Genomic DNA, 58,382 nt, shown 5'->3' with positions numbered 1-58,382 from the left:
TTTTAACCCTTGTGCTTGGAATGATAGAGGTGCCACAAACTATGCAAACATTGTCGTCCAGTTATTATACTGAAAGTCACAACAAAGTATTTCGAGGGAAGTTTTGATGTGTTGTATTAGAAATAATTGGGAGCATAACTTAAGCATGTGAAGTAAAATAAGTTACTATCCTGAAACTCATAAGACAAGTATGTATAGTTTTATTATCCAATCACAACCTTTACGTAACCAATAAGGTCTAGAATGCGCTTTTGGTCACATATCCAATGGTACCATTAAGTCTAACGAGGAAGACACGTTTGTTGTCATTATCCAATACACTACAATACCATCGACTGAATGTTGAGTAAAGTTGTATAAATGTTGAGTTAAAGACAACAACAAGCTTGCTTTCAAACTAATCGACTGGTGCATTAATGGGTGCATTATTCTTCACTATAACGATCTTTTGTATCTTCATCAGATTGGTAAATAGACTAATGAACTATTTAACTTTTTGAAGAACATGACCAAATATTGACTTTTTTAGAGTTATAAGAGCCTTTTTGGGATATTTCTAGAAGACATCCACTTGGTGTGGCATATCTTCATGATTGGGCAAAACCTTTTGTTGGGGTAAAACTTCTTCCTAAGGCATATACTCCTATTAGGGTACATTCACCGGTTGGGGCACATCTACCTGAACATTTTGCATACATGTCATTTCATGATAAAACGTTTAAATGCATGTAAACATTAAAAAAAATATATACCTATCATGAACTTGGACTGATCCTAATCTCTGAAAATTTGAATCCTCAAGTACTTTCATCTGATATATTAATGAGGATTTGAGTTGTTGCATCTCTCCTCGCATCATCATTACTTGCTAGTTGAAGAGTTGTTGCATTTAACAATTAATCATAGATACGTGATGCAAAAATAGCTATTGCAGAGGTCTTCGGAGATATCGTTATAAACATTGTTGTGAAATGAGTGTCTTGCAGGGGAGGCCTTATAAGAATCTTGGGGGTGGAAGACACAAAAGATGGACGTTCATAGGGGAACGCTTGTACATGAGGAAGATGTAGGGTTTTAAGGGGCAGATAACTGACAACACAATGAAATTAAAAATTTTAAAAATAAAAAATCCCAAAAACCCCTAATAAGGATACTTGTTTTAGAACATATAATCATGAATATACAAAACACTTATAAAGTGTTTTATGTTTATACCTACATTGGTGGCTCTTCCAAATCTATATATGGCTTAAAATTGAAAACTATCCATCCCTCAATAAGTAGCGCTTGGGTATCCACACGACACATGAACACGTAAGAGGCAATCCAAGGAGAAGTGTGTTAGAGCTTCTTTATTGGATTATTGTGTTCATGAGAAAAAGAAGAGAAAATAGAAACCTATGACTAGTTTTTTTTTTTTTTAAATGTTGTATATCAGTTATAATTTTGACACACACTTTTATATGTATAGGTGTTCGAGTGCAATAAGAATGTCATCCAAACCTATCACCTTCAACACACATGCACAGTTGGCATGTAAACATGCACAACTAACATGTTTCAAACCATGCATGGGCGACACATAAATTATGGCACCCGACATGATTTTATGCCTTACACAACTAGACAATATTTTGTCAGTTGTGCCATGTATTATTTATATTACATGGTGCCAAGTGGCACCAAGCATACCAAATTTGACTTGGTCAAAACATAGTCAACTGATTCTTTCGTTCCCTAAACACTGAAATTATCACCAAATAATCCTCATATCTAGGTATGAATAAAATCCTATATATATGTAAGCTATAAGTTTTCTATTGAATTGATAATATCTAAATTCAAATTGAATTTATATATAGACCAAGATTGACCTCTAGCAAGACATCATAACCTCTTGAACGATAGTGTCAGCAGATATCTCTTAAGCTTTTACAACATTAAGTTATATGCAATGCAATCATTTCATCAACCAATATCTCTTAAGCGTGAGACATAGAAATGTGTCTATCTCAGTAAGTCCTCAGTTTGAATTGATACATATCAATGAATGACATAGATTAGACTATAATCTCATCCCATTATGATCACAAATTTAGGTAGTCATAGATGTTATTCAGTATTCTCAAGTAAGATATCTTCTCTTGTGCGTAAGAGTTGAATCTTTTATTAATAAACTATAATCTCCATGTATCTCATGATACGGTCTATTACTACCTTTATAGTTACCTTTATTGTGACAACACATTGGATAATGTCAAACTATATCTATCTTTTCACGAGATGGTTTGGGTCCCTCTAATCGAATGATCACATACACCAGTGGTATTTAGAGAATTTATTTTATAAACACTAAAGCAACCATTCATATGAATATCCTCTAGTCAGATCAGTCTGATGAATATAACTATATGTGCATCTATGTGTTACATCAAGTTGTCTATAACAACTTTAACAGTGAGAACTGTCGCCACTTTTGATGAGGTCACTTAATAGTATGATAATCTTATTATCATTACATATGTCCTTTTTCATTGTAATGTTGAGATTACAGACGTTTCTAGAATGGCCACTAAAAGTGTACATAAAGTTTCCACGATCAATCATCTTATCCCGTTATCACAGTTCTATTATTCTAAAGACATGTTATTTATACGATCAGATAAATAAACAACATATGAATTGAATAACAATAAATATTGTATTTATTATTAATACAATTACATTCGCAAAGGCCAAATTCAATTGGTTATAGGGCATTTACCCTAACAATCCCCTACTAACACTATAACCAATTGGTTGTAAATCTAAAACCAAGCTCAACTATATGTGTATCATGCTTCTACTGCTACATATACTTTTTTCAGTGAGTCAGCCAAATTGTTATATATATCAATCCTTGCTATTTGTATGTCACTTTGTTGTACAATTTCTCATATCAAGTGATATCATCTTACTATCTACTTGGACCTCTAATGAGACTATGACTCTTTTGTTTGAGCAATAGCTCCATTATTGTTACAATAGATCTCAATTAGCTTAGCTATACTTAGAACCACTCTAAGTTTAGTTATAAATTTCTTGATCCATACGATCTCTTTTGAAAGGATAATGTACTCAGACTCTATTGTAGAATCAACTACTATATTTTGCTTAGAGCTTTTTCAGCTAATTGTACTATCATTCAAACAAAACACAAACTTTGATTGAAATTTGTAATCATCTTGATTAGTTTGAAAACTGACATCATTGTAGGTTCTTATAGTAATTTCATATTCCCTTTCATAAACTAAGAATGTATTGTTAGTCCTTCTCATGTACTTAAGGATTTCTTAATAGTCATCCAATGTTTTTCACCTGGATCAGAATGATATTTACTACAAATGTTCAAGATGTATGAGACATCAATCTTTGTACATAGCATGATGTACATGATTGATCATATAGCTGAAGTATATAGGATCCTTACTCATTTTATCTCTCTTAGATTGTGTATATGGACACATCTCTTTCAAAAAATATACATTATGGGATATGGCAAAAATCTTTTCTTGAATTCTTCCATGTTGAATCTAGTTAATACATTGTCTATATATGTGTTTTGACTTAAATCTAATAGTGTACACTTTTTATCTCGATAAATTTTAATACCAACAATGTAGACTGCTTTTCCTAAGTCTTTCATGGAGAAACACTTAGATACTCAAGCTTTTACTGATTGCAAATTCGATAAGTCATTTCCAATAACTAAGATGTCATTGATATACAATGCCAAAAATGTAATCACACTTTTATTGATCTTCTTATATACACATGATTTATCTTCATTTTTTATAAATCTAAACTTACAAACAATTTCATCAAAATGAATATTTCAACTTTTCAAAGCCTGTTTAAGTCCGTCAATGGACATTTCTAGCTTAAATATTTTATCTGTTTGTCTAGTAAGAACAAAATCATCGAATTATGCCATATAGACATCCTCTACAAGGTTATCATTTAGGAAAGCAATCTTGACATCCATTTAAAAAATTTTATAGTCGTAGTATGTAGCTATAGCAAGCATAATCGTAATAGATTTAAGCATAACGACTGACAAAAATATTTCATCATAGTCAATGTCATATCTATAAGTGAAATCTTTGACAACCATTCGTGTTTTATAGGTATGGACGTTATCTTCCATATCAGCTTTTTAAAAAAAAAAACCTATTTACATCATATGAGTTTTATCCCTTTAGGTGTATCCACCAGAGTATATACTTGGTTTTAGTATATAAAGTCTATTTTAGATTTCATGACATCTAACCATTTATCAGAATTTGGACTTGAAACAACATTGTCGTAGGTACATCATTGTGTTAAGTCAAAAGAAAACCAAATCTCTTGGCTCATGATGTACTCATGTAAACATTTATAGCTTTTGTACAATCAAGGTTGTTCTGCTTGAAATGAAGGAACTTTCTCATTATGATCAACCATCAGTGATGATATATCGTCATGTCTAATATCTATAGTATCTTATAGTACAAGAACTTTATTGAACTCCACCCTCTTCCCACTAGTCTCTCGCTTAATTTATGTTCGACACAATACAAGTGTAACAACCTCTTAGAACATAATGAAAATTCGTTAGAAGTAAATAAATGTAATATCAAACAATCAACCAAAAAGGTATGAATGATCCACTTATTGGAGAATTGTCCAAAATTGCTACCATATCATCCTACGATGATAAGACAACGATCTTCCACTTAATCATAGAAGGGACTCGATCATCTACTTGGAGATAGATAAATGGTGATATGTTTTCCATTGTCTCATAAATTTAATACTGTCTAATTGACAACAATTATGGTTAGTATTTATGATCGTATATACTAATCTAACTTGATAGATTACATGATGCTTATTTGGAATGTAATTGGGAATCCCAAAATCGGGTAGTTATCATAAAGGATCAACCTCTTGTAAGGTGGGTATTTTCATAGACATTCATTATATCTTAAATGTATACCTTATCGCATAGATGTTACTATCTTAGTCAATGACACCAAACACTAAGGGTAGCAACTGAATGCATTTATCTCATCGCCTAAATACAAGAAGCGATCTTTGATGACGTTCCTATTGTCTGCCCCTAACAATCCAACATGTGATCAATACAATATAACAAACTTCACAACATCCTCATCATTGTCTCCCCATATTTGTGCTTTAACTGCTTTCTAAATAAGCTAATGACCTTTTAACATCTAAAAAGTATTCCTCCTTCAATTAAAGTGTTTCTAAAAAATCAACATAGTTTGACACTTCTGTATTATGCTTAAATATGAGACTAACCACCAAAACAAACTCTACAAGGCTAAAACAAACATCAACGCCATTTAATCTGAACAAAAGTTTTCTCATTGGGTCCTTGCAGCTAATTAAGCGAAATAATACAGTTTGCATAAGAACGACATTACTTGGGTCTGCTCTAATCCCAAGTAATGCCCAAAACAGATAGTCTAAAACATCTCTTATTGGCTCATCGTTAGTTTATCATTTGTGATGCTTACTATGTCCATCTTCATGCGAAATGTCATTTACATCCATAATTCAAAGGCCTCAAGAACTTGTAGGCCTCTTGGCTATTGATTCCAAATTCTTGAAAAAAAAAACAAAAAACAACTATTACTCTAAATCCCACCAAAATATAAGCAAGGTAAACAGTACATAATAACGACCTCACCTAGTGTGGGTAAGGTCACCTCGACCTTGCCTACCTGCTTTTCACATCATTCCCTCTTCAAATCATCCAAAATCAACCACATCACAACAATATCAACCATAAACCTATAAATTTGTTTTAAACTAATATTTATAACAAAAATGTTTCAAACTTTTCATATATCCAAACCCTAATTCTAACACAAAAATGCATGAATCATCAATCCATAATCCAAAATGGAAAGAAATACTCACTCGACCTATCATTGCAATCCAAGTGCATTTATTTCTAGACGGAGATGACTGGATCAATGTCAACTTTTTTGGTCGTAGTTGAGTGCGTTGGGTAGAGACAAGTGCATTGGCATCGGTGCAATAGTGCAAGTCATCTTCGTTGCTACAACAATTTTTGTTGGTGTCAGCTATCTCCTCACGAGTCACCAAATATGTGTAGCCTTTTGTGATTGAAATTCATTAAAAGGTTGCTTACACGTGAAGGAAAAAGAAAGTCTCGTCTGCTTTGTTTTTTCATGTGTGAACAGTTCTTATTGTACGAATTCAAATCTATGGTTGAATATAAAGGTAATTTAGGGAGTTTACAATTTTAAGGTATAAATGTTTCAAGAACAAAAATGTTGATATGGTTGTACAATCAGGCCCACTTGTGGTAAAAAAATTCAATTTCACTATTATAAGATAATATTTCGTCACATAAAAATTAATCTTTCCGCAACTCAACCTAACTCAAAAGACTCCAGTCAAAAACATCCCCCTTAATCAACATTAATCAACGTTGACCAGAATCCATCTAATCTCAGCTGTTAAATTTCTGTACACCCCATCTATCTCCTTCATCTGCACGCGTTACATTGAATGTGCAGCGCGAATCAGCATGCTGCATATTACACAAAAGAATTCCTTTATGCTAACCCTGGTTAACTTATCATTGCCCTTTCTCTACTCTAACCCTAGTCGAAGCTATATATATCTCTCTCTATTCTGCTACATGCATTAGACATTATTCACTTTACCACAAAATTTTTCTGTTTGTTCTTCGAAAATAAGAAGAGAATTGCATTAATATCGGTCTCTCTCTGAAATTAATTACTTCTGGTTTCTGCTCTTGCATTTTTTAAAGAGAATTCAATTGAATTCTGAATGTTTGTGAATAACTTAAAGAAATTGAAATGGAGGAGCGGAGATTCAGAATAGGCTATGCTTTGGCACCGAAGAAGCGGAAGAGTTTCATTCAAGATTCGTTAGTTAGCCTTGCGAAATCACGCGGCATCGATTTAATCAAGATCGACACCGAACGTCCGCTAGTGGATCAGGGACCGTTCGATTGTGTGCTACACAAATTGTACGGTGAAGATTGGAAGAAGCAGCTTCAACAATTCCACGTTCAGAACCCTAATGCGGTTATCATTGATTCTCCTGGGGCAATTGAACGGTTACATAACCGAATTTCGATGTTGCAGGTTGTTTCGGAACTCAAGACTGAGAATCAGTCTGAAACCTTCGGGATTCCGAAGCAGATTGTAATTTACGACAAGGAAACGCTCTTTGATCGACAGACCTGGGAGATGTTGAAGTTTCCGGTTATAGCGAAGCCTTTAGTAGCGGACGGGAGTGCAAAATCGCATAAAATGGCTTTGATTTTTAACCAGGATGGCTTTAATAGGTTAAAGCCACCAAGTGTTCTTCAAGAATTCGTTAATCATGGAGGAGTTATTTTCAAGATTTATGTTGTAGGTGATTACGTGAAATGTGTGAAAAGGAAGTCGTTACCTGACTACTCCGAAGAGAAACTGAAGGGTCTCGAAGGTTCTTTGTCGTTTTCCCAGGTTTCAAACTTGGCTACCAATGAGAAAATTGATGAGAACTACTACGAGATGATGCATCTTGAAGACACTCAGTTGCCTCCTCAGAGTTTTATAACTGATATAGCTAGGGGTTTGAGAAAGGCCATGAAATTGAATCTCTTTAATTTTGATGTTATTAGAGATACAAGAATTGGGAATCGTTATCTTATCATAGATATTAATTACTTTCCTGGTTATGCCAAAATGCCTTGTTATGAGAAGGTATTGACTGATTTCTTTTGGAATGTAGTCAGTAGGACTGACAGAGTGGTTTTTGAAGGAACAAGTGAGCAGAAAGTAAGGAACGTTCTTAGCAAAGAAGAGGCCAAGATGGGAAGGGATACCTGCTGCAATGAAGGGGAGGAAGTAAAAGAACAGTGAGAATTCCACTTGACAAATATTTAGCAAATACCTGAGAACAGTGTCTGGCTCGCCGGTTCATAGGTTTGGTGATTTGGGTTAATTGAAATTGTGTTAAAAATTTGGACCCTTTTTGCTGAATTTCGAACTCGGGCACCTTGCATATTTCTCTTTTAGGTAGCAGTTAGTTGGTTGGTACAGTGGTGAATAAGTAGCTTGGTTGGTTCTTGGCGGTAGTTTTAGCCTCCTGACAACAATACATGGTGTTTTGGTGTTTGATCATGTATATTCGATCCTCCATTACTCTGGACATAGGTACTTCTCAAGATACTTTGAAAAGTTTTAGGAAAACCAAGTTGTATTCTGAGGCTTAAGTGCTTTTAGACTTTTTCTAGTTTTGTTCTTTAATTTGTTCAAGTTTTTATTCCTTTGCCATCTTTAGTCAATGGATTTTGTCATTCTGTTGATGATAATTTCATTTCCTTTTTCTTGCTTTCTTGCCTCATTTGATCATTGTTGAGAATTTATTCATGTAGATCTGCTGTGGTAGCTAGCAACTTAACATGTTAATGATAATCACAAATGAATTATGAAAACAAAAATACAATAAGCTTATTATTAGTTGAGTTGTTAAGCAAAAATATTTAATAGAAATTCTAATTTTAGATTAGTTGATTCACTTGAGGGGTTATATTGTCTTGATTTTAATTGACACTTTTTTCCTTTCAATGATGATTGATGTATTAGTTATATTGTTAGATTTTGTTCAAGGGTGATAATTTAACCTGGCTGACCATTGTTGCAAATAATATGAGATTTCTATATCCTTATAGGGGAAGTTTTAGTAAAGTAATTACATTCCAGAAAGAATGCTTTAGCGAATCTTCTTTTTTAGAGTTAATGGTTAGTAATGTGCAATACAAATGGATGTACTGGCCAATGTCACAGAACATATCAATGTACTAGCATGCACTGATCTTGGACAAAAGCTGCAGTTGGATTGATCTCATTTATTCTATTGCATAAATGCTTGATAACACAAGGTTTCTATGGTTCATTGCGTGATTTGCATGGTTTTCAAGAATACTTTTAGAAGAATACCGATAACTTTTTGGATCTTATGATAGAAAAATATGTGTTATTTTTCCTTAGTGATGAATCTCTAAGTTGACATTTGAATGCATTATTAATTGATAATGCCAAAATCAGAAAAACGGTTACTAAAGTTAGACTATTGGTTGATCCCAATGTACAGTAGGGATTGTGCAATCAAATTTGTTGCAGACCAATGCTATGTCAAAACAGATGGGAACAGCTGACATCTATTCTTTTATAGGGGGTATTGCACGAATTTCATGTCCTTGAGTCCCATGTTTGAGGGTTTCTGAAGTTTAACTGTCAGATTTGAAATCTATCTTCTCTTTTAGATCACAATAAAGAAGGTATTGGTGGTGAATTTTACACTTGCCATAATGGCATTGAATAGTAAAACCATTTTACTGTGTCTAATTCATGATTTGAGCTGTTTTGTTTAGTAACCGCACTTCTGCTAGTTCTGTTTTCTAATTGAGGAGTTTAACTGCATTAACTGTGGTATTTTAAACACATTTTGCTATCTTTTGGTTTGAAAAAGTATGCATTGTTCTCGCATTTTTTAATATGTCTGTCACTGATTCGAACAACCAGTGCTGCTTTACATGTGTGCTTCTGTGTTTATCCATTAGTATGCTTATTTGTTTTCTATCTATAGATAGTGTAATACTTTGAGCATGTGTGCTTTCCACGTTATGTTGACATCCGAGTGGTGTACTCCAATACATGCTACCTGAGTGTTGGTGAATTGTTGGAAAGTTGCACTAGAGTTGTGTTTTCAAGTTGATTCTGTGCAACTGAAGTAATGTCAACTTGTTCTAGTAGTGTTGTTGCTTTGTCTGAGGAAAGGTGAATTTAGTCATTGTGTAGTCTGTGACACAATGCCTACCTTTAATTTTAGTTTATTTTTTCCCCCTCATTTATAAAGTTAAGGCTACATTATACTCTCAAGATATCACAGGTTTTTAAATGGATCACCATTTTTTATATCACAGTTGATAACAATACCTAATAGAGATATATGGAATGCCATCTATGAAGATTTTCATCAGCTTGGATCTTGAATTACTATTTAACCCTCATGCTCCTCGTTTCTACTCATGTTTCCTTTCTGGATAAATGGCCAATGCCAATTTCTTTCATTTCTTACTAACTAATTTAAATTTCAAATTACTTTGGATAATTTATTCTTATCTTCTTTGATCGTAAGCATGTTCAAATTACTTTTGTTCCCTCATATATTCTCATCCTCTTGGATCATTTTGATGCCATTTTATTCTCACGATTATAATTCCTTCTGCATATGGTTGGGTGCAGAAATGGCTTGGGTTGCGAGTTATTTTAACAATAAATATTGGACTTGTTTTATTCCTCTTGAGGAAGTCTTGTGTGATGAAAATTGAATTCTAGATGGTAACTCAAAATTTTTTATGAATTTGCATTGGTTTTTTATGTATATAGGAGATCTTGATTGTATGAAATATTTAACTGATACGTGTGATGTGTAGGTATGAAAGATTATTACTGATGAGATGGTCTATCACTACTGTGTATTAGGAGTTATATGGTCATTGTTGCATGGATGTTGTGTTAGCATGGGTGGGGATGGGGCTTAGTCCTCATTTTTCGGTGTCTTGAGAAATTGTCTTATAAACTTAATGTTGATAATAGGATTGTGATACTTGGACAAACTTTAGACTGAAATCTGCCTTTCAAACACAAATGTTTAGTAAGAAAACTTTTGTGAGGATATTCCTTGTTAATCTGGTCTCGTCTTCAGAAGGGCTGCTCAGTCCTTAACCTGCATAGCTGGCGTGTTGGCCAGCCCAAATTAATTGATGGGTCAAGTTAGTTAGGTAGTTTTTCATTAACAAATTTGTTGATTCTCTCCTAATTTTATGACCTGCTTTTTAGATTAAATCTGGGTTGCTATCTGGACTTCTTTCTTTGCTTGTCATAGAATTTGAATGTACAGGATCTTAATGTTTATGGTCTTGTTAAAAACAGATGTCATTAAGAATGCATGAATGTGCATATCAGTTGGTTTAATGTTATCTTACAGTCAAATAGTTGCTTTGTGGTTGATTTGATTATGTAGCATGCGTCAAGTGAACTGAAATGAATAGAAAATTTTTTGCCTATACAACAGTTCTGGTTTTGGTGTAATTCTTTACCTTGATACAACAGTTATTGCTTTAAGATGGAGGAGACTTGATTGATAATGGGGTTGACTACGCTTAATTTGAGTAATTTTTAATCCGAAGTATTTATGAGGAGATCCAGGATTCATATTAGTTCATTAATCAAGTGTATGGCACGGTAAATTATGAGTTTGTATTATAAAACTGGTGAACTGGTATTGTAGACGATCCAATCTCTGCTTTTGGTTTGATATTTAATTGGAGGTAACTTCCTGGCAAATTGATTTTGAAGTTATGGTATCTTTCTCTATGGGTAGTTGTGCCATACGTGGCCTTTTGAGCAGAAATGAATTTGTACATATGGCTGGCGCTGTAAGGCTAGTTCTCTGGGAGACGTCATTCCCCCTGCCGATGTTAGTCCAGAGTTCTGTCAGAAATGGGCCTGTGCATTCAAGCATGGCCCATTAAACAAGAATATGTGATTGTGATTGGTTGGCTTAGTTAAAAAAGGAATAATGGCATACACTTTTTTTTTTTTTGGTAAAACTTGTATTCTATCAAGGCTGATTCATCTGGACAATAAAAGTTCAAAATTCTGTCAGAATTTCATTGAATATAAGCGTTATTGGTTATAAAAAAAAGCGTTGGAGACCGAGAGATCAACCATCGTTTGTTAGAATTTTACTGACAAAATTTAAAATCTTAAATTAAAAAAAACTATTTGACATATAACCTTTAGTTAATTAATTCAATCTATTTGTATTGAAATTAAAATTATTTACCAATCAACTATGTATTCTTCAAAAACTAAAAGAATTAGTCTGCTTATACAAATAACATGATTTATTAATATTTGAAAAATAAAAAAGTCAAGACATTCATGCAAGCACATCCCTATAATGTAATCATAACAATCTGTCCTACATTCACCACTCCATAACAGTATAACAAAACAAAGTAAATCAAAGAGTTCCAAATGTTGCAGCCTATTTACAAATTAGAGGACCAAACCTTGTGCTGGTGGAGGTCCTGGCTTGGAAGGCGGCTGCTGCTGCTCACTCGGTTGCACCCATGCTTTTGGAGGCTCCGAATGGTGAATCTGGACATAATCATCCATCATTTTTTGTTTTTGTTCTTCTTCAGCTACTTCAGCCTTTCCCACTTTCTCTTTTGCCTTCTGGCCAACATCCCCAGCAGCCTTTGCAACCTTATTGAAAGCCCCTGTCACCCACGATGCCCCCGCAAATACATAGCGGTTTTTCATCATGGCAGACCCAGCACTACTGACTTTTTGCTCAGCAGCTGCAAGTGCTGATTTGGTTTTTCCTGAAACCTGGAACTTCTGATCAACCTCCCGGACTTTATCACCCACAATAGTAGTGCTAACACTGATCTTCTCACTGAGCCCAATTTTTTTGTCAAAAGAAGAAACTTTAGCTGAGGCTGTTGAGGTCAATTGGTGCTTCTCATCAAAAGTCCTTGCTTTATTGACAGCATCTTTGCCTAATATAAATCCCTTAGCAAGCATGGTACTGACCACATCCTCTGTCTTCCGCAAAGCAGATTCAGCACCACCATTTTTATTTTCTGTTCCCTGCAGAAAAAATGAATAGTAATAAATTTAGTGATGTTATAACAAACCAATTATTTTAGAATTTCTGATCAAGAATCTTACAAGAGCTGCTGAAGCAGCGGGGGGAAGCACGTAACTTGGATCCGGAGTTATGGTGACAGACAGATCAACAATTGTTGCTCCCTGAAATAAACATGCACTTTTTACATAACTTGCTCGTAAGTTGCATAAAAAATAAGGCAATTTTTATTGACCAATATCTCATAGAATAGCATTTCAGATTCTCCAAAATTGCATGTAACGGAATATGGCGTGACAGGCCTTTCAGGAGTCAGAATGAACAAATGTAGGTCGACGGGCTAATACAAATCTTCCACCCAAAAACTTCCGTAAACCTGGTGAACAAGTATGATGGTAACACTTGCTCCAGAAGTTCCATTTGATCAAATTCTACCACCTAGTAGCACCACTCAAACACATTCATTCAACATTATCTCCTTCCACATGCTTAAGTCATCCACTTCACATAGTTGAGACACAACTGGAATTCCAAGGGAAATTTTCTCTAATAAAGAATTAATTTAGGATCATTTTTTTTCATGCTTGTTACCATAAATTTCTCCTCACAATTTTCATACCAATCAAAATACATATTCTAATGAAACCTAAATATCAGAATAACAATTTACACCGACCTGCACCAAATATATACTTTCTTGGATAAGCCAAATCATTTTTCCAGTCACAGATGAACATTTTTGAAAGATTCCAATGCTTTGCTATTATTCTGTTAGGAACCCAGCTCTTATTCTACTCAAACACAAAAAACATAATAAACTAAACTATTTCATTAACCCAAACATTACAATGATAAACCGAACAATTCGAGGAGTTCGAAGCCTCCCATTTTCTGGCCGTTCGAGGCGCCGAAGACCTCCCTAAATCAATCAAAGATGGCTGCCCTCAAACCAAAACCCTAATATTTTTTTTCTTTTGAAACCTAACACATATATTTATAATAGAAATTAACCGTTTGATTGAGGACAAGTGTCCCAATCCTAACATTCCCCTCCCCTTCAAAACCATCTTGTCCTCAAAATGGTAATTTATAAAATGAATTTTTTTTTAATTTTCCTTTTCTGATTTTTTTTTAATTTTTATTTTTTCCAAACGACGCCAGATCTTTCTTTTTCTCTTCCCAAGAAAGCTTTTGCCTTCTCTTTTGCTGCGTTTTCTCTTCCCAATAAAGCTTATGCCTTCTAGTTTTGCTTTCCCAGCAAGTCACAGCCACATCTCTCTTTCTCCTTTTCCAATAAACCAAACGCCCTGCCCTCCACATTTTTTTTTCTCTCCTTTCTCTTTCCTTGTCTTTTTCTCTTCTTCTTCCTTCTCTACGTTTTCTTTCTCCAATCTTTTTCAGACTTTTGCCGGCATTCCGTTTTCATCTCCTTCTTCCACTTTTTCAGCATGTAGCCACCGACTCATTTCTCCATGTGATGATTCTTCTTCAAGTCAGCCTCCTTTATGAACATTTTCCGGCGACTCTTCACTTTTCTGACCATCATCTATCTTCCCCGTTCGATCGAATGTTCTGATACCATTTGTTAGGAACCCAGCTCTTTTCAACCAAAACACAAAAAAACATAATAAACTAAACTATTTCATTAACCAAAACATTACAATGATAAACCGAACATTTCGAAGAGTTTGGGACCTCCCATTTTCTAGCCGTTCGAGGTGCTAGAGACCTCCCTAAATCAACCAATAATGGTTCCCCTCAAACCAAAACCCTAATATTTTTCTTCTTTTTTTCTTTTGAAACCTAACACATATATTTATAATAGAAATTAACCGTTGGATTGAGGACAATATGTTAGGATTGGGACACTTGTCCTCAATCCAATGATTAATTTCTATTATAAATATATGTGTTAGGCTTCAAAAGAAAAAAATTAGGGTTTTGGTTTGAGGGCAGCCATTCTTGACTGATTTAGGGACGTCTTCGACGCCTCGAATGTTCGAAAAATGGGAAGTCCCAAACTCTTTGAAATGTTCGGCTTATCATTGCAATGTTTTGGTTAATAAAATAGTTTAATTTATTATGTTTTTTTGTGTTTTGGTTGAAAAGAACTGGGTTCCTAACAAATGGTATCAGAGCATTCGATCCAGCGGGAAAGATAGATGATGGTCAGAAAAGTAAAAAGTCGTCGAAAAATGTTTACGAAGGAGGCTGACTTGAAGAAGAATGGGAGAAATGAGTCGGTGGCTACATGCTGAAAAAGTGCCCAAAAAAAAGAGAGAAGAAGAAGAAAACAAAAACAGAGGGAGAAGGAGGATGAAAATTGAATGTTGGCAAGAGTCTAAAAAAATTAAAAAAAAAAATTTACATAGGCAGAAAGGAGGACGCAGAGAAAGCAAAAGGAAGAAGAAAGAAGGATGAAGGAGAAGAAGGAAGAAAAGAAAAAGACAAGGAGAGTGAGAAAAAAATATAAAAAATGTGGAGGGTAGGGCGTTTGGTTTGTTGAAAAAGGAGAATGAGAGATGTGGTTGTGACTTGTTGGGAAAGCAAAAAGAAAACGTAGAACTTTATTGGGAAGAGTAAACGCAACAAAAGAGAAGACAAAAACCTTTTTGAGAAGAGAAAAAGAAAGATCTGGCACCGTTTAGAAAAAAATTTAAAAAAAAATCATTTTATAAATTACCATCTTGAGGACAAGATGGTTTTGAAGGGGAGGGAAATGTTAGGATCGCAACATTTATCCTCAATCCAATGGTTAATTTCTATTATAAATATATGTGTTAGGTTTCAAAAGAAAAAAAAAATATATATTAGGGTTTTGTTTGAGGGCAGCCATTCTTGGCTGATTTAGGGAGGTCTCCGGCGCCTCGAACGTTCGAAAAATGGGAGGCTCCGAACTTCTCGAATTGTTCGGTTTATCATTGTAATGTTTTGGTTAATGAAATAATTTAGTTTATTATGTTTTCTATGTTTTAATTTTGTGTTTAAGTAGAATAAGAGCTGGGTTCCTAACATATTCATTCATAAAATCCAGTAAGTTTTTTGCCTTAGAACACTTAGGCACTTAGCTCCAGCTATAAGAAAGCTTCTTATAATTAAGAGGTTACACATCAAATCAGTCCAAGTGAAATTAATCTCCTTTCACAAGGAGTGGAGGAAGTCATATTCCAATCACTGCAAAATTTCAACTTTGATCGAAAATTGCCAACATGAATAATTTATGAAGCAGGAATTATAGGTATAAACATACTAATAATTATTGGTTGAAACAATTAGTATTTTAGCAAGCTCTAGAGTTGTTCAAGTTTGCATATCTTATCAAGAAGACAAGAAAAAAAGACTGCTACAGGTTGCTTAATATTGCAGACTGTCTTATCATACTTTGAGGGACACTGTGATATATATACAATATCCATTTAAATTCCAAAACAAAATGTGTTGAAGCACTAATATATCCAATCAGATAACGACATGTGTGCCATAGATGAACATGAGGAAATCAATGTAATAAATACTGAGAGCTGATATTACCGAAAGGAGAGCTGCTGTTTCAGCTCCTTGTGAATCTTTGAAGGTTACATATGCGATTTGAGATCGTTCAGTGTCACTGCAGGAGTGTATAATAACCTTTATATTCATAAAGCAAAGAATGGTAAAAGAGGAATAATGAAATTAAACAAGGAAATAACCTCCGCATTTCAACATATTCAATGTCACCAGAAAATGAAAAAAATTCCTTGATGTCTCTCTCAGTTGCTCCCAGAGAAACATTGCTGACTTTGACAGTTTTAACCTGCTAGAGAACAAACATCAGTTCTAAAAAATTTACAGGAAACATAATGATTGCAAGTACTATCAAAGATGTCCAGAGGTCATAAGTTTGGAATGATAACAGATTTCTATTAAGAAATATTAAAGATTTACTAAAATCAGTAAGTTGCAAGCAAAGATGGAGAGAATAATGCGTATATATATCACGTCAAAGTAGATAATAGAAAAGTGTAATCATAAGCATCAATAACATAGCATGAGATGATCTAACAAAACCTGGATCATCCTTCACTTATCCAAAACCAAGAGCAAACCAGGCCATTTAATCAGAATATATGACCCTAAAAATTATAACTATTGACAAAAAAGTGATAAATAGAGTGAAGATGAGAATGATGCAAATGTATATAGACAAATCACTAGATGTAGATGAAAGGGATTGAGCGTCAAAAAATATTAGCAATTACAACTAATAGAAAGCTACAAAACAGTAATATAATAATGTTTTTCTTTTTTCCATAAATGTTGTCATTTGTCGTTTAGGATATTAAAGCAAGTGAAGATGAGTATTGCAAATGAGCCACATGCCTTCAATGTGAAATCGAGCATAGAACTTTTACAAACATTTGGAACTAATTTTGAAAAAAATGTTAGAATCAATCTTTTTCATCAGAAAGATAGGAATTTCAGAAATTCTTTTTCTTTTGCTTTTGTATCCTGAACAAAACACCACACCAAACACTTAGGGATCACAACGGAACAATAGTTTAGTTTTTCAACTTTCCAAAATCATGAAAGGACTGCATTTGGAAATTTTAATTAATTTAGTCTTGAAGAGTGAGGCAGCACTGCAAGGTTCAAGAAAATATAAAGACTAAACTATTAAAAGACCACAGAGGATACATAAATTAACTAATTTTGTCATTTACAAGTATCAATTAGCTAGTCACCAAATATTGGTTTTGCCAGCTCGTTTCCATGAGCGAGCTTTCAGATACCAGTGTGTTGATATAAAAGTGTGCCTGCTTCTATGTTCATTGATTTTATCATTTTCGAACCCTTCCCTTGCCAATCAGCTCAAGCTTTCAAGTCATTAGGTCACTTAATAGGATGTCAAAGTCACGTTGACCAATTGGTCTTTTGTTAGGTCCAAACAACTGCAAATGAGGGGCGCAGCGCTAGCACTTAAAATCTACAATTGGCCCTCGCCGATAAGATTAACTATAAGATTAAGCTGATAGGTCAGAACAAGAGCAATAGCCATTTTGAGAGGTATTCCGCAATTAATTACACTAATGTGAACTACACAGGGGAGGAATCGTCCACAGAAATCTCAGAGAATCGATAGCATTAGCTCAATGTATTACTTTACAACATCATGAATGCAGTAAAATTGTTAGCAAGAAAACATAAATACAGAGAAATAGCATGCCACAGCAAACAAATTCGATAAACACCTCAACCTAAACCTGATTATCAAAATATATAGATCTCCGAATCAAATAAAACTGAGAAGGTAAATAAAAACTGACCGACATGGTGCGAAAGCTTAGCTTGGAAGAATATAAGAGTTAAACACGTATCCAAATAGAAGTTTCGTTTTTCTACTTCAAATAAGAAATAGAGAGTGAAGAGAAGATATTTATATAAAGGGGCAGGCGGCTTGGGGTTGGGGTTTTGAAGAGCACGTGCGAGGCGTTATATCTCGCCGGCGGAGCAGTCGTTGCACGTGCAGATTTTGGAATAGTATTGACTGTTATGTTGTTGACAAGGGAAACCGAGTTTAAAAGAAAAACCACGTGTCAAAGAGTTAATTGAATTGAATCATCAGTGCGCACATGGCCCTGTGGTCAAATTCAATGCCAGAAGTTGGGCGTTGGGACTTTCCAAGCGTGGCCCCATCCTTGACTCCAACGCAAACGGTAAATTTTTTGCCAGTCCTGTTAGAATGATACAACTTCATGTTTACCCTTGTTTTATTTATAGTTTTAGTAAAGGCCAAAAGATTCATTCCCACCTAAGGTGTAGTATAAATCCAAACTTATATTTATTAACTTTTAAAAATTTATATATTTATCTGTGTATTAATTTTTTTTATTATTATTAAGGAAAAAATTATTATTTAATACAAATATTTAGAAAAACTATTAATTCATCATATTTTTCCCTCTTAGGTTTAAAAACTAATATTTTTTTCATTCAAAATTTGAAAAAATAACTATTTCACCTTTAGGGTTTGTATTTTCTCTCTTGCCACTCCTTCGGTGATTGGAGCCAACTGTCACACCCCTAGAGTCAGACATGCGGCAATGGGCTGAATGTGTGCGCACCAGGTTGCATAAGGGCTCATGCATGAGGCCATGATGGGCGCGCGCGGTTGCACTCAGTAATGCGCACACACGCGAAATGCAGAATGGGTGTTGGGTGGCGCCAAAGATGATGTGAGAGCGCGCAGCTTCAGTTACAGGCGTGCGTGCGCGTTGGAAGCAAGGCACGGAGCGCCAAGCAACGGATTACGCGCGCGGGACCTTGGCAAGGCGCGCGCAAAGCAGGCACTCGTTTGGGCAGTTGGAGTTGCGTGGGTGCTTATGGGCTTCCTTGTAGGCCTCCAGACTTGCGAGCTTGATTAATAAGCGGAGTACACTAGTAGATTGGGCTGCGTCCCATCTACCCAATGAAGGCAGACAGATCATAAAAGTGGGCTAGTGATGTTGAAGGCCAAACGAATGCATTGGTCCAGAGGCAAGGAGCTTGGGTGGGCTTGCTTGTCTACAAACGTAATGTGGGCTAATGAGGGTGACCAAGCAAGGGCTAGCATTGCTGGGAGCCAGCCTGACAAAAGAGCAGTTAGAGATGTCCAAGATTCCACAATTACTTAGACAAGAATATGCTGGGGTGGTTTTATAACTGCCTAGTTTGAATTTGAACACACAACTGCTTGTAACTGCCTTATCTCCTAAGTAACTGCTATATTTGAATGTGTCTATAAATAGGACTAGGTGTCCTATGCACAGGGGAGAGAGTGGAAACGTGAGAAAGCCAGTGCTATTGTAATACATGTATATTGTCCTTTTGTAATCTGTCATTGAGATTAATAAAGGTTGGGATTGGATTGCCCGTACCTTGACTTGTTCTCCTTATTGCGTTGCATTGTGGCTTATTGTGTTTTGCTAACGAATCATTGTTGTGCGGATTGTGTTGCTTGCCCACTAACCTTGCTCTTCTTAACCCGAATTGCGTGTGAGTAAAGTGTTGAACCAAGTCGCGGGAACTTGGATGCATCACAAGGCGCTAATTACAGATTTGCGTTGCTGGAAAGATTGGCCCTGTGACACCAACCAACCTCAATTGTCAGCACTCCTCACTCTCTTAGACAATGACGAATCATCGATCAATTGGAGGTGGGTCGATGATTCATGAGCTCACCAAATGAATTAGTGAGAAGCACAGATCTGTTCGACCAATTTGTGAGTCGGTCAATGCACAGATTGATCGAACGAAGACTTTATTTCTCTTATTAAATCGATGTATACGTCAATCAACTTACAAATTGATCTAATAGATTTGTGCACCACACAGACAAGTCAATGCATTGATTAGTTATGATTCGTCCTTGTTCAAGAAATGGGAGGGAGGAGGTTGGTTGGCTTTGGTTATCGAAAAAACAACAAGAGAGACAATACAAATCTTAAGGGAAAATAGTCAATTTTCAAACTTTAAATGAGAAAAATTATTAGTTTTTAAACCTAAGAGGGGGAATGTGACGAATTTATAGTTTTTTAGAATAGTTTTATTACATGATAATTTTACTCTTTATAATAATAATAAAATTTAATAAATAGGTAGATATTTAAATTTTTTAAAGTTAACCCATATAAATTGGACTTGCATTAAACCTTGGACGGGTATAAGTGTTTTGGCCTTTAATAAATTATATTTATAATAAATTTATACTCTTAAAAATATTTGACAAAATTTGTAGCAGCGGTCATATACAACTTTAGAATTTCGTCCTCAAGATTTTAAAATTTGTATATGATTAGATAAGAGTCACCTGCAAATATGAAGGAAATTATTAAACAATTATTCAAGTATCATGTATAATGCAAAACTCCTTTTAATAGGATGATAAACTCATCAGACATTCAATCATTTGTTAATATAGAATTTATCTTAAAATTTCCTCAAATAATTATTATGTCATTTTTACAATTTATCATTTAAATTTATATAATATTATACAATGTTATGTGTCATATATATATAGTAATCAAATTACGTATCATATCGTGTATCAAAAACTAAAATTTTTATATTATATATTGAATATCGTATCACATTGTATAATACAATTAAAAAAAACAAAGTAATAAAATATTGATAAAAAAGTTAAAAAAATCTAAATGACACGTTACTATTTTAGAAAATATCATACACATCATAAAAATATAAAATTTATCATATACACCTCTACTATTTTATTTTTTTCTAAAAAGTATATCGATTTGTATCAGTAATATGTATCATATCACTATATCATAGTAATTCGATATATTTCATAATATGTATTGTTTTTCATTTGTATTATATCATATTGTAACATATATATTATATATCGTAAGATTTTGATAACTATAGGCATATATAGTTAAAACATAAATTTTGTAACATTTGTCGATAGAAAAACTTATGGACTAAGTGAATGAGAATGCGAACAAGGATATTACTTTTCTAGGAAATATTATAAGAATCCAATAAAAAGTGGAAGTTCTCTATATACCTGTATTTGGGATTAGAGATAAAAATTTCGATTTAAATTTAAGGTCTCTGACTCTCTCCGATCTTAACAAGAAGAAAATTCATCGATAGAAATTAAAAAAGGGATGGAGATGAAAAACATCCTCTCAATCAAACGAGCAAGAGATAAGGATTCATGTGTCCCCGCCCTGCCCTTGTCTCCATCCCCATCTCTATCCTCGTCTTTTTATATTAATATATTTATTTAAAAATACTAACATATTTTTATAGTTTTAGATTATTTATATTTTTCAAATTTATTTATATTTTTATTGTGCATATTAAGGTAAATAATATATATAATAGTTGGAATAATGAGTTAGTTTTAATTTTAATTAATTTTATTATTTAATATATTTATGTTGTGTTTAGAGAGTACGAAAAAGAGATTTGTTTCCACAAGAACATGGAATCCATGTCATTCAGGAGGAGAGGACGAGGATTCTTTGTCATCCCCGTAACGGGGACGGGCCATGGATGGGGATGGGGATTGTGATCCCCTCCCTACCCTTCCCCATCGCCATCCCTATTTGGAATGATTATAGGAGAGAATTTGTGGGTGTCACAAAATTTCGGTGTCACAAAATTTCTTGAATTGTAAGCAATTAACTATATTATTTGACTTATAATATAGAGAATTCTGGTTCTCAAATTTGAGATAATTTGGCTAATAGTTTAGCAAATAATTTAATGTTATATCTCTTAGTAATATATATTTTTGGTAAAATTTTCCGACCTAAGTTTTATATCACTACACCAAATCGATATTATATTTTTGTATATTTTTTACATATTATAAATCTTATTAATTGATATTTTGTAATCAATCACGGATATTCTATTTTATTTTTTCTCCTAAAGCCGTGAGAGGAGGGGAGTATGGGGTTGCATTCTATTTAGAATGTTGGTTTGGAACCCTAAAAAGTTATTCGGTTGTGACTTAAGAGGAAAGAGTCTTTGAATTAAAAGAATATTCTAAAGCTAGCTCAATTTGATGATTATTTTAGAATAATTTAATATTTTAGAGTCTATATATTTGGTTTGGTAAATCTTAATAAGAAGTTTGAATGAGATGCAGAAGCTAAATTCAATCGTTTACTAGTTGACTATTAATCTTGTATGTTTTATGCAAACTCCATGTCTGTCAACCATTGCAAATTTTAACTTTTTTTTTTCTTATTAAATCATTAGTCATTGAATTGGAACCAATCTATGTTGATGAGCCAACTCAAACTCAGTGTTTGTCTTGATTTGTCTAAAATGAAGTTAGTTTTTCAATTTGGTAGCTCGACTCTAACTTACTTCGAATCTTTCTTTGATAAAAACTATTCATTCTATTGGTAATATTATTAATAATGTTTGTGATCATCAACAACATTTCTAACAAAGTCAAACAAGTTTGAATTAGTAATTTAGGATTTAAGTCAAACTTGATATAAACGATTCAAGCGCAAAAGAGGCAAGCGTTCTGCGAAAAGAGATAAAACAAAACTGACATGTTATAACTGTGGGAACAAGGGTCACTTCACTCGTGAATGCACAAAACTAAAGAAGGTATTACCTTATCTTGTCTCAAATTATGAGATTTATTTTTCCAATACTATTTTCTTAATTAAATCTCGTCCTATGTGGATTGTAGACTCAGGAGTCACAGACCATGTAGCTCGTGATAGAGACGTTTTCCTGGAATTTCGTCGAATATCAAAAGAAATACGGTGGATATCTGTAAGTAATAATACCAAAGTTGAAATAAAAGGAATAGGTATATGCAAATTAGTTTTGCGCGGTGGTCAAATCTTGTACCTACATGATATCTTATATACTCTGGAAATTCGACGAAATTTAGTCTCTGTAATAGTTTTGTTAAAACTAGAATATTGTTTTACTTTCTCTAAGAACTTAGTTAAACTTTATTATGATAATGTGGATTTGGATTTTTATCAGAAGGTTTTATGGTGTTGGACACCTTATCTTGTAATAATGATAATTCTATTAGTTTTTCGTTATTTGCAACTCTTAGTAGTCTATATGTGGATACAAATAAATAACATGCTAGACTAGGACATATTGGCCAAGAAAGAATAAACAAACTAGCCTGTGAAGGTTTATTAAGACTTGTCACAAAATTAGATCTACCTATTTGTAAGCATTGCTTAGTAGAAAAAACTACTATAAAACCTTTTGGCAAAACTATTAAAGCTGAAATTCCTCTACAACTTGTATACTCAAATATTTGTGGTCCTATGAATGTCAAAGGTAGAAAAGAAGCATTCTATTTTATCACTTTCATAGATGATTATTCATATTTTGGGTATGTATATTTGATCTCTCATAAGTCAGAAGCAATAGATTGCTTTAGACATTATATAAATGAGATTGAGAATCAGTTAGACAAAAGAATAAAAGTCTTGAGAATTGATCAAGGCCATAAATATTTATCTACTGAATTTAAAGAATTATGTAGTGGAAAAAGAATTATAAGGCAATTAACAATTCCCAGAACTCTGCAATAAAGTGGTGTAGCGGAGAGAAGGAACTGAATTTTATTAGAAATGGTTAGGTCTATGATAGCGCAACTGAATCTTCCAATTTCGTATTGGGGAGATGTCTTATTGACTGCGACTTATATACTTAACCGAGTGCCCACTAAGTTAGTAACTTTCACTCCTTATGAGTTATGGATAGGTAGGAAACCTGAATTGAATATGATGTGACCTTGAGGGTCTGCTGCATACATCCATGACACATTCCATAAATTCAGAAAATTAGGACTAAGAAGCAAGGAATATATCTTTATAAGATACTCTAAACACTCCAAAGGGTATGTGTTCACAGGAGAGGACTCTAATAGAAGAATGAATGAAATAAAATCTAAAGATGCAACATTCATAGAAGATGAATTTCCTAAGAAGGATGATATTGATAAAAGTCTTTATCTGTATGAAACAGAAGAGGAATATGGAGAAGGTTCATCTCAACAACCATCAATTGTGTCACAAAGGATGATATTTTTACCTGTTCCAAATAGTGGGAGCAATGAGGTTGAGTTCTAACCTATTTTAGATATTGAAAGCGAAAATCCTTAATTACAGAGGAGCGAACATCTTTGAATCCCAAAAAAACATTTTGAAATTAAAAATGAAGTTCTCATAATTGCTTATTTTGAAGATGATAAGCTTAAAAATATCAAAGAAGCTTTATCATCTCTCAATAAAGAAAAATGACAAGAAGCATTAGAGGAAAACATGAACTATATGAAAATAAACTGAGTTTGGAGTCTGGTGGACTTATCGTCAGGTGAAAAACCCATTGGGAATAAATAAATTCTCAAAATTAAATGAAAGGCAGATGACTCAATAAATAAATACAAAACTCACTTAGTAGTGAAGAGTTATACCTACCAAGAATGTATAAATTATGAAGAAACTTTTTCGCCTGTTGTGAGATTTACCTCAATCTGTGTTATTCTAGCTATAGTAGCACACTTAGATCTAGAATTACATCAGATGAATGTCAAGACAGTTTTTCTCAATGAAGAGTTTGATAAAGAAATCTACATCGATCAGCTTGCAGGTTTTGTGGTAAAAGGCCAAAAGCGTAAAATATGCAAGCTCCAAAGATTAATATATGGCTTGAAACAGTCATCAAGACAATGATACCTAAAATTCCATAAGACAATATTGTCTTATAATTTTAAGATGTTAAAACAAGTCCACTATGTCTATGTAAAAAAGCTTGATGACAAAGTTACAATTTATCTCTTTATATGGATGATGTGCTGATAGTTGGGAGTGATTTGAAGTATGTGATAATTATTAAAAATTGGTTATTCGTAAATTTTGACATGAAGGTTATGAGTGAAGTATATTATATTTTAGGTATTAAAATCAATAAGATGATAATGTCACGCAAGTTAAATTTTGACATGAAGGATATGACTGAAGTGTATTAAAAATTGGTTATTCATATACACATTATTTTTTAAAACTCAATAAGATGATAATGTCACACAAGTTTGATTCACTTTTTCACACAAGCAATTGCCTTTAACATTGAGAAGAGCGTGCAAAGATGAGACATGTTTCTTGAGATTGATACCACTGAGAGAGAGCACACTTAGAAGATAAGAGTTGCTCAAGAAATGAATTATTGGATATATCGCCTTAATAATAAATTAAGATGAGGTCATGACTTGATAAATTTGAAAATGATCTATTTGGATTCCCTACGTCTAAATAATTTGTGAATATCATATGTGAGTTCTTAATATATAGTGATAACTATAAGATTGGAGAGATGAGTAAGAACTCAGGTTAGGTACTGAGTACAATGATTGAACTAAGATCTGTACAATGTTAGTAATAACATTTTTGAAAAAATACACATTGTAGCATATGATTCATACCATATGTGCATAAATAAGATGACCATTTAAAGTAGTGGAAGGTTAAATCTCTGCTCTTTCACTTTGTGAGACTTCATGAGGATTATCTCAAGTTGGTACCCTTTGACTTTTTACTGTTATTTGATGTTTACTCTTGATGTTGCTATCTTAGGTTGAAATCTATGCCCATGTATGATTCAATCTATGGGATATGACTAGAAAAACAACTAAGTTTAAATTGAGAATTTCGAATAGAAGAGGAAGACTTATATATTACGTGTGTTTATTGGCCAGCCGATTATATCACTTATATGAGAGATTTGACTTGATTATGGATACATAAGAATATAACACAATAATAAATGAGATTATAGAGCGCTAGTGTTACCGAGTAAGTCTAGGATACTGCGAGATTAATGCTTTGTTATTTTTCGGGTTGAAATGACTATGTTATTCCTAACAAATGTATAGTAAAATAGCTCCTAAATGCAGGTTGCTTGCAAGGTCGCACAATACATTTGCTAGTATGAATTGCTTTGTTCTGTAAGATTTCTATGGAAGAGTTTCGTGATTCGAATCACCCCATCATGTGTGAGTGAAAGATATTGGATTCGGTCTACTCATAATGGGTTGACCCGATCCATCAGGGTTAAAAAAATACAAAATTAGCCCTTATAAGTGATAATGACCTTTTTTGCCTTCGATAGTTATTAAAGTTAACTGCCACTTTCCATCTTAATAAAAAGTAGCGTAAATTCTATTGGGACCATCTCTCTCTTACGTTAAACTCACAGGACACTCTCTCCTCCAATATTCTCTTCATCTATAAGAAATTTTTACAAAAAATAAGAAAGCAAATTAAGTAAAGTGTGTTGTGGATTCTGACAGAAGTGCATTGGATTACCAATCTTTATCAAAATTTTAGATTTCTAAATCGGGAATGTTTTTTTATGATCTTGGACCCTTTGAATTTTTGTTTACAATAACGATTTTATTCCTGATATTAATTCTAAAAATTACCAAATAGGTGAGTGTATAGATTTTTTAAAGTTAATAGATGAAATTTAAGAAAACACTAATTTTTTGAGTAAGAATAAGTCCTCTGGCCTAATTTTAATAATTAAACTTATTAATTTTTTATAAAAATAATTTCAAAAAAGCCAAAAGACTTATTCCCACCCAAAGTTTCATGTAATCCTAAAGTTTCACTCTCACGCTTTCAAAAACTCAAACACTTATATATAAGCTAATTTTTGTAAAAAATATCAGGTATAATTAGGGATAAATTTGTTATTTAATAAAAAAATTTATAAAATTAAAGTTTTATCACATTTTTTCCTATAGGTTTAAAAATATATCATTTTCCCCTCATATAAGTTTGAAAAATAAACATTTCCCCCTAGGGTTTGTAGTTTTGCCTTCTTGCTACTTCTCTAGTGATCGGAGCTGGCCCACCTCCATACCAACGCTCCTCTTTCTCGCAAACGATGATGAATTGTTGACCTAGAAGAAACAAATTTCATCTTTGTGTTGACGAATCGTCGACCCACCTCTCTCTTTCAGACAATTCATCATTGTCTGAAAGAGAGAGGAGCATCGGTATGGAGGTTTGACGGCTTCGATAATCAGAGGAGAAGCAATAGGACAAAACTACAAACCTTAAGGGGGAAAATGTGGTAAAAATTTAATTTTATAAAATTTTTTATCTAATAATGATTTTATCTCTAACCCTAACTGAAATTTTTAATTGAAATTGACTCATAGATGGGTGTTTAAAATTACATGAAACCTTGGGTGGGAACAGGTAGAGATGTCAATGGGTCGAGCTGGCTCTAGCTAGGCCCAAGGCTCAAACAGTAATGGGCCTTCGGGCCAGGCCGACCTATTGAAATATAAAGGCCCGAGGCCTAAACCATTTAATAATGGGTTTTGATCGGGTTGGGCTAGCCCAATTAATCAATATTTTAAAATTTTTTTTAATTGAAATTTTTAATCGGACACTAAACATGGAATATGCATATTTTATTAAAATAATTTTCACCATGCGAATGTGGGCCTGTAATAGGCCATATAAACTTGAAAAGATGGCTCATGTAACACTTTATAAAATATTAGAATCAGATTTTAGGGTTTTCTCCTCTCGCTTGAAGGATCCTTAGGAAGGGAAGCAGTTGTCGTCATTGAATTTATTTGTCATTGGATCAATTTGTAATATTTTGTAATGATAAAATTAAAATAAAATGAGATTAAAAATATAATAAAATAATTGAGATTGAAAATTTGAGAGATTGAGAGTTTGAGAAATTTATAATTGTAATTGAAAGTGAAAATAAAAAATTTAATAGGTTTTTATAAAAAAAAGATAAATTAATTAAAAAAATTTTTAAAAAAATTAAGCAGATGCTGGGAGAAGCAGAATCTGCTTCTCTTCTGCCTTTTGCCAGGCACTGCAAAGCAACAGAAGCAAGGAAAAAAAAATAAAAATTTTTATTTTTTTATAAACAGTATTGGACGGGGCCGAACCACCCCATAGGTATAATATAAAGGCCCGACCCCCATAGACCCATGAGCCTGGCCTGACACTTTACAGTATCAAATCGGGTTTATCGTGTCTAGATTTTTTTTGTGCTTTAAACCGACTCTTCATTTGATCCAATCCAATTGACATGTTTAGGAACAAGTCTGTTGGCCAAAAAAATATTATAAGCTAAATATCGGTCATTTTGTTGGCCGTGTCCAAATTGAACCTAACCGGATGTCTATAAGAGTAATGTTACCTTTATTTAGGGCCAATCCCCAGTACCCACGTGTACTGCACGGGATCTGAATCACCGTAACGGCTACACGATGTCCCCATGAGCCCAACAAAAATAAAAAGAATAAGAAGTAAATCCCGATATACATTGCGTTCTCTTCCATTTTCTCTCTCCATAATTCTTGCCTAGGTCTTGCTGTATTCCCATCGCGTTTCGGTATTACCTGTTTCCAAGCATTGAGTTTCCAGGTACAAGAAGAATGAGCTTTCAGGATCTCGAGGCGGGCCGGTCCGCAGGCTCATTGAGGAAAGATCTGGCGAATGGAATTGCAAAGAAAGACTCCACGCAGGCCGTCGCCTCTGGAATTTTCCAGATCAACACCGCCGTCTCGACTTTTCAACGGCTTGTTAATACGCTTGGGACCCCCAAGGACACGCCGGAGCTCCGTGAGAAGCTGTGAGTCTGTCCGTCTGATGTGAATATTTTTTGGTTTAATTATGAGGAATTAGGGCTTAAATGGTTTAGTTTCTGGAGTTGTTATTGATTGTTTAGGGATATAATCGGGATTAGAATTGGAATTGATTATTTGGGAGCCATTGCTTGTATAATTATGTCTGCAAAAAATCAACGAACATTTAATGGGTATCCTTCAAGGTTTGCTTAAAATATGGTTTCAAAATTTACTAGGACGTTCCCTGAAATTGTCAAAATTGTTATAAATCTCTGTTGAATTGTCGGAGACTTGGCTGAAGCCACTGCAATTAAACCCAAAAAAAAAAAAAACGGTGCTAAATAAAAAAATTATCATACAATGCGGTAATACAATATCTTGTATCAACTATGAGTAATTCAATACGAGATACTGCTATTATTTATGTGAATTTGCTGAGAATACCATGTAGAAAGATTGATGGCTATTATTTATGATTAGTGGTCTGCAGAATCTGTAATGGTTTTTTTTTATACTTTTAGTTTGGAAACGAGAATATCCTCCTCTTAGGCTAAATCTTCCATATCACAAACTTCTCTTAACATATTTTATTTTACTTTTTATTTGAATGATTTCGCACTTTGAGGTCCCTACTCTGAAATTGATTTGTATTGACAGACACAAAACAAGGCTGCATATCGGGCAGCTGGTAAAGGATACTTCAGCTAAACTAAAACAAGCCAGTGAATCAGATCATCATGTTGAAGTTAGCGTAAGTATGCTTTCCTGAGCACTAGTTAATTGGTTATAAATGTGCAACTCTGTCTTTCTCTTGCACACACAAAGAGCTACTGTTGGTAAAACTTATTATTGTTTACATTGAGCATGTCTAATACAAATTTAAAATTATAAATAAATTTTACTTCAACAATTTTGAGAGTGCTGTGTGCTAAAAGGCTACATTCTTTTCCGTAATCTTCTTAAGATAACCTTTACTGGTTTTTATGATCACAGGCCAGCAAGAAAATTGCAGACGCTAAACTTGCAAAAGATTTCCAAGCTGTTTTAAAAGAGTTTCAGAAGGCCCAACGGCTTGCAGCAGAAAGGGAAACGGCTTACTCACCTTCTGTTCCACAGACAGTTCCTCCTTCCAAGTATGTGCTATTGCAGGCCCTTAGTACTTGGTTTGGTTAGATCTCTTTATGTGTTGGTGCACACATTGATCGCTTGAAAAACAAATTGATTATTTTTGCCTTGTGAATATAATTTAAAAAAAAACATTTGTCAAATCTTTCTTCATTGATTTATTTAAAAAAAAATTGTATGTTGACTACTTTGTTGTTGTTGAGTGGTTTCAATTGATCTACATATGTTTGTTCCCAATTTGTTAATCTTTCGATTCTTATTCTTGCTATACATATTTTCCTCATGTTGTGAATTTTTCTATTATATATTCAGTTACACAGCCCAGGAACTAGACATAAGTTCAGATAAGAGTGCAGAACAGCGTGCTCTTCTTGTGGAATCTAGAAGGTGAGTTTCACTCTCAAATTAATGAGTAAATACCCTTTCTCAAGCGGCACTTTCCTTTCTTTCTGCTTGCCAGTGGTGTTTTCCTTTGTTATAAATAGAAAATAAATAAAATTCTATGCTTTCCACATTTTGTTATTCAGATTCTGCATTACCAGGGATGGAGTTTGCTATATTAATTCAAAACTTCTGAACACATATTTTACTACTTTGAAGCAAGTTGTTCATTTATTTTTTATTTTTGATGTTGGGTCAGATATGAATTATGTAGTTGGATTTGACAATATTTTGTTAGGCATGAAGTTGACCTTTTTCATTTTATTTAGGAAAAAATTTTAATATTGGAAGTTTTACCACTTCCATGTATGAGGGTTAAAATTATACTTTCAAGATAGCTTGAAATAGAATATATATAGGGTATCATGTATCAGGCATGATGTAAGTCGTTTTCTCCATTTTACTGCCAAAAGAACTGAACATTGAAAATCTTAACTTAATCATGACTCCATTGCACAAAACCTTTGTCTAAGTGTGGTTGTACATTCATTTCATCAAAGTTGAGCTTACAATTCTATGCTATGAATAATTAATTATGTCTATATCTTGTTTTCTTTGAGAAACAGACATCGGTAAGCAAAACCTTAACATTTCTGTTATTTCTTGCTGCAGACAGGAGGTTTTACTGTTAGACAATGAGATTGCCTTCAATGAGGCTGTCATTGAGGAGAGAGAGCAAGGAATTCATGAAATTCAGCAGCAAATTGGTGAAGTGAATGAGATCTTTAAAGATCTTGCTGTGCTGGTCCATGAGCAAGGAGCCATGATTGGTATGTCATCTTCATGTCTTTTATTAGTAACTCCATTATCAGCCTGGATCATGATGTTTAATAGTAATCATATCATCTTGCAGATGATATTGGGACCCATATTGAAAATTCCCATGCAGCAACTGCACAGGGAAAATCACATCTTGTGAAGGCCGCAAAGACCCAAAGATCAAATTCCTCTCTGGTAATTTAATTTTTTTTAACTTTCTCCTGTTTTAATCAACATCAAAATGTTGTTGGGGTGTAAAATTATCATGAATGCACTTATTACACTCTTTTTGAGATGCACTTGAATTGTCTTTAGAAATGCACATGTTTCTTGACAAATAATTTGACCAATGAAAGAAACAATTGTCTTTTATGCTTACTATCTGGCATCTGTGCATTCACAAAGTTATTAAATTTCTGCAGGCTTGCTTGCTCTTAGTAATATTCGGGATTGTGCTCCTCATTTTGATCATAGTACTTGCAGCTTGATGAGAAGATTGTCTAAAAACTGAAAGTGGAGAGAATATTCAAGGTGTGGTTGGCAACAAGAGGGTAATCTGATCTCTCATACTAATCTTTTTCGATATTGTCCGTTCATTAGAACATTGTCACAGGGGAGAGCGTGACAATTTTTGACTGAGTTAGTACATAATATGCTCGCATGGATTGGGGTGTCTGTTGTTTATTGTTAGTTGCTAAAGGGTGTATTCAGGCTTGTCATGTAGTGTATTTACTTATTTTATTTTTCAAATTATTAATAATAAAAATATCCTTAATTCTTTTGGGTTTTTATTTCTTATCAATAATCATTTAAGCAATGAATTCGACTACTATTTGGTTGCTATTTTGCAATTTTTAATTGCACCATATAGAGTAACTGGATGTTTGAAGGGCCTTGCTCTCGTATTAACCTCATTTCCAAAGGAGGTTAGTCTCAATCTGTGTATCACCGCTTCATTTTTTTACCTTGCAATTTTTGACTGAGTTAGTACATAATATGCTTGCATGCGAGAACATGCATATCGTGACAAAAGGAAATAAAATGCTGTATTTAAAAATCTAGAGATCAAACTGCCATTGCTATATGTGTTTTTAATCTCAGTATTCTGAAGTACAATAACTTTTTCAGGATTCAGGAACCAACTCTATACAGTTTATGATGAACAATAATTTTGCTGCAAGATGAGCAAACTATCCCAAGGAAAGCAGTTATGGAGATAATTGATAGAAGGATAAAATGAAAACAAAAATTGATTCGCCACTAAGGTGATACTGCAATGTAACTGTACCAAAGATATAGCTTTTATGTAAATTAGCTTTTGCATAAAGAAGATATTCATACCACAGCTACTGTTGTGGGCATGATAAAAACATCATATTGCTGGTTGGATAATGAAGTGCAATAATTTTGGTTGAGTGGTTAAGGACTTCCATTTTAAATCAAGAGGTTGAGAATTCTATTCGTAGAGCCACCTTTGGTGGATAATACATCCTTCAAGATTTCTGCTATAAAGGTTATAGCCTCGACAGTAATCCCCCATTCCAAACTCAGTTAACTTGTGAAATAAATTGGGGAGTGAAAGATGAAAATGTAGGGTTATGTAGTGAACAATGACTAATTGAATGATATAAAAGAATTAACATAGGAAATCCAAAAAAGAAAAATTTCCAACTGATTGGATGGCATCATATTCTGCATGGATTCTTACATAGAGGATAAAGGTATCTTCACATACCATGAACTTTATTTCATTTTGAAGTTGAAATTTACCTTTTGGGGGCGATTCTTCTCTATGATAGTTAAAATTATGCAGAACCCCTTTTTGATGCTCTTTTAGAGTCAAAGCATTTCACTGCAACCGTATCTCAATCTTCTGCTTATCAGCACATTATATGAGTTGGCTTTTCTCCGTTGTAACGGGTTCAACTTCAGGTGGATTTCTCAATAAGCAGTTGGAGACCACTAAGAGTCCAAACTTGGCTCCACCAAAATGAATTTGATTTCACCAAACAGTTAGCATCTTGTTTCTGTAGTGTATCCAGTGATTCTGCTACAATGATATAATCTTTTCAATACAGCTGCAGAACCGTAACTTGATTAGCCTATATTATTGTGCTTTACGTAGGCACAACAGTCCTAGCTTTTATACAATATGGCATCCTGTAAATTCATTTTGAATGAGTAGAATGCAAGTGATTTGTTAGGTGCTTTTTACAGAAAAGAGGATCACTCAGTCAAAGTCTTGGTTTCTAAATTTATCAACTAAAAGAGATAATTTGATTGTGTTATAGTATAGTGATATGTTGGTTAAGTTGGCACATTTAATTTACATTTTAAGTAACAGTAATGCTCCATGTACAAACAATTGGTATTAATAAATTCAAGCAAAGGGACATTTTATTATGTGAGATTCCTGTGAAGTATCTTCAAGCTCTACATACAGAGCTTGCTTCTTTTTACTTGTGTTAACACAAACAAAAAGTTGGCATATTTAGAGGTTTTAACAAAATTAAAATTTTTAACTTGCTGCAACTAGTTAGTCTGGTTCGATAAAAACAGTTGGGAAGATTAAACTGAATTAGTACTATTATACATCTAAAATACCGCTTGAATTAGGAAACTGGCTGTGCAAAGTTACAAGCTCTCTGTTTTCATGACCTCCCATTTCTAGAAATTCCACTTTTGATTATGATGGTGATGGAAGTATGATGATAAAGAATATGCAACAAAATTCGTTTGATATTTATGGAATGGAGAAAAATTCCAAATTTATGTAGCAGCTTAATCATGCAAAATTAAAGCAAAAGTGTGTTTGCAACATTCAGGGACTGATCTTATTCACAAATGGATGAGCAATAAGCTGCTCTAAACTCCCTTTTTACTTCAAATCCTCCTCCAAACAACTCCTCCGAAACTCCATCCGACCTCTCTCCGGCATCTCCAGCCGCTTCCCCCACATATTGCACAGATTAACACCACCCAATCTGGCTTCTCCTCTATCTCAATCAGCGGATGATGACCACCCCAACAGCACCACTCCAAGTGACCAAACATTGCCTGCAAATCTATCAGCATTATCATCTCCACTCCATCTCTCTGGATCAACCATTTCAGGACTCATGTAAGCACACGTTCCATTGGATGGAATCCATTCTGTATCCGCAATCTTCACCTCCCCTTTTCCGTTTATCAGTAGATTTGATAGCTTTATATCCGCACTCCATGCAGATACTCCAACCCTTTCAGCACATGATGAGCAACTCCAACAGTGACATCTTCTGACAATGCCTCGCGCACATGCGGAACATTGGCTAATTACCCTCCCTCCATCTGTTCCATCACAAAGCAAAGCTCTCCTTAGACGGTGTAAAACACAGGGAGTCCTCCCGTTTGAGAATCTCAACCTCGTGATCAGATTGGTGGCAAATGGAGGTGGCATTTTGATCAAAATGGAGAACTTTCAAGGCATAGATATAGCTGCTCTTTTGGTTAAGACTTTTTATGCGGTGGCACCATTGCTGCGGCCATGAACTGCAAGCTTCTTCAAGCCTGAAAGAATTTTGACATATGGGGGGAAGTTGAAGTAAGACTTGTCATGTTAGGTAACAATAATGGTATATTAACATATGATTAGATATTCTTTTATTTTTAATTTAAAATTATTTTAATTTAATTTAATTTCATTTGTCATCATTAACACCCTGTAGATAATGAAGAGGGAAATGAATGTGATCAATTGAGAGAAACAATCCCAAAATGAACAGGCGGGTGAGGAATTACAGGAGACGAATGTCAGCATACAATCCCAAAAATCAACGGAAGGTAGAGCGATGGAGAAGATGCTTTTTGCTTAACTACAATAACAAAACATATAAAATGTGTCAAATTTCCCTTGTGTAATGTCAAGTGTCAACATTAACATTTATGTTTATTGACGAGTGTTAAAAATGGAATGGAAGTATATACAATGCTTATTCTTACATCAAGCTGATAAGTTGTTGCAATATTTTAAAAAACAAATTGGTGGTCAAACTAATTATCTTATTGGTTCGTGCTATGATTAGTTTAATTAGACAATCAATTAGTTTAACTCATTTTCAAATTATTACGTAATAGTTATAAATATTTACTATATTTTTAAAAAATAAAGCATATGAATCATATAATACATAATTTTAAATACGGTAATTAAACCATTGATACTTTATTATATAGATAAGTAAAAAAATTAATAACAAATTTTATCATTAATTTAATTAAGATCTTACCGATTGTAAATCTTTTGAATTTTATTAAGACAAAAAATCAAATATTTTGGTCCTTCATCAATTCAGGATCTCCCAATACTCTATAAAAACGAAATGGAGTATGAGCAACCTCCTTTTTTTTTCAAATATTCCAAGGCAATATAATTCCCACAAAGTTGTCATCAAACCAAAGTAACAAAATCAGTAGAACACCAAGTCAACAAAACCCAATTCCAACTTTACATAAATTATTTCATCTTGCTATTATCAAAGACATGACCATAATGCAAGTACTGCAAAGATATTTAAGATCAGTATTATTGCCAATTCTATTAAGAGAAATATAGCTGAATTTTCATAAATAACTAATTATAAGAAGTCAGTCCATAAAAAAAGATAGGTGTCTTGTAGGAGCAGAGCAACAACATGTAGGTCCTGTATAATCAAGAAAATTTCCAATCTATAGCATACACCTGTTTAGACTGCACATTGAAGTGAAGAATAATATAGGTTAAAAGACTAAAAACAAAAATGGAGTAAATTTTGGGTCTAAATATGAGCAAAACAAAGAGAGGGTGAAAGATACAAGAGACATTAGCTATTTTCAACTAACATAATAGGAAGAACATATAAGAGGGATAATTGGTTTAACTTTAGGTCTTACCTCAAATTATAAAAGAGCCAATTATGCATTCAACTCAAACCATTTTAGAATTAGCATTAAGAAGACTTATTTGTTCAACAAGTTGATCCATATGCTGAACTTTGTCTCATCCATTCTTTGTTGGTTGTATTTCATTTTTCTCGGTTTCACCATCCACCGAGGTTGATATCACATCCTTAAGCACTAGACTTTGCAGAAGGTCATCCCAAAAGCTGGAAGCATCGAGCAAAACATCAATGTCAAGAGCAGGCAAAAGTACATCAATTTCTATAGGCACTGATCCATTTATCAACAATGAAATCGAATTTATATAATCTTCATTGCCCATCTTAGGTACAATGTAATTGTCTCCAAGAATATCAACAACACTTTTTAGTATTATTTCTGGTATCTCAGGCATAATTATCTCTTTGTGAAATTGGGATGAAAGGTTTCCCTTAAGCTCCAACCAACATACTAATATCAGGAAATTCATATGTTGTCATCTTTTCAAAAGATGTGACAGATGGGGAAGACTATGATTTAGATATTGCAGCTAAAGGACCATGAGCCAAGATCCTCAAAGCAACTAGCACATAAGACGACTACCTAGAAGTTGGTGAAACCTCTTAAAGTATAACTCCTTATACATGGGTGGGAGAACTCCCACAGTTAGATGATGACAAACCATCACCAATCAAGAAACTATCATGATTATTGTTAAATAATTATGATCGAGACGACTCCATTTTCATGATCTTTCTGAGCATTGATTTTTTATGCAAGCCAAACATTGATGAGATTGTGATATCGTTTACAAAGATTTTTAGGGTTAATGTCATTTAACAAATGAAAAGGGATAACAAAAATTTAATGCAATTTGCAAGACAATTCTTAAAACAACTTAAACCTGAATTTTATTGATTAATTGACTTCATGAATTACAATGATTTAAGTCATTTGTTTACACTATTGAATCTTTTAATTAAAATATAAATCATAACTCTATTAGAATGAAAAACTTATTAAATTAAGACACTAGTTTAACTGGAATTATGAATATTAATTAATTTTAAATTCTAGTAAATTATGATTTTAAGAAATAATATTAATAAACTCTTAATTAAAATTGAGTTTTTGTAAACAATGAAATCTTAATTCCAAATTCTAGGAAATTATGATTCTAGAAAATAATATTAATAGAATTTTAATTAAAATTGAGCTTTCATAAACGATTAAATCCTAAAACCTCTTTATTGCTTAAGTTAAAATAGGAAACTTAAAATATTAGGAAAATTAAAATTAATAAAAGACTCAATTATCAAAATTGGATTAAGAAATTTGTTTTAAACCAAACTTAACAAAAAAACTTGATTTAAACTGAATTTCACTCAACTAGGATTCCTTATCCCACATGTATTAGGCTTCATACATTCCTCCATATGATCATGCATGCCCATATCATCATGTCACATCGCCAAATGAGTCGTCATATCATGTGTCATGTGATCTTTGATTATCACATCATCCTCTTGAATTTGACTTGTTCCTTCCATGTTTTTAACATTCTCCATCCTAAAAGAGCCAATTATGTATTCAACTCAAACCACTTTAGAATAAGAATTAAGACGACCCATTTGTTCAACAAGTTGTTTCATATGTTGAACTTTGTCCCATCCATTCTCTATAGGCTATAGTTCATTTTTCTTGGTTTCACCATCCACTGAGGTTGATATAACATCCTCAAACACTAAACTTTGTAGAAGGTCATCCCAAAAGTTAAAAGCATCGAGCAAAGCATTAATGTTAAGATCAGCAAAAGTCCATCAATTTTTATAGGCACTGGTCAATTTATCACCAATGAAGTCAAAACCATATTATCTCTATTGCCTATCTTGGGTACCATGTAATTGTCTCTAAGAATATCAAGAACACTTTCTACTACTATTTCTAGTATTTCAAGCATAATTCTATCTCCCTATGAAATTGGGATGGAAGGTTCCTTTGAGCTCCAACCTGCTAATATTAAAAAATTCATCTATTGTCATCTTTTCAAAATATGTGACATGTAGGGAGGAATGTGATTCAGATATTACAGTTGAAAGACAATGAGCCAAGATCCTTAAAGCAGTTGGCACATAAGACAACAACCCAAAAGTTAGTTGAACCTCTTGAAGTATAACTTATTATACACAAGTGGGAAAACTCCCACTATTAGATGATGATGAGCTCTCACATTTAGGAAACTATGATGATTATTATTAAATCATTTCTATCAAGGAGACTCATTTGCATGATCTTCTTGGGCATCGATAGTTAATGCAGGACAAGCGTTGATGGGATTGTTAAACCATTCACAAGCATGCTTAAGGTTGATATTGTTCAACGAACGAAAAAAGATAATAAGAATTCAGTACAATATGCAAAACAATTTAAAAAAAAAAAAACTTAAACTTGAATTTTATTAATAATTTGAATTGATTAATTGGCTTTTTGAATTACAATGACTTAAATCTTTTATATAGTCTAATGACTCTTTTAATTGAAATTGAACTTCTGACTCCATTATAGTATAAAACTTATTAAGTTAGAACACTACTTTAACTATTATTAAGAATATTAATTAATTCCAAGTTCTAGGAAATTATGATTTTAAGGAAATAATATTAATAGACTTCTAATTAAAATTGAGCTTTTTAAACAATAATATCTTAAAAGCTCTTTATTTCTTAAATTAAAATAGGGTACTTAAAATATTTAAAAAACCAAAATTAATAAATGACTCAATTAACTAAATTAGATTAAAAAATTTATTTCAAACTAAACTTCATAAGAAAATTTGATTTAAATCAAACTCCACTTAAGTATGAATCTTTTTCCCACATGTTTTAGGCTTCTGACATGGCTCCACATAATCATGCATGTTCATATCATTCTGCCACATCATCCTATTGCATTTGACTTATTCCTTCCACGTTTTTAATGTTTTCCACCCTATCATCCTCTTTCCATGGTTCTCTATTATCTTTCTCTTCATTTTTTTTTTTTCACCTAACCTCCCTCTTATCTCAAATCTTCCTTAGACTTCTTTTCTCTTCATGTTTTAGTTTTTTTTCCTTCCATGATTCTAATACCTTGATCCACCATCAATTCAAGACTTGTTGATACTCTGTGAAAATGAAATAGAGTCTGGACAACCTACTTTTTGTTTTCGAATATTCCAAATTAGTATAATTCCCACAAAGCCATCATCAAACCAAAGTAACAAAATCAGTAACGCCAATTAAACCAAACCCAATTCTAACTTTATAAAAATTATTTCATCTTGGTATTATCAAATACATGACCACTATAAAAGTACTATAAAGATATTTTACATCAGTAATATTGCCAATTCTATTAAGGAAAATATAATTGAACTTCCAAAAATAATTTATCATAAGAAGCCGGTGCATAAAAAAAGATGGTTGTCTTACAGGAGCAAAGCAACAACCTGTAAGTCATATACAATCAAGAAAATTCAAATTTATAGTACACACCTGTTTAGACTCCACACTGAAGTAAAGAATAATACAAGTTAAAGGCCAAAAACAAAAAGGGAGTAAATTTTGGATATAATATAAGCAAAATGAAGAGAGGGTGAAAGATACAAGAGACATTAGCTATTTCCACTAACATAATAGGAAGAAAATATAAGAGGGATCATTGGTTTAACTTGAGGTTTTACCTCATATCATAAAAGAGCCAATTATGCATTTAGCTCAAACCACTTTACAATTAGAGGTGATCGCTTCAAAAGAAAAGGAAATGAAATTGGTGTTAAATTCAAGCTCTGTGGACGGTTACGGTTTCAACAACCCAAAAACTATGAAATTCGTGGGACAAATTCATGAGAGATAGGTGGTTGTTTTGTTGGATTATGAGGCTACACATAATTTTATTTCTAGAACTATAATGGAAGAGTTGAAATTACCAATGGCTCCAGCCAAATTTTTAGTGACTCTTGGAGATGACAGAAAAGTGAAAAGAGGTGAGAGGTGCAACCGAGTGAAGCTAGAGTTCCAAGGGATTTCTATTATACAAGATTTTTTTCCCTTTGAATTAGGCAGTGAGGACATTATTCTAGGAGTTGATTGGTTGCGTAAATTAGGAGAGATCAAATTGAATTAAGTGCTACAAACAATGAAATTCGATTGGAATGGGCATTGAGTGGAGTTGAAAGGGGATGTAACATTGTGTAGATTAGAAGCAACATTGAAAGCTTTAGCTAATTCACTTACGGCGAAGGGAGAAGGATATTTGATTGAATACAATGGGATAACATCTGAAGGTGATTCTCAAGAATTAATTGTAGAGTCGGGGTTGACAGAATTATTGAGGGAATATGAGTACCTTTTTAAGGAGCCAACTAAACTTCCACCTAAAAGAAGGCAAGATCACTCAATTCGCCTTCTATCAAATGTGCAGTCGACGAACATTTGACCATATCAATACCCTAACTTATAAAAGAATGAAATTGAAAGAATCACACAAGAGATATTGACAGCAAGAATTATAAGGCCAAACGTCAGCCCATTTTTTAGTCCGGTTCTATTTGTAAAAAAAAAAAAGATAATGGATGGCATTTTTGCGTAGATTATCACACCTTTAATAAGGTGGCAATTCCAGACAAGTTTCCCATACCAACCATCAAAGAATTACTAGATGAGCTAGCAGGGACCACTATATTCAGCAAATTAGATTGGATACCACCATATCCACGTTAGGGAAGAAGACGTGGAGAAAACAACATTTCAAACCCACGAGGGACACTACGAGTTCTTAGTGATGCCTTTTGGCCTTACCAATGCACCAGCGACTTTTCAAGGAGTCATGAATGAGATATTTTATCCCTATCTCTGAAGGTTTGTGTTAGTGTTTTTCGATGACATATTAATATACAATAGATACTTTGAAGATCATCGAAGGCATTTGCGTGTGGTCTTGGAGTTGTTAAGGGATCATTGGTTGGTAGTTAATCTAAAGAAATGTGCTTTTGGGCAACCAAAAATTGACTACTTAGGACATTTTATTTTGGTAGCAAGTGTAGAAGCAGATCCTAGGAAAGTGCAAGCAATGAGAGAATGGCAGACACCCAAGGATATATGAGAGTTTCGAGGGTTTTTGGGGTTGATTGGATATTATCGGAGATTCGTATATGGATACGGAAAGAGAGTCAAGCCTCTCACCTGACTTCGCAAAAAAGACGTATTCTCTTAGAATGTTGAAGTAGCAGTCGTATTTGAAAAATTAAAAAATGCAATGGCCACTGTTCCTGTGTTAGTCCTTCCAGATTTTTTGAAGGAATTTATTATTGGGACTGATGTTTTCGGAATAGGGCTTAGAGTCGTTCTAATGCAAGAAGGGAAACCCATAGCATTCATTAACAAGGCACTTTCACTTCAGAATTGAAGCAAATTAGTTTATGAACGAGAATTAATGGCAATTGTATTGGCATTCCAGAAATGACGATATTACTTATTAGGGCGCTATTTTAAAGTTCGAACAAATCAACGAAGTTTACGGTTCTTAACAGATTAGCACGTATTAGGTAGCGACCAATAGAAATGGGTCATGAAAATGTTGGGTTTTGATTTTGAAATCCAATATAAGCTCGGGTGTGAGAACAAAGCCATGGATGCACTATCCCATAACCCTGCTTTCAAAGAAGAATTTAGAGTTGTAACTGTGGCAAAAGTAGTGGGGCTGGAAGAAATTGAGAATAAGATAACTGGAGACGCCAAACTCCAAAAGGTAATGTACGACCTTTTAATCGATCCAAAATCACATGTAGGCTATCAATTAAAGCACGGTAGACTCTTGTATCATGGCAAGTTAGTATTATCCAAAAACTCTTCTTTCATCCTCAAATTCCTGAGGGAATTTCATTCTTCTCCATACGAAGGTTACTCCGGATTCTTCAAAACCTACAAGAGAACATCAATGGTCTTGTTCTAGGAAGGTATGAATACTGATGTAAAGAAATTTGTGTCCGAATGTGACACATGTCAACGGATAAAACACGAGTCTATTTCTCCAGCTGGGCTACTACAATCCCTACAGATACCCACTAGAGTGTGGAAAGATATCTCAATAGATTTTATTGATGGACTTCCGAAAGCAACCTATGTAGATACAATATTGGTCATTGTGGATCGATTAACTAAATATGCACATTTTTTAACATTGAGGCATCCCTTTACAACTATAGAGGTGGCTTGAAAATTCATCCATGAAGTGGTTAAGTTGCATAGGTTTCCTCACTTCATAGTTTCTGATAGAGATCATATGTTCTTGAGCCAATTTTGAGGAGAGATTTTTAAGGCAACAGACATTCAGCTTAAGTTTAGTTATTCGTATCATCCCCAAATGGATGGTCAAACGGAAGTCGTTAACAAGAGCTTGGAAAATTACTTGCGTAGTTTCTGTTTTCAGTAGCCCCAACAATGGTCGAAATGGATCCCATGGGCTGAATATTGCTTTAATATCACCTACAACAACTCTACCGGCATGACACCCTTCAAGGCGGTATACGAACACGATCCACCTACTTTATTAAGATGGACAGAAGAGTCACTCAAGGTTGAAGAGGTTGATAGAATGATAAGGGAAAGGAACGTTATTTTAGATGAATTGAAGGAGAACCTTACCAAGGCACAAGAGAGGATGCGAAAGTATACCAACCAGAAAAGAAGAGAAATATGTTTTGAAGTAGGGGATCGGGTAATTTTAAAAATGCAACCTTATAGATTTCAATCTCTAGTTTCGAGATCGAATGAAAAATTGAGCCCACGTTACTATAGCCCTTATAAGATACTAGAAAGAATTGGAGCAATAGCATATCGTTTATCGTTGCCCCCGATGTCCAAGATACACTCTGTTTTTCATGTGTCCCAACTTAAGAAACACGTGGGACCAATAATGACCATTCAGCAACTACTAGATTGTATGGTAGATGACAACAAACTACGGATCCAACCACAAGAAATTCTACAGCATCGATATTCCCAATGTGGTGAATTGGAGGTTTTAGTTAAATGGCAAGGCCTTCTGGATTGTGAAAATTCGTGGGAGTTGTTCGTCTCTTTCCCCTATTTCACCTTGAGGGCAAGGTGCCTCTCGTTGAGAGGGGAAATATTAGGACTCATGTATATTTTTCTCCTAGTAAAGAAGTGAAGAAAAGAAACAAAGCAGGTGGCAGCAGGGGATTGGAGCAAGTAGAACAATCAACAATTATTTTATTGCAAGGTCAATTTGGAGAAGAAAAGCAACGTGGCACATGCTTGGAGAGGAAGCAATTGGCAACAAAGGAAAAAGGAGAAAAGGCGGCTGCAAGACCAGGGATGGCATGGGACTCGAGACTGAAGCCTCTCGAAAGCCTAAAGTGAACAGTGTATATGAATATTTTGCTGTGTAATTGTTGTTTGTTCTTAGTTTTGCTTTTGTTGTAATCCTTTGGTTGAAATGTGGAAATTACGGCTTCTATTGTGATAACTCTTGCGACTTTATTGAATCTGAATGAATACAACAAATGCTCTGTTTTGATCCATTTACATTTATATTTAGTTACACTTCAACTGTGAGCTGTGATTGTGAAGTTGGGGGGCTTGAAATTGGCCGCTGAGGAGTCTGTCAAAGGGAATTGTTGACGCTGGAGAAACATTCATACAGGTGTCTATCAATTTCCATCACCAGTTTTGGTTACAGCATTCATTACCTGAACTGTTATCACGTTTCTAGAAGTTCATATTTTGGACTGTATTAGAAACATTATTAACTCCATGATTATATGCACCTTCTGCCTGTTATGACCAATCAAAGCAGTGGGAGTCACATCTCTCACACTTGCAGAAATCTCTTAAGAAATCTAACCAAGAAAATCAATGCAAAGAATTCACCATAGGGCATCAGTTTGCATCTGATTATAGTTATCATTTTTATTTTTATATTTTCAATTTTTGCACCTAAATCCAAATGTCTGAATGGCCCTATATATATGTGTAGTGTGTTTTACCTTATATATTAAGCATGGTTTAAATCCAACTTTTATATCTTCTTAATTGCAAATTTTTATCACCTTCTAAACTAAAATTTAAGTTTTTTTCTATTCTAAATCGGTCACCTGAAGGCTTCATGTATGCTTATCAGACAAAATTAAAGAGAATTTCCTTCCTCCGTACAAGCAAAACAACAAGAAGGTTTCTTTACTCCTGGAATAAAGTTTTGCTGCCATTAATGTTTTATTACGTTTTCCCTATAAATCTTACGTTTCACTTTTTTCAGGGTTCAAACACATGAAGAACAAACACCTCCACAAAACAAAATTAAGTTCCATAAGCTCAATTATGGAATAGTTCGTTCTCGCAAAACCCAGTAACAGAAAACATGAATTAACAAAATGGCAAGCAAATTAAAATTAGAAATGAATAAAATTTTAATTTTCGGATAAATCAATGTGCATTTCGCAATGGACTAACCAAAATATCCATAAAACAAAAAAAAATCAATAAAAATATTAGAGCAAATCTGACAGACCTCAATGCAAACCGCCGCAAAGACCTTCATAGCGACTGCCACATTACGGAAAAACCATAATCGAACATCTTCTCGAGATCCCATGGAGTAGTTTCTGAACGAAACAAAAAAAGGAAATTAGTTTTCTCTGAAGGTTTAAATTTTCAAATTTTACAGTGAATTGTTTTTACGATTTTGCCCTCATGTTAAGTTTAACGGAGGCATCCGATTTCGACGGCCAGGGAAGTATCTATAGTGGGGAAGTCGTAATGAGACAAGAGTAAGGATACGAATCCTATTATAAGTAGGAATTTAAATATAAATAATAATATATTAATTTATTATTAGATATTATTTTATTATTAATATAAATTTTAAAATAATCAATAATGTAATCATAATGCAAGATAATTAAGAGGAAAATGAACCTGATTCAATGAGTAATACAATCCCAAAATGAACAGGCAGATGAGGAATTTGAGGGAGATGAATGTCAGCATACAATCCCGCAATCAGCGGAAGGTAGCGCCGCTTTCTGCTTGGCTCGAACCACAAAACATACGAAAGCAATATTAAAATCTTTACCATAAAAAATGTGTTAACATAAAAATACAATACATTTTAACGCCCAAATATTTGTATCATAATAATTGTTAAATCCCAAAAATATTTATGTATTACTGTAGGACGCATAAATCCTTGATTTCACCGGACGTTTATTTGTGAACTAACTTTTACAATTGACAATCTAAAAATTAAATCATACAAAACACAAACATAAATTATTAAAGATAAATAAGTTACTCTTTTTGATTGATAGTATGATTCATAGATTGTTGATGGTGTATATGTTATTTTGTTAAATTTAAGGTTTAGAAATGAAGATCAAACTTGATTTATTAGTTTTGATTTGGTTTAAGGTTTGAAAATAAAAATCAGGCAAAAACAAGTTGGCAAGATGATCTCATCAACCTTACCTTAAAGACGTCGTTAACTTTAATTTAACGACAATGATAGTTTAAATATTATATTATCTTTATGATATACATATTTAAAATTTAGAAAGTATGATAAATTTGTATAAATTGATTCAACAAATGGCAAAATTTTTAATTTTCCTATATAAAATGTGTCAAATTTCCCATGTGTATTGTCAAGTGTCAACATTAACATTTATTTTTACCGAGCTTTAAAAATGGAAGTATATATGATGCTTATTTTTACATCAAGCTGATGTTACTGTCAAGCTAATAAAGCTTCTCACGTCAACATTATCTTCGCCCTTAACAAGATCATAAATCAAATTAAGCTTAAAAAGATCCCTGTAGTTCATTAGGTTGATTATTTGATCCAATTCTTAAAAAACTGAAATTCATTCAATTTTAGAAATTGTCAAACCAAAATAAAAATTATACAAATAAAAAATAAAATTAGTAATCTGCATTATCAACAGAGCAATCGTCATTTAAGTTATTCGATGAAATAAATGGTAAAAGAAATAATATCATTTCATGTCTCAAAAGTCATTTCAAATATTACCTAATCCAACAAGCTGTTCAGATATGACTGAAGTGGTGATTTAATAAATAATATGCACACATCACTTGAAAAGGGAATTTTAGATATTTTGACATTTAAAAAAAAAAGTGAAAATATAATTCTTCCCACCAGAATCACTGTACTGTGACCATTAAAGTAAGAAGCTAAATATATAAAAAATACAAATGCATTTAACAAAATTAGAACAAGTGATATTCTTTTCGCTGACACAACCATGAGGCCCGAACTCAGCGCCCACTCTAAATCCCATGTGGTTGAGATTTAGGAATTGTTGACACGACAAAAAATTTTATCTTAAATCTTTAAGAGTAATACTATGTATACCCACTTTGAATACACAAATATATACATACTCATATGTGTCATCATATGATTTTTTATTGTTTTATTCTTAATTCAAAATCATCCAATCACATGATGACACATATAAATATATATACATTTGTGTATCCAAAATGGGTACACATAGTTTTATTGAATCTTTAAAGCTTTTCTTGCTGACAAAATCCACCTCTATCTAATTAGGAAAAGTGGAATTACAGATTCCTTTGCCTATTCAATCACTGGAGCCTCCATTTTGGTGTGTTTTGTCACCTAAATCCATATGATTCTATCAAATTAGGTCCAAAAATACTTTCACCGGTTCAGGACCTACCAATACACTTGCAAAAACAAAGCGGAGTTTGGACAACCTAGTTTTTCAAATATTCCAAGTCAAAATAATTCCCACAACATCATCATCAACCCAAAGTAACAAAATCAGTAGAACGCTAATTCAATCAAACCCATTTTCAAGTTCACAGAAATTATACATCTTGGTATTATCTAATACATAACCACCATGCAGGTACTGGAAAGGTAATTGAGATCAGTGATATTGTCAATTCTATTAAGGGAAATATAATTAAATTTCCAGAACAACAACCTGTACAATCAACCAACACAATAGATGATTACAAGAAATTACAAGAAGTCAGTCCTTAGAAAAAAGATGATTGTCTTGCAGGAGGAGCAGAACAACAACCTGTACAATCAAGGAAAATTCCAATCTATAGCCTACACATATAGGTAAAAGACCAAAAACAAAATGGGAGTAAATTTTGGGTCTCAGTATGAGCAAAACAAATAGAGGGTGGCATTAGCTATTTTCAACTAACACAATAGGAAGAACATACAAGAAGGATCACTGGTTTAACTTTAGGTCTTACCACAGATCTCAAAATAGCCAATTATGCATTCAGGTCAAACCACTTTAGAATCAGAATTAAGAAGACCCATTTGTTCAGCAAGCTGATCCACATGCTGAACTTTGTCCCATCGATTCTCTATTGGCTGTGTTTCATTTTTCTTGGTTTCACCATCCATTGAGGTTGATATAACATCCTCAGGCACTGGACTTTGCAAAAGGTCATCCCAAAAGCTAGAAGCATCGAGCAAAGCATCAATATCAAGATCAGGTGAAAGCCCATCAATTTCTATAGGCATTGATCCATTTATCACCAATGAAGTTGGATCCATATAATCTTCATTACCCATCTTGGGTACCATGTAACTGTCTCCAGGAATATCAATAACACTTTCTGAAGCTATTTCTGGTATTTCAGGCATAATCATATCTCCCTGTGAAATTGGGATAGAAGGTTCCCCTTGAGCTCCAACCAACTTACTAATATCAAGAAATTCGTCTGTTGTCATCTTTTCTGAAGATGTGACACGTCGAGAAGACTGTGATTCAGATATTGTAGTTGAAGGACCATGAGCCAAGATCCTTGAAGTTGGTGGAACCTCTTGAAGTGTTACTCCTGATACCCGGGTGGGAGAGCTCCCACTATTAGATGATGATGAGCCATCACCAATCAAGAAATTATCATGATTATTGTTAAGTGAATCTAACCGAGAAGACTCCATTTTCATGATCTTCTTGAGCATCGATTTTGCTGCCTCATTCATTGAAGGCTGGTATTTAACAATCTGCCCATCAGAAGCAGTAGAACCACTATCGTCAACAACATCTTCTTGCCTGAGCCTACGCTTTTTGTTCATTTCAGTTATACGTCTATTACTATCATTTTGTTGTTGTACAAACTGGGCTAAGAAACCAGGGCTCTGTACTGCCTTTGCCAGGAATGACATCATTTGTTGTTGTCGCTGCTCCATCCCCTGAAGACGTTGCACCATAGTTTGGAGCTGGCCATCGGTAGCCTGTTGTTGCTGCCTCAACCTGACCAATTCCTGCATAAGCACATTCTTGTCCCTTTTTAGTCTCTCAACCTCTTCCTCAAGCCCAAATTTGCCAACCTCAACACAAGCACCCACAGATGAGTTTTGTCCGTGTGGTTGTTGCGATTGTTGATGACCATGTCCATGGGCAGGTTTTCGTCTACTAATACCTCGAAGCAGGTGTTTTTGACCCCGTAAAAAGCCTTCGTTTGCAAATTCCCAACGATCTGGATCAACTTTCCTGAAGCCCTGTTTAAGATAAATGGTTATGGAAAAAACATGAAATAAATGGGTGGCAAAGAAATAACTTCACATGAAATAATTGGTCAAGACAGACAAGCACATGAAGTTAATAATTTTTGCCTAACCCAAAGCTTGAACTAAAATAAAGTAGAATGGATGACCTTAAAATTTTGACAACTCACATCAGTTTTGACAACTCACATTAGTAATTTAACTCATGTAATTTCCAAACCATAAAAGAATATCAACTTCTCACCCCAGATCCCATAGTAATGGAAACTCAGATGACAGATCAAGGGATAAGAATCTAGATTTTGTTATGCATGGACATTGTCAGACCTATGATAGAAAAGCATGAACAAACAATGCCAGACCACCTTCTGTTAAGAGGACCTGGTTAATAGTGGCCCAAGGAAGGTCATTGTTGGTAGCGATGGAGAACTAGAACCACCTGATACAACTAACCACATGCAGGGTTCCCCATATCCAATATCCAATGTTCCCCTCAGTGACTCCATGGAACTTTGCGACCAAATGGAGCATTTCTATAATAGTTTGAATAATTTGGAAGAAAAGTTTATTAAATTCTAAACCTAAATTAGCATTCCATTACACTGTTATACAATGATTCTTTTACTTAAATTCTTTCATTGAAGTTGATGTGGGAGACTTCTGACCTCTCAAAAACCAGAACAATTGAAGCCACAAAGAAACAAATCTACATTCTTTCCTTACTCTACCATTCTCAATCTCCTCATTACCAAATTGGTATTCTTCATATACCTATATAATCATCATAATCTATAATCCCTCAAAAACCTAAAACTCATCCCTAGAATGTACTTAAGAGCAAAATCATCAATGATCAACTAATCATATTCATATGCCAGTGAATGTTCCAGGTCCTGAAAAAATGTCATGTTAAAAACGCAAAACAACAGAGTAAATAAAACAAGAAACTCACACTTAGATTTGGATAGATCAAATAAGACTGAAATTATCAATCCTATTCCTTTTAATCAATTTACACAAAAATTACACAAGAGCAGTCCCTTGAAACAACTTAATCATAATCAAATCCAAAAAGAATCTCAAAAACTAACTTAAAATAATCAATGTCTAGAAACCAAACCCCTACCAAAAATGTACCCCCAATTGACAAACCAACCATTCACCACTAATCAACAACCCAATCAAAAAACTAACAGAAAGACAATAGAACAGACAAAAGTTCATCCGGACTAATTAGAACATAAAAAATAGCCCTAACAAGTAATAAAGGAATCAAACTTAACAAACTAAAACTAAATAAAAAATCAAAGATTAACCAAAAAGAAAAGATTAAAACTAACCAACTTTAAGTTCAGTAAATAGGTTAATAAAACAAATGCCTCAATTTTCCTACTTACGTAAGTGTTTAACTGACGAACGAAGCTAGAAAAGTTATTATGCTTAAAGTATTTCGGAAGAAGATCACGTGCAAACTCTGGTGGATTCCAAACAACGAAACTGTTATTGGTCGGGCTCCAAGACACAATCGAGTCCGTCGCCGGATCGTCCACCATGTCGTACGTCTTGCTCAAGAAAGGCGGCGGCGCATTTCCTGCGTTCTGAACAGGCGCCGGCTGCGTCGGCGCACTGCTCGTCGGGGGATCTCCACCGCCGCCTCCCATGGTGCTACTGGCAGCTGCATCCATGCTAAGTAATTACTCTAAAAAATTTTCAGAAAATTCAAAAGAAAGAGGAGAGATATTAGGATTTTAGGAAAATTAAAATGAGCGCCATTGGTGATGAGTTATTGTTATTTGTGAAATTATTAATTAAAAAAAACCCTAGAATTTAGAGATTTTTTTTTAGACAAGAATTTAGAGAGATGGCGAGGTGGTTGACGGTCACGGGAGATTGGGGGTTTAAAAGAGGAGAATAGCGACGGGTAGAAGACGAGCTTTGATGTAGAATGAAATTACAGATAAGGATACTATTTTCTACTAAATATCCTCATTTACCCTTATATCTTGGAACCAGGTATTCAAAGAGAGTATTTCAACAAATCTGTCTCCTCCAATAAGGCTAAATGGCACAATCCTCGTCTTTTCTCCTTGAGACCTTTTTTGTGGCAATTTTATAATTTTAACATTTTCTTGTTTGATATTTTGTGAATTTTTAGGGACAATTTTTATAGATATTATTACATCCTAAATTTTCAATAATATCATAAAATTTAAATATATAATAAAATTAAAGCAACTGCTATAACTAAAATTTTCAATATGTTTACCTTTTCTCAAATCTGAACTCAATTTTTTCCTTGGGCATTCCTTTCTTGTATTTTCTCCTCCCGTTGGTCCACCTACAGGGAGTGGTAGGCCCAAATTTCAATGAAACGTGGGGATGGATCAACATCAACTCATCAAAGCCATGTCCAACTAAAATTAATCGCTCTAGACAGGCTGCTTCAATTATATGTTTTGTGGAGACAGAATTAGAGAGTATAATTTCAGTTTGAATTTAAGGCTTTTAATCTTATTTGATTCTAATAAGAAAGAGAAAAAAATAAAAAATATCTCTATAATAAAAAGTGAGGATACATATATTCTCTTCTCGCTCTACTCTTATTCCTGTCCCATCTCTGTTCTTATCTTTGTCTCTATTCTTACCTTTTTTATATTAATATTTTTTATTTAAAATATTAATATATTCTTAAAGTTTTAGAGTATTTATGTTTTTCAAATTTATTTATATTTTTTATAAATATTAAGTTGGTTAATATATGATATTTGTAACATTTGAAATAATAAGTTCGTTTTAATTTTAATTAATTTTGTTATTTAATATATTTATATTGTGTTTTGAAAATACAAAATGGGGATTTTCTCCACAAGGAGGAGATTTTTCTTTGCATAGAGAGAACAAAAAATTTTTATCATTCCTGTAACGAGGATAGGAATTGAGATCCCCTACCCGCCCTTTTTTATTGTCATCCTTAGGGAAAATCAGTTATGCCAATAGGGTTGGAGTAGCTTGTAATCCAGCTTTGACAAAAAAAAATTGGTACAACTTGTATTGGTCAACACAAAAAAAAAGGAGTCATGCCAGACTTGTAGGCTTGACAAGTTATGGCCTGAGTCGTGAGATAAGATTAGTCGATCGATTCGACATGACTCACTATTTTTAGACATTTATTTTATTTTATCTTAAATTTTATTACATATAATGTATTAATTTTTTGAACATTTTCTATTTAATCAAAAAAGGACACAACTTCTAAAATTTTGTTGATATAACCCCACTTATGGTTAAGAAAAAACCATGATTACATTATAGGATAATAAAATGCATGTGCACATACAAAGACAAAATAAACCCAAAAAAAATCTACCTTGTTCATTTATTTTTAATATTTAAATTCTTGAAGTCTTTAAATATATCATCAGCCAGATAAATCTGCAACTTGAACTTTGTTGTCACCTAATGCATACGATGGTTTTGACCATTTTTTGGTGTAATTTTGAGCTTTTATCATCTAATATGCATCTATCTGTAATTAAAACTTATTTCGATGCTACAATAGACGTAAGAGAAATTAGAAGATCATATCTCATAGCAAAAAACATAAGATAAGTGTTTTGACATGCTTTCCACTATGCCAAAATATCAAAAAAAAATCACTTTGATTTTTATTTCGGGGAAAATTATCAATATTAGTGTAATCATAAAATTCATCATAATGGAAAGTTTAACCTACCAATTTTTTACCTTTCCATAGTATAGACCATAATCGCGACTTATCTCTGGATGAATCACTTGAACTTACCATGGTTCTGAAGTGTGTAATGTGTTACCATATTTTTTTCATATACAGTAAACATTTCTAACAAAAACTCATAAATATCATCTAACTTAAAAGTTAATGGTTCAACTAAAATTTCACTTATAACTTCCAACAAATTTTGAACTTTTAGTAATTTTGTCAAGTCTAAAATAGTTATTGCAACAAATAATAAAGGTGTGTCTTTCCAATATTTTTAAAATTTTTCTTCCATTTGGTATGAATTATATCTAAAATGGAATAAACAAATTGTCAAATAATAAACTCCTAAACTTTTATCAATTTCCCAATTATCTTAATTTAGAAAAACATGATTTTATGATCTTTTGGTTAGGTATTAAAAAATTCATTTATCACATATTCATAACTCTCGTATGATTTCAACATCAGATATGTTAAATTCCACATAGTTTTATTATTGTTTTTAAATAATATTTTTCTTCTAAATCCATTTATTTACACATTTGATAATAAAATTCTAAACGTGATGGGAATGATAAAATATAACTAACAATATGTTTAATAGCTCTTATATGATTTTTAGCTAAAGTCATGTTGTCTTATGCTATTAAAATCATAATATAACATGCACATTTACTTTGAAATATTTCTCCATCAAATAGTAAATTTAAATGTCTTAACATCAATTATATTACTTTATCCTTAGATTTAATATTATCAAATGTTATTGTAAAAATAAATTTATTAATTTTATATTCATCGAATATGTTAGCTAATGTTTGATAAATTCTGACGCCAAAATAAGGATATTCTAACGTTCTAAATGTAATTACTTTTTGTGCAACTATCATTCAAAATTAATATAATGAATAGTTGCACAAAAATATCATAACTGTTGATTACTAGTTTTCCATAAATCAAAAGAAATACCACCATTAAATTCATTTATAATTTTTATTTTCATTAATTCATAATTTCTACCTATATTGGATCTTGATGTAGCCCTAGGTATTTTCTAAAGACCAATTAAATATTTTATTGCATTATCCGTAAAGCATTCAAAATTATTCAATAATCAAACCGAACAAATTTTTAAACTGAAAATTAAACTGAAAAATAGGTCATTTAAAAAAATAGGTTTAAGAATATACAAAAATTGGTTTTTTTGGTTCGGTTACCAGTTTTTCCATTTTTAAAACATATTAATTGAATTGAATTGGTTTTAAAAAATTTAATAAGAAATTAACAAAGTATTGAACCTATTTTTTTTTAAATGAAAAAATTAATAAAATAGGTTAATCATTTGAAATTCAGTTCAAAACTAGTTAACTGAGAATTTGGTTAAGTTAATTAATATATTTGGTTTGATTCAAAATTGATTAATTTTAAATCGGTTCGATTTTTATTTTTTATTTTCTCCAAATTGAAAATTTAGTTTGGTTCAAAAGTCTATCAAATTGGTTTAATTAACCGGTTTTGAACGCCCCTAATCATCCATTCTTATATTATATCTTTTGCATTAGAAAAATGTAGAATAGAAGTAACAACATGTCTAGCCATATAGTCACGCATAATTTGATGATTGTATGTGAAATTGGGCATTTCTCCTACGATTGAACCAAGTGCGGCTAGATTACTTGAAAATGATGTGCACACTGATTTTAATCTTGTGAATGCAATTTGTTATTGCCCTCTCAAGTTTTAAGGAATTTTTTTACAGTACTCCATTATATGATGAAGATGGACATTGCCCGTTGAATTTGCACAAGTCAAACCTCTATTGTAGTGTTTGCACACTGCCTTTTGAATCAATTTACCATCAATTGTTTATGTAGTTTAATTAAAACAATTATTGTTGTACTTACTTGCACTTAACTCTCAAATTCTTTATCAGCATATGGAAACAAAGGTGCTTCGTTAAAATAATCAAATGAATTGAATTCATTTTATATATGAATGAAATATAAATAATAATAAGTAATATTCTAAAAAAAATGGAAATAAAAGATTGATTAAAAACAATCAAGAATCCAGAATTGAAATTGAGATTGAAAGAATTATGAAAATTTTTGCTTGTAAAATATGGCTTATATATGGTTTGACAAAACGATTAAAAATTAGTCATTGGATTTGGGCCTTGCGACTAAAAGGCCACTGCAAGCAACAATCTCTCTCTGCAAAAGGTTAGATACTCATTGGACAACAACACCTTACCTTTTTTAATTTTAATTGTTTTGCTGGGTCTACTGTAAAAACAGGAGTCAATCCACTAAAAACCCATAGGCGCATAATTCTAGGACTCTGGGTCCTTAGTTTTTGTCGGTCCAACCCAACATGAAGGCCTACTAAGTGGTAGGTTTTATCCACTACCACTTCTAGGTAAGGGTAAATACAAATTGAGCGAAGTTCAAACACTGTTTAGCTTGTTTTTGGCTCATTTTTTAGTTAGCTTAATTTTTGGCTCACTTCGGGCTCGCCGAGCTCGTCAAAACATATGTCCGTGTTCGACTCGTTTTATAATTTAAGTATTCGTGCTCGGTTCGCACCTAACTCGGGCTCGTATCTAATAGTTTGGGTTCACTTGGCTCGGGTTTGGGCTCGTATTCTAGGCTCGTTAGCAGTTAAAATACATATAAATTTCTCATAGGAGCAAATATTTTCAGTGAAACAGAAAAATAGAAAGGATTAGACAGCCATAGAAGCAATTTCATAATAAATACGTTTTGTCCAAACATAAGATGTAGATAAAAATCCTAAAAGTTGACAGCACACCCAAATTCAAAGCTTTAAGTGCTTTTGTCATCAGTCTCAATAGCAACTGATGTTTTTTCCTTGGTGTTGGCCGATAATGCTTCCTCCGCATTCTCATCTTTTGTGTCGCTGTCATCATTTTCTACTTAATTGTTATGACACATCAAATTCCCAAGGTTTATATGTGCTTTTGTAAATTACTCTCCAGTTAATCATTATGACACATCAGGATGTAAATTACTCTTGTTTGATAAATAATTAAATAGAGCATAACAAAATGACATTATTTAACTTAAAAAATAAGAGTAGTTTAGTTGAAAGTGAAAATTATGAGAGACAAGCTGAATCCAAGAATGTTTGGGAAAATTGTCGCAACTACCGTAAACCATGTTAAAGTAGTCAACAGAATATGTGTACCTCCCCAACATATTTTAAAAGAAACTCAGTAAAGAAAGGTGGAAAACCTTGTCGACGGTTGAACAACAGAGAAGAAAGGTGGAAAACCTTGTCGGCGTAGTTTAGTTTTTAGTTTATTTTCAGCAGAGAAGAACAACAGAAAAAATAAAAGGAAACATATTAGGTTTGCTTTACTTTAATTGCTTCCAAATGACAGCGTTTTTGCTTTTAAGAGAAGCCAACAAAACAAGCTTTTTTATGTAGTTACGCAATATAAAGTCAACGCAGAAGGCCATATAATACCGCTAGCTAGCATATTAATAACGAGCTCAACTCGGCTCGCCGAGCCAGCCGAGTCGAGCATTCCTCTGTTCTGGTTCGGGCTAGCGTTTGTTTCTTGATTTTTGTTTTGGCTCGTATTCGTATTCGTGTTCGCTTATAACAGGTTCGTTTCTAGCTAAGCTCGTTTCGAGCCCGAGAAAGCTCGCTTCAAATCCAACCTTACTTCTAGGCAAAATGTGTTCCTCGCTTGTGACAAATTTTCATCATTTTCTTACTTTTTGGTACATGTTTCTTTATTTATTTTAATTACAAAACTATATAAAAATAATTGATAGAAAATAATTAACTATTTAAAAATAATTTTTGACATCGTAAGTGAGTGGCTAGCACAACCACTCATTGAATAATGCGAAACTTTTTGTCGTCACCCTACTCCATTTCACTAGGTCACTTGCAGCAATGGCCATCTTCCAATAACTAAAATCTTTACAACCTAAATTATATCAAAATAATAAGTTTTCATCTTTAAATCTGGTAAAGGATATTTTTCTACCTTCTATCAAGCATGGTTGTGCAAAATTATTTAATTTTTATGATAAAAACATTGAAAAGACAAAAATACCTTTCATAATTTTTAATGTTCATTAAAAATATATAACTTTTTATCCCTAAACTTTATTAAATATATTTTCACAATATTTTATAAAAAAATAAATACTTAGGTAGTGTCACGTGATAAGGGGACATTTAAATGTTTGAGTGATAGGAAATATTATACCAATACTCCTCTAAAGGCTGCCATTAAAACTAGGTTAGTGGCATATCCTCTGCCATACATTTTAGATAGCTTTCTAGTCATTGATTTACAATTTTCATTTGTTCATCCATTTGAGGATGATATGTTGTAGACAATTATAACCTCACACCATGTAATTTGAACAATTCATGCCAAATTTTACTAATGAATATTGTCCTTTGATCACAGGTGATAGTGTTAGGCGTCCCATGTAACTTGAACAACCTCTAACAAATATATTCTTTATAAGACATCAGAGGACTCACCTCATTTAGTAGTTTCAAATGGAGAACACAGTAACGGGTCTAGTTTTGAGACTTACTCACTTAGAGCACTAATCCCTCCAAACAACATACCTGTAACATCCCTCCTCAGAAGTATTATCCATCGAAGGAAAAATGTTACGAATTAATATCTGGAATATCTATTTTTTTTTAAATACTCTAAAATGGATGCATGACTAAAAGTGTTTAGAAATTATTCTAAGAAAATTAAAAATCTAGAAGCGAACAAAAAATATATATATCCCATATGAAAACTCATCTGAAACATTTAAGATCATAGAGTAATCATAGACATGCCCCTAGATACAACTATACAACTATCTAAATAGGGCCAAAAATCAACAGTATTATATGTATGTATCAAAAACTATAGACAACTAGCCTCAGTGTAGGTCTATCTTCACTGACCTGACCCTGCCTCGCAGCTACCTCGATCACCCATACTTGCAATTATGATAGAAAAGGAAGTGAGAGATAAGAACATTCAGTAAGGGAAAAAAATTAAGTAAACTATCTCCTTTCTTGTTCTAACTCACTCTCGGGATTTAACCTCACATCATAACCTCCATAAGAAATCGAAGGGATAATCTAGTTCATTCTTTACTATTTGGGTCATATTTTGTCCCATCTGGTGTCTATTTGATACTTTTTGAAAGCTAACTATAGGGATTTGACACTTTTCTAAGCTCGAGCTCTTTTCCTTTCTCTCACTACACTATTTTTGAATCTGAATTGTGTTCTATTATGAGTATGCTCTACTGCAAGCAAACCCTATTATGGATCTATGTCCTACTACAGATGTGTCCTACTACAGATGTGTCCTACTGCGGGCGGTGTTATGTAAAGTGCCCCCTCATAGTTCATAGCATGCATGCGTGCATACATTATATCTTACTAATCTTGCTTCCATCTAAAACTATCCATAACTCACTAGATCATACTCTTGGGATGATCCTTGAATCTTGAGCCCCAAATTCCTTTTTTTGCTTTTCTTTCTTTTCTTCTTCTCTCCTTTCTTTCCTTCCCTTTCTTTCTTTCTTCCTTTCCTTTTTCTTCTCCTTTTATTTCTTTCCAAAAACTGTGAAATACTGTTTACGGGACATGTTCATTTGGTAGGGCAATCTTTTTGTTCATATAATTTAATAGTTCAAACAGTCTCTAATTTATACAAGTTATATATCGTTGAAAAGAGGATTCAAAGAGCTTTCTAGACAGTTATAACAGCCTTAATGATTTATCCAATAAGACAGTCAAAACGTGGGATGAATTCAATGGCAAAAACTTGTATTTCCTGTTTATTTGGGTAAAGTAGTCTTTTTGGTTCATATAATATTTAGTAGTTTAAACGGTCTCTAATTCATACAAGATATATAT

The 58,382-nt window shown here is 33.3% G+C and overlaps 4 protein-coding genes, 1 long non-coding RNA gene and 1 pseudogene across 8 annotated transcripts; 2 read left to right on the top strand and 4 right to left on the bottom strand.

Moving 5' to 3' along the window:
- Window positions 1-6,665: 6,665 nt before the first annotated feature.
- Window positions 6,666-8,427, top strand: LOC123223424 (inositol-tetrakisphosphate 1-kinase 1-like). Its single transcript, XM_044646591.1, has one exon. The coding sequence runs from the start codon at window positions 6,900-6,902 to the stop codon at window positions 7,953-7,955; it is 1,056 nt and encodes a 351-aa protein (XP_044502526.1). The 5' UTR covers window positions 6,666-6,899; the 3' UTR covers window positions 7,956-8,427.
- Window positions 8,428-11,992: 3,565 nt separating this feature from the next.
- On the bottom strand, window positions 11,993-18,232 carry LOC123223425 (binding partner of ACD11 1-like). The gene is made up of 5 exons (XM_044646592.1): window positions 18,063-18,232; window positions 16,449-16,552; window positions 16,291-16,366; window positions 12,843-12,923; window positions 11,993-12,761 (listed from the first exon to the last, which is right to left on the bottom strand). The coding sequence occupies exons 1-5, from the start codon at window positions 18,066-18,068 to the stop codon at window positions 12,165-12,167; spliced, it is 864 nt and encodes a 287-aa protein (XP_044502527.1). The 5' UTR covers window positions 18,069-18,232; the 3' UTR covers window positions 11,993-12,164.
- Window positions 18,233-28,583: 10,351 nt separating this feature from the next.
- On the top strand, window positions 28,584-32,658 carry LOC123222367 (syntaxin-22-like). Of its 3 annotated transcripts, none has more exons than XM_044645089.1 (8): window positions 28,584-28,923; window positions 29,576-29,669; window positions 29,912-30,051; window positions 30,356-30,430; window positions 31,097-31,254; window positions 31,338-31,438; window positions 31,666-31,774; window positions 32,372-32,658. In XM_044645089.1, the coding sequence occupies exons 1-7, from the start codon at window positions 28,727-28,729 to the stop codon at window positions 31,729-31,731; spliced, it is 831 nt and encodes a 276-aa protein (XP_044501024.1). In that variant the 5' UTR covers window positions 28,584-28,726; the 3' UTR covers window positions 31,732-31,774; window positions 32,372-32,658. The 3 variants fall into 3 exon arrangements, 2 of the variants coding, with proteins under 2 accessions (XP_044501024.1, XP_044501023.1); XR_006503617.1 differs by having other exon boundaries at window positions 31,666-31,794; XM_044645088.1 differs by lacking the exon at window positions 32,372-32,658 and having other exon boundaries at window positions 28,585-28,923; window positions 31,666-32,034.
- A 1,325-nt stretch (window positions 32,659-33,983) lies between these two features.
- LOC123223982 lies at window positions 33,984-35,042 on the bottom strand (annotated as a pseudogene).
- Window positions 35,043-35,707: 665 nt separating this feature from the next.
- On the bottom strand, window positions 35,708-44,958 carry LOC123223227. 2 transcript variants are annotated; one of them, XR_006503772.1, is made up of 4 exons: window positions 44,878-44,958; window positions 44,708-44,801; window positions 36,155-36,366; window positions 35,708-35,972 (listed from the first exon to the last, which is right to left on the bottom strand). It is a non-coding gene; the product is annotated as an uncharacterized LOC123223227 (long non-coding RNA). The 2 variants fall into 2 exon arrangements; XR_006503771.1 differs by lacking the exons at window positions 44,708-44,801; window positions 44,878-44,958 and having other exon boundaries at window positions 36,155-36,806.
- Window positions 44,959-47,108: 2,150 nt separating this feature from the next.
- Window positions 47,109-50,656, bottom strand: LOC123224185 (heat shock factor protein HSF8-like). Its single transcript, XM_044647775.1, has 2 exons — window positions 50,119-50,656; window positions 47,109-48,715 (listed from the first exon to the last, which is right to left on the bottom strand). The coding sequence occupies exons 1-2, from the start codon at window positions 50,404-50,406 to the stop codon at window positions 47,489-47,491; spliced, it is 1,515 nt and encodes a 504-aa protein (XP_044503710.1). The 5' UTR covers window positions 50,407-50,656; the 3' UTR covers window positions 47,109-47,488.
- Window positions 50,657-58,382: the final 7,726 nt, after the last annotated feature.

The sequence above is a fragment of the Mangifera indica genome, chromosome 8 (assembly GCF_011075055.1).
Source record: "Mangifera indica cultivar Alphonso chromosome 8, CATAS_Mindica_2.1, whole genome shotgun sequence".
Classification (NCBI taxonomy): domain Eukaryota; kingdom Viridiplantae; phylum Streptophyta; class Magnoliopsida; order Sapindales; family Anacardiaceae; genus Mangifera; species Mangifera indica.
Note: the sequence above shows the minus strand (reverse complement) of the source record. Positions and strands in the feature narration are given on the sequence as shown.

Bases quoted from the DNA above. Each gene is read 5' to 3' on its own strand.
- LOC123224185 (XM_044647775.1), bottom strand. From the start codon at position 50,406: ATGGATGCAGCTGCCAGTAGCACCATGGGAGGCGGCGGTGGAGATCCC. The intron at 48,716-50,118 runs GTAAGTAGGAAA...TATCTTAAACAG, and splicing joins TTCGTCAGTTAAACACTTAC to GGCTTCAGGAAAGTTGATCC.
- LOC123223425 (XM_044646592.1), bottom strand. The intron at 16,367-16,448 runs GTTATTTCCTTG...ACACTCCTGCAG, and splicing joins GAATATGTTGAAATGCGGAG to TGACACTGAACGATCTCAAA. The intron at 12,762-12,842 runs GTAAGATTCTTG...TTTTTTCTGCAG, and splicing joins CCGCTGCTTCAGCAGCTCTT to GGAACAGAAAATAAAAATGG.
- LOC123222367 (XM_044645089.1), top strand. From the start codon at position 28,727: ATGAGCTTTCAGGATCTCGAGGCGGGCCGGTCCGCAGGCTCATTGAGG. The intron at 30,431-31,096 runs GTGAGTTTCACT...TTCTTGCTGCAG, and splicing joins CTTCTTGTGGAATCTAGAAG to ACAGGAGGTTTTACTGTTAG. The intron at 31,439-31,665 runs GTAATTTAATTT...AAATTTCTGCAG, and splicing joins AAAGATCAAATTCCTCTCTG to GCTTGCTTGCTCTTAGTAAT.
- LOC123223424 (XM_044646591.1), top strand. From the start codon at position 6,900: ATGGAGGAGCGGAGATTCAGAATAGGCTATGCTTTGGCACCGAAGAAG.